Consider the following 72,089-nt stretch of genomic DNA (forward strand, 5'->3'; position numbering starts at 1 on the left):
GATCATGTCTATTTTATTCACTATTGAATATCCAGTGCTGATTTTACTAAGTTATCCATTGCTAAGTGATCCCATTAAATCATCTTTGCTGTAACACCAGAGATACTGAGTCTATGCTGTAGTTAACTTTCTTTGTATAAAATATATTGTTTTGGTCATGCTTTTCATAATTAATGTTAAAGCAAACCATGTAAAATTTTTGACTGATACAGAGATTTAACATTGTTTTCACAAAATATAGGGTATCACCACAAAAATGTATACACACTTTAAATATAATGATAAAAGCAGTGTTTATTAAAATACATTTCATTTTTGGGGGGATACCATGTAGTTACCTTTAAAAATAACATCAAAATTATTCTTCTAATTAATAATTACAGGAAATATTATGCTATATTGTATGTTAAAATAATTTTTTTAACAACAAAGATGTTTGAAAATTTTAGTGAATTAAATGACATAGGCATGTAATGACTAAAAATGTTATTTTCTAATTTAGCATAGCATTTTGCTCTTAAATATATGAGGTTTATAATATATAGAATTGTGCATTCCACATAATATATACATATAGTTAATAGTAAAAACCTGTTTATTTTATAAATAAATGATTTCTATAGAAACACAAAAATTAATTTTGTTTATTCCTATTTATAGTAATTTTCTAAAATACAGTTCAGATAATATAAAGTTAATTAAAATATATGTATGTTGTGCATATTGTATCTACACACATTGTTGGTGCAGTATCAGTCATTAAGCTATTATGACCTCATAAGCAGCTGACATTTAGTTTTTCACTTTTTATCACCTCACTGTTAGATCCTGAACTCTGTAGCATGTTAGTTTTAATGAAAAAGAAATGTAATATAATAAAATATGGGAACCTACTATTTGCCTTAGAAACTATAAATATTAATCCAAGAATATAAAGTTAGGCTCCTCATAAAGATTGTGGTAATAATGAAAGATTGGGTGTTATAAAAAGGTTACAAGGAAGGTGCTCTCAGATCAATGAATAGGGCAGTGCTGGGCATTCCCTAAGTCTTTGGGGGCACCATTCGCTTTCTCACTTTCATCATGTCACTCTCACTGTTTTTTTCTAACTCTCACTGTTTTTTTCTGTTCTCGTTTCTACCATCTCACTCCATCATCTTACCACTGTCCATCACCTCTTGGTCTTGCTCTGACAGAATTCAGTCTCCATAGTGTGAACAGATGTAGGCCATAAGCTCCAGGAGGTTGGAGACTGTGTCTGGTTGCTAATTATCCACTCGAATCTGGTGCTCAGTTCATCACTGATGCATAATAGGCACCAACATTTGCTCAATAGCAAAAAAGAATTTTGAGTCTGGGGTGGCTCCAACATAAAGACTGTCTAGAAATTTTAGGCCCAGTCCGAATAGTGTTTATGACATTAAATAATGCTAATTTGGTTGTTGCTTTTGTTATTACCATTGCTAGCAATTTTCCTATTAGATTTAAATTGATTCCTTGAAACAGAGGTTATATTGTGTTCGGCTTTCTTTTTATTCCTTTAGGCAAACCAATCTGCCTTTTTGGCTGCCTTTCTATGACAGTGTGAGTGGATAAGAACTTGAGACCATGAATGGTGTTACAAGTTAGAGAAGGCTTCCAGACACTAGTGTCAAAATTGATAGTCATGCAAACTGAATTTTCAGTGTCACTGAACATCTGATGACCATATTGACATCCTAGGCAAGAATTAGAAATGATTTTTTTGCTTATGGCAAAAAGAATTCACTTTCTTAAACAGGTTACTATTCCTGAGAAAAGTACCATACATTTAGAGCTGGAAATAACCATAACAACAGCAACAATAATAATAAAGCCAGAACTTGACTCATCACATCTCTAAATTTATACAAAAAAACTTGATTTAAGCAGAATATGCTCCTTTTCTTGGCTCTAACAAAGGATCTGTGCTTATATCAGCACCATGGGGAAATGGAGTGAGAACAGAATCAGAAGGAAAAATTCATTTGGCAGGTTACTTTTTATTTCCAGTTTCCTTAGGACTCACAGAGTAGTTCTAGTAATATTACTGGCTAGTGATTAAGCAAGCTGAATTTTGGATTGTTTTCTAGTTCCTTTCCCCATTCTAGTCGGGGGAAATTTTTGGGCCCCGTGCTCTTTATTCTCACAGTGGAAACAATAATAATAATAACACAACTGAGCTATAATAATAATACCTATATTGTAGAGTTGTTGTGAGAAAGTAGTATATGTAAAATCTCCCCACCAATGCCCTTAACATATTTAACATTCAGTACTTAGAATATAGCATTTTTTAAAAAATGTATTTTTATTGATTTCAGAGAGGAAGGGAGAGGGTGAGAAAAAGAGAAATATTAATGATCAAAGAGAACCATAGATCGGCTGCCTCCTACATGCCCCACACTGGGGACTGAGCCCACAACCCGGGCATGTACCCTGACTGGAATCAAACTGTGACCACCTGGTTTGTAGATTGACACTCAACCACCGAGTCACACTGGCAGGGCAAAATAAGTATTTTTTAGTCTTAGCTAAATATCACTATCACTATTATTATTATTATCCTAAATATTTTCCACTGGCATTTCTATATCTTTAATTCCTTTTTCTTTTTTTTTAAGGAAGGGGGAAAGACAGAGAGAGAGCAACATCGATGTGGGAAAGACTCATCAATTGAACGTGCACCGACCTGGACCAGGAAGACCTGGGCCGGGGATCGAGCCTACAACCAAGGTATGTGCCCTTGATTGGAATTGAACTGGTGACCCTACAGTCCAGGGGCCAATGCTCTGTCCATTGAGCCAGACTGACTAGGGCTCTTTAGTTGCTTTCTAAAAAATGAAACTAGCCCCTTAAAATAAAATCATCCTCTTGGTATTCATTTAAAAATTTAGTATTCTTATGTGGCTCATTATATGACTTGTTTATTTATGTTGAGAGATCAACTTAGGCTAAATTAGATGTATTTGATTTCATATTCATGAATGAAAGTGATTTAAGTTTCTAAGCATTCACAGCAACCAGAAAAGGCTCCTGAACAATTAGCCTAGATTCATATAATTTGCAGGCTTTGGCTTTTTCTAATGTTGATCTTGTTGCTGAATCCACAAAAATGTCCTTATTTTTCCATTTCTTTTCATTGTCTTTTGCTCTCAAGTGGAGACGTATTCAAATCTAAGCACTTAATGTTGTGATAATACCTTTCAAGTATCAAAAAGAAAGAAAATTAACAAGGACTCCAGTTTTGCCTCTGTATTCTTATTTAACAAGCCATTGAGGCAGACACGACCTCATTTTAAGGAGGAGGTACCTGGGGGGCTAAGGTAACACAAATAGTACATGGTATAGTTGGGTTGAAATAGAGGTCATCTGAGTCCAGGGTAGTGCTCCTTTCTTCAAGTCACAGCACACAATTCCTAGGTATGGACAAAGCTTTATCCAAGAGAACTCCAGAGAACTTTCCTTTGTTTAGAAATAAATTTAAAAAGCTTAATTCCTTGGCTATTTTGTACACCGAAATAAACTTTAACTATCTTAAATGAATTTGCATCTTGGCAAGTAATTGATAATATATGTATTTGTATGTGAGTTAGGGAGAAAAACATTGTTACCAACACATGTTAATGATAAAAACTTGGATCACAGCCCTTGACAGGCCTGAATCTGCAACCCTGTGGTCTGCACATGGCCTTGAACATGTTTTGGCCTGGTGTTTTTCCCTCCGGTAAAGGCAGTCTGACCTACACATGTAAGTTAAGTGGAAGGTCAAGTAATTCTTTTCAGAGTTTGATTCATGTGGACAATCAACATAAAAAATCTTAGCACCTCAAACTATTTTTTTCCTCAATTATATCTTAATTGAGTAAATATTTTCTTAGCCCTCAGTGTAATTTTGATTCCTGCAACCAAGGTTTAAAGAGGATAGAGGGAAAGGGATTCTAAGGGAATTTTCAGAACAAAAATTGTGTGGCCCATGCAACCCAGCCATGGAGGTCTTTATCCTGAGATGACAAGAGTCAAGGAACACAGTCACTGGCCTCAGGGCCATATCATCCTGTTCTCTGGGTCAGAGCCCCACTCTTGATCACTGAACCAACTAAGGATCTCTCTCCCCACAAAGTCCCATGTACACAGCCAACTTCTTAATCTTTCAGGCCTTGATTGGAGTGGCTCAATCTAGACATAGCAATGTCTTTAGGGCTGTTCATCTTCTGAAGTGGTTGCTGTAGTCTTCACTCAAAATGCATTCTACTCTTTCCCAAGTGTACATGGGCCTTGACGGACCTCCCCCATTGGTCAGTGTCCTTGCTGCTACTTCCTTGGGGCCTATATTTCCTGCTGTTTCCTCTAGCTCCACGAATATAGCTCTTTCTAGGGTGGGGACAGGGTGACATACACATGTGATTGCTTTGAGTAATTTAAGGTTCCTGGTCTTTGATTCTTACCAGAAAATGAAACCTTTGGGTTGGCCTAACCACCAGGTGGTGGAGGAGACAGGCAAAGGAGGAGGGTTAGGTGTCAGAAGTGGAAGAAGGCAGTAGTAGCTAGTAGCTTCAAACCTCTTCCTTTTAGCCTTAAGCCTATGGTCTCTTTTTTGCCCATGTACCTCTAAAACAACACTTTAAAAACTACTCATTACACATTTTTAAATAGACATTTGTAACTTTACAAAAACCTTTTAAAATAGTTAGAAAATATGTCATTACCAGTGTACTATAAATATTGACATTAAGAAATAAAATTTTCCATCACTCTTTTAAATGTGTTCAAAGCAATACAAAAACATAAGTAGTTTGATAACCATTATCTTTTAAAATACATAGGCATATATGTTTGTATATGTATATATTATATATGTATATATAAGACCTAATGTAATAGTTGAAAATTTTATACTGTTCTTTTTTCTCCTTGAACTTGTGCTTTCATTCCACTTTCTGCAACAAATTTTATCCTAATGTAATATACTTGTATGCTTGAAAGGTTTTTATTAATCACATCATACTTCTCTGTAACAAAAATGATTTACAAATTAAAATTTTTTTTCATATAACCAAAGGCTTTAAGTATTAAACTCCTTTCCTGCCTCGAGTTAGCATTATAAATATTAACATACAATTGATCAAAACAATATAAACATATTACACATTTTCATATATAATTATTTAAAGTAAAATGTCAAATTCTATGGATGGATGGGAGGGTTGATTACAATGCCTTGATTAAGGTGATAGTAAAGTTGCTCTTGACTGCTGTTGAAGATTTATCAGTATATCATAGGAAGCAATAAGCCATAAGAGGGCTGTGATTTTTTTTTCTGTTGCGAGGCAAACTGGTGAGTATGAAAGGGAAGGGGGAAAAGAGAACTTGAACTTCAGTGGCTACACAGGCAAATTATGTTTTAGACAGAATAAGTACAGAAGTTGAGAATCTGGAAATTATTTCTTTAAGATTTCCACCTTTTCGAAATAGTGTCTCCTATTGAAGAGTTCTGCTGTCCGTTGTAGTTTTTTTTGTTAGTTTTGCATCATCTTTCTCTATGTTGCAAGCAAAGAAGCACCACTTGAGTGTTCTTATATCCCCCATCACAGATATAAGCAATATTCTTCTGCCTACAAAATGCTAAAAACACTCTGTCTTCCCCCAGACATACATGCCCCAGAGTCCATTAATTCTTGTCTTTTCTCCCAATGGCCTTCGCCATGTAAGCTCTGATTGTGCTTTCATTAAGATTATAAATAGGAACATTTCAGCAGTATATATGACATTCTGAAGATCATATAAAGTTAAGTAGATGTAACCTGGTCCTCAAAAATATTCCAATGTAGCAAAATTAGATAAATGCACAAATCACTAGGCAGAAAGTAGAAGCAAAGGTGTTGTAGATGGAGGAAAAAACATGGAAATGACTCAGTATCAAAGCACAAGTGTAATCAAAGAATAGACAGGTGTTCCATTTGCCTGGTGCACAGGGAAAATTTAAGAACAGAATTTCCCAAAGGGTGTCTGCAGAACACATTTTTTAAAAAATAAATCTTTATTGTTCAGATTATTACAATTGTTCCTCTTTTTTCCTCCCATAACTTCCCTCCATCCGGTTCCCCCCCCCTCTGCCCTTACACCCCCCACACTGTCCTCATCCATAGGTGTACGATTTTTGTCCAGTCTCTTCCCGCACCCCCCACACCCCTTTCCCACTGAGTATTGTCAGTCCACTCCCTTTCTATGCCCCTGATTCTATTATATTCACCAGTTTATTCTGTTCATCATATTTTTTATTCACTAGATTTCTAGATTCACTTGTTGATAGATGTGTATTTGTTGTTCATAATTTTTATCTTTACCTTTTTTTTTTCTTCTTCCTCTTCTTAAAGGATACTTTTCAGCATTTCATATAATACTGGTTTGGTGGTGATGAACTCCTTTAGCGTTTTCTTATCTGTGAAGCTCTTTATCTGACCTTCAATTCTGAATGATAACTTTGCTGGGTAGATTAATCTTGGTTCTAGGTTCTTGCTATTCATCACTTTGAATATTTCTTGCCACTCCTGTCTGGCATGCATAGTTTCTGTTGAGAAATCAGCTGACAGTTGTATGGGTGCTCCCTTGTAGGTAACTAACTGTTTTTCTCTTGCTGCTTTTAAGATTCTCTCCTTGTCATTTGCTCTTGGCATTTTAATTACGATGTGTCTTGGTGTGGTCCTCTTTGGATTCCTTTTGTTTAGGGTTCTCTGTGCTTCCTGGACTTGTAAGTCTATTTCTTTCACCAGGTGGGGAAGTTTTCTGTCATTATTTCTTCAAATAGGTTTTCAGTATCTTGCTCTCTCTCTTCTTCTGACACCCCCATAATTCGGATGTTGGTACTCTTGAAGTTGTCCCAGAGGCTCCCTACACTATCTTCATATTTTTGGATTCTTTTTTTCTTTTTGCTTTTCTGGTTGGGTGTTTTTTGCTTCTTTGTATTTCAAATCTTTGACTTGATTCTTGCGATCCTCTAGTCTGCTGTTGGATCTCTGTATATTATTTTTTATTTCAGTCAGTGTATGCTTAATTTCTAGTTGGTCCTTTTTCATATCCTCGAGGGTCTCACTAAATTTATCGGCCTTTTTTAGAAAATTCTTGAAAAACCTTATAACCGTGGTTTTGAACTCTATATCCAGTCATTTGCTTTCCTCCATTTCTTTCATTTGTGACCTATTTCTTTGTCTCCGCATTTTGGCTGCTTCCCTGAGTTGATAGAGTGGCTTTGTGTGCTAGGTGTCCTATAGGGCCCAGTGGCTCAGCCTCTCCAATTATCTGAGGTGGACACTCTTGGTGCACCCCTTTGTGGGCTGTGTGCACAGTCTTGTTGTAGTTAAGCCTTGACTGTTGTTGGTATCACTGGGGGGAATTGACCTCTAGGCCAATTGGCTGTGCGGATCAGCTGTGTCTACGATGGGAGAACTTCTGTGCTGGAGACACCCTTATGAGACAAGACTTGTTTCAGAGTGGCTTTGGTGCTCACTGAGTCTGTCCCCTGAGTGTGTCCCTTATGAATCTGAGGAGTTGTAATCTGGATGGTCCCACTCTTATCCCTGGGTACACTGGCTCTTGGATCTCCAAGGAGGTGCTAATTTAGCCTCTGCCTGAGGCCACCCAGCAAGAGCTATGGAGAGATCTGCAGATTCCTCTTCTTTGTTTGAGTTTTGGAGGTGCCCAGATGAGGCCCAGCTGTGAAGCAATGCAAGCTGCTGCAGGGCCTTTGGCCTTCTTTTGGATGTTCTGGGTCTCACTGACTCAGCTGCAGTTTGTTAGGTAAGTTTAAAATTCAGAGGACCAGGCCATTCATATGCAAAAACCTCTGCGCTCAGCTTGGTTGGGGCGGAGTCTCATGGCGGAGCAAACAGCTATGGCTTCGTGGGGCAGGATCACAGGGCAGGGCAAACAGTGATGGTTTCCCGTCAGCCCTGCCCTAAGAGGCCCCTGGTTCTCAGTGTCCCACAGCAATCGCTGCAAGCACCTCTGAGAGAAAGCCGCCCTCGAGTTTTGCCTGCTGCCAGACAGTCCAGTTTCACCCCGTATGAGTCTGGGTCCCCAGAGTCTCTCCCAGAACTGGAGTGCAGAGCAGTCAGGAGCTTTTGTCTCCCTCCTGATTGAGAAAGCCTGCCGCGTACTCAGTTGCCAGCCCTCTCCGCGCGTGGGCCTCCGTACCTCTGCCTTCCACAGCTCCTGTAAGTCTCAGTGTGCTTTTCTCTTTCCTTCTAGTTGTAGAATTTCCACTCAGCCAGCCTTCCTGTGGTTCTGGATGATATCCGTTTTGTCTTTTAGTTGTAGTTTTGAAATTGTTGTGCGAGGCAGCAGTTTAGGTGTTTACCTATGCCGCCATCTTGGTTTCCTCTCTCTGAAGAACACATGTTAATAAGTATTTTTGAAGAGAGAGAGGGAGAGAGACTGTTAGTTTTCACTAAGTGTGTTAGTTTTGAAGTCAGGTAAGAAAGAAAATGGTAATAAAGAAAAGAAACAAGTTTATTTACTATAGAATTTATTAATTTCTTTCTGTGTTTATTATATTATGGAATGCCAGGAGAGGTAGCATGCAATTCTTCCCAAGTCATGTTCTTTTTTTGAAGTATATCTAACCAGTGTTGGAGGAACAGACTTTGGAAAGAACTGCTTTAGGAAATAGTAAGAGATAAGGAAAGAAAGACATTCTGGGTCAAAATTGCAAAGCTATAATATCTGGAATGTATTTAGTAGGCAGTAAAAGCATTTGATGGTTTTGGCAAGATTGTTCATGAGAATAACTGGGCTGTAAGACAAATGACTTTGTGACCCATGTCTGGTCTGGACTGGCAGGGGAAACGGAGGAAAAGACTGAGGCAGGAAGTCTTAGTAACTAAACAAGAGGAAATATAAACCTATACTTGAGTAGTTTAAGTGCAATTGAAGTGGGAACAGAAAGGAATATATATATATATATATATATATATATATATATATACACACACACACACATATATATATACAAACACACATATATATACTCTATACGTGTGTGTGTGTGTGTGTGTGTGTGTGTGTGTGTTAGTGCACAAGTTTTAACTTTTAGTTAACTTGATATTGAGGCTGTTTTTTCCAATTTACTTTTGTGACATTAAATAAGAAAATTTACCTTTACTTTTGAGTTTATATGTTTAGTCAAATAATACAGAACTTCTCATCTAAAAGATATAAAACATCCATATGAAAAAAGAAATATCTGTTTAATTTCTTTGATATTTCCAACATTGATATTTTTCCATAGAGGAGACCAAACATCTCTGGGTATTTATCCAAAATTTATAATTTTATGCAGATATGGTATGTGGGATAGTGCCATAGTTTTAATATTGAAAAATAATTATTTTAAATTATAGTACATTATAAAATATTCACATGCATAATATGGGAATATCATTTTAAGAATACAGTTTTATATACTAAAACTAGAGGCCTGGTGCACAAAATCGTGCATGGGAGGGGGGTATTCCTCAGCCTGGCCTGCACCCTCTTCATTCAGGGACCCCTTGGGGGATGTCCGACATCCCTCTCGCAATCACTTGTTTACTCTAGTTGCCTTGGCATGTCCATGTCTTTAGTTTGGATAAGATATATTCCCTTCTTGTTAGAGAATTTATACTCCAGTATTTTAGGAAGACATTTTTCAACACATTGTGTAATGGTTTAGTACAAATTATGGCTTTATATATTAATGTAAGTCAGGATGATGAATCTAATTTCACCTATCAAATAAAAAAGGCAATCCTTAATTCTCATTATAAAGGATCAGCAAGAGAAACAGTAGCTATTTTCAGATTAAAAAATAAAACACTTAAGCAAGTTTAGCAACTTTATGGAACATAAAGTAATTTGATAGCTCATGAATGATCTGATCAATCTTGTTATGCTTATTAAGATATTTTGATAGAAAACAGACTAGACTACCTATTAGTTATTAAATCAAAACAAGGACTCCCGACAATGAACATTATTTTTTCTGTGATGAACTGATATTGGGTAAGAAATGGTACAATGCTTAAATTATCTCAAAATGAAATTCAGATCAATAACAATCATAACAATAGTAAACAATGATAGCCCTCTTTTATTCGTATTTATGATGTGACAGTACCTTCATATAAAATAGCTTAATTCTTAGCTATTTTTGCTTATAGGAATTGTTATCTCATTTAGATGTGGTAAAATAGGCTCAAACAAGTTAAGTGACTTGCCAAAAGTCCTACTGTAGGTTGTCTTTCTAATATTTTGTGCTGCTTTCTACAAAGGACAAGTTACCAATGGTCTGGATCTTAGAGAAAGTGTAAGCTGATGTAAGGTTAATGGATCATACTTTATTTCAGTTTAAATGTTTCATAGGAGATCATGAAAAATTTCCTTACCTGACACTGTGTCCTTGTGTTTCTCAGAATTTTGTGTTTCATAAAAGTTTAATTGATTGAAATGTGTATGGACTCAGTGGAAATATGCATTTCTTAGACTATAAAAGGGGAATGATCTTGATTTGGCTGATTCATACACAATTTTAAATGTTTTAATCTATCTATCTATATCTATCAATCAATCATCTATCTACCTACCTATCATTTATCTGTTTACCTACCATGTATCTATCTATGCAAAAATAATTCTAGCTTTAGACTTCAAGGCTCATTCTAAAGCACAATTTAGTAAATTCTGAGCTGGGTCAAAACATTTTGGTGCAAAGGAGCCCAATTTAAGGTAAGAAAAAGCTTTAATTGTGCTTAGAACAGCATGTAGGCAGTTACTGGCTGACTGACAAGAATGATATTTCTGAAGATTCTTCTTAAAACTGAAATGTGTAAAGTTTGGACATATGCCACAGATCTGAACATGGGTAATATACATTCACTGACTCAATTTCTTTAGATTAATTATAACCTGCTCTAGGGGGAAAAAAGGTAAAGATCTTTGCTTCATTAGCCTTTTACCTAGAGTTATGGCAAGTAGTATCTTGTTATGGGGAGTAGTTCCCCCCGCAAATGGTATGTTTTTTGAAAGGGTTGTGTTTAAATTCTAGCTATAATTAGCACATAAGAACCCCAGGAAGACGGGGCATACACAAAAGTCAATGAGGGAGCACATAGACTGAGAAGTGTGGCTATTTCTTTGGGCACTAGGTCCTTTTGAGAAATTTGGCTCGGTGGTTAGGTATCTGAACATTGTTGACTTAACATATGCTTTTCCTCATGAAGCTTTCCCTACAGAAACCTGGGACTCTTATTTGCCTGAGTTCTCCTGCCAAATGGTTGGATAGGGCTCTCATACACAGCTTCCTCTATTTCAATATTCTGTGGGAGGTTCTTAGAGTCACCACAGAGGTCATTTAAGAGGACTTGAATATTACCTGGAAATAAAGCAAGTACTCTGTTCATTTATCTGTCGTAGGAGTTTGGGAAATTGGACCCAGGAGTACTTGTCTTTGCTCAGGGAAGAAATTTATCAAGTAGAAGAGGAGGTTGCTTAGGAGAGGGGTGAGTACCACCAAGTTTTCAGCATTGTTAGGCACTTCTTATATTGAATTTCCCTAATATATGTAAGGTAATATTTTTATCTACATTAATATCTATAGCTCTGACTTTTGCCTTGAACTATGTATCTATTTACTAGTATCCATCTGCTTAATGAGGGTATCTACTTGGATATGTCACAGGCACCCTGTACTAGGGATACCCAAAACTGACACCCCCACCCCAGCCCCCTCATGCGTAATATAGTCTATCTCTGAGTCATGCCAAATATAACTTAAATATTTCTCAAATCTCTTGACTTCTCTTATTTGTATTGCCACCAGTATACTACAAATGGCCATTATTCTCAGCTGGAAAGCTCAATGGTTTTCTAGCTGGTTTCACTGTACTTCTACCCACTCTAATCCCTTTAAATTCATTATCACCACTGTAGCTGCAGTGATCTTCTCAAAAAATGTCAAATCTCTCAAGAAATTTTATTCCTTAAATTACTCTAGTGGTTCCTCCTTGTCCTTAGGATAGAAACTAAAATACTTAACAGATGTGCTATGGCTTTTGCCTACTTCACCAGCCCCCTCTCCTACCACTCCCTCCTCTATGCACTCCTGTCCTCTGGCTGTCTTCCAGTTTGTCAAAGAAGCAGAAGTTTTTCCGGTCCCCCCACCCCCATTCTTAGTTAATTACTCCTTTTCTTTCAAACTCACCTTGGGTATCACTTCCTCCAGGAACTTTCCCTGACTCTCTAGGTTAGACAGGCCAAGACTCCCATAAATGCTTTTCATTCAGAGTTGCCATAATGACAATTAAACTTATATTTGTGAAATTAGCTGTCTAATATTTGTTTCCCTAGCAACAAAGTAAGCCCCGGGAGAGGAGCAGCAGATGTTTTACACAGTACTTTGCCCAAGAAGTTGCTAGGTGAATATTTGTTGAATGAATGATAAGATATTTTCCAGATGAAGAAATTTAAGCTCAGATGGCTGAGTGAGTGAGGATGTGAGGTCAGGTCAAATTCACCCTAATATCTATGCTCTTTCTATTCAAAATTTATAATTTGCAATTATATTCTATTCAATGCTATTTGCAAAATGAATTTTTAATAGTGTAAATTTCATATCAGTATTTTGAGACAAAAATATCAGACAGATATCACCCTATAATTTTTTCATATTGTAAATAGTTTTCCACACTATTAAGTCATTTTGGTTGGTATTTTATGTGTGACTTTAGTTTGTTCATTTCTAAGGTAATAGAGTTGTCCTTTTGTCACTAGCATTCCTATTATTATTATTTTTAAAGAAGTTTGTCAAATAAGTAATACATGGCAAAAATAAAATTAAGCTAATTATTAATTAAGATGTTTACAGGGGCTACTCAGAGAGTATCAATGGTGAGGCAGCTTCATAGGGAATTTGGTGACGAGAAGTGGCATAGTCTATTGTTTCCATATTTCATAAGTAAATGGCTGACTATTTTTGGTTTTCTAATGGTACATACTTCATAATGGGTAAAGCGAGTTAATTTTTTTAAATGCCTGCTGATTGTCCTCAGGAAAAAAATCATAAGATCTTGGGTATTTTTGGAATCCTGTCCTAGATTTTTATTTGGAAGCTTATTGTATTTTGAACATGCAAATCCTGTTAAATATTATTAAATTGTATACATAAATTACTTAAGCAATTGGAATGTTAAGTTTTACAATGGATCACTGACTGTAAACTGCAGAATTCTACCTTGGGCTAAGTTCAAAGGTAACTACTTGGTATTTTGAAGTCTTATTAGTAAAAATTCCTTTACTAGGTACCAGCTAATCTGGAAAAGTAATCTCTGCAAAGTCTTTCTTAGAAAAGCAAAAAGTATGGAAATTATTTTGTGAAAATAATATTCTGGAATTAATTTTTTTTAGATAATGAGTGTGTAGAATTTGTTAACAACAATTACTTAACTTTAAGAGCCTACTTAGTTATCATAGTTGGTGCTTTGGCTTTTTTAAAAGTCAATGTAGAGGATTAAAAAAAATTAATTTCTATGACTCAACTGTAAACATTAAAATAAAAGAAAGAAAATTAAAGAGGTAGGAAGTGTTACCTATAAGTTGATATTTTTCTTTTAATTGAGCCTGATTAGAACTGTTAATTGGTCTATTTGTGGGGACATGGGGGGGGGGGGAATTGGGAGGAAGGGGCCAAGACCATGAACAGTTTAAGACTTAACTATTTTTGCCGTAATGATCCTGTTCCCTATGACTTCCTGCAGCCCAAAGTTCTATATATTGGCCATCTACATAAAAAATTCTTAACAATGTTGCCACCAGGGTTGTTTAGTGGCAGCTGACTAACTCCCCTCTTTGTTTGTAAAAGTATGTGGCTTTTCCTCCAAAGAGTAGAAAGGGGAATTCACTATTTTGTAATTTTATAGAAGCAATAAAACAAAAAAAAATTAAAGATATTGTTCTTAACTTGCTTTTCTAAATTGCTAGGATCAGAAAAGACTTGTAATTTTTTTTGGTTCTCTTTGGAGACATTTCCACAGTGTTTAAATTCCCTAAAATATTAAAATATAAATTTTGGATCTGAAAAATGTAATACTCAAAGATTTTTGTGATTAGATAGTTGAGACTTATCCAAATATATTTACATGTGTTAGTGTAAGTCAAAGTCAAGATTGGAGTGATGATAGTAGGTGTAGGTAACATGGGAACTAGAACTGACTAGAACTGATAGCCAGAGCACATTCTGAAGTCCTTGTGTAAGAGACAGTGGGGTCAGCCACTTAGGAAAATGTCAAGGATTTCGAAACACATGGTTAAAATTCATAGCAAATATTAGGCCAGAAGCCACAATATGGATAAAAAGTAGATCCTGGAAGAGTTCTTTCTAAAAAAAAAATATTTAACCACTCACATAATTTAAAATCTGTGATGGTTCTCTAGGATCCAAAGTCAAAATTTAAATTTTTTAAAAATATTAAAAGCTTCTTAAAATTTAATCTTGATCTATTTTGCTGGCCTCACCTCTGCCATCCTATCCCAACCTTCTCTCAATTCCCATGTCCAACTTTGCCCATGCAATTTCCAGCCACACTAAAGCACTTGGTAAGTTTTTAGTTCTCATGTGAACACCTATGCCCCCATTCTTTGCGTTATACCTAGACAATTCTCCATCCTTGCCCTATGTGAGTAAGCCTTGAAGATCTATTTAAAATATAGCATGATCCTAAACTTTCCTGAGTCATCTGGGCCAAGTTGGTCAGTTAGCCCCTGGTGTTTTATATTTGTTCACACTTCTACAGTGTCACTCTCCACAATGTTTCTTTACTATTCATTTACAATTCTGCTTCCTCTAATACTCTAAGAGTGCTTAATATGTGAATCTAGAAGATAGTAACATATCTGGGCTTATGATCTGAAAATTAGGACATAGAAGACCCAAATCACAGGAAAAGGCAAGCTTAGCTAATGGGCATTGTCTGAATTTAAAGTTTCTGATAGGAAATTTCAGAGCTAAGGATTTATTTTCAATTCCAGTTAGAGACCGATTCTAGTTCTCGGTCTTCCTAAGGTTTGCAGGTATCAGCAGACACGAGGCTTCCCCAGACCCGAGGATGTGCAGCTGGACTCTAAAGGCTCACCCTGACCATCTTTCTGATATGACCACTCATAACAGCACAGATCCCCAACCCCCAAGCCCAAGAAGAATCACATCAACATTTTAAATAATAAAATCTGGAGTGATGATAGATTTACCACTAAGCTTAGACACCATAAGCTTATTTATATGAAGCTTCATGATAGTTAAATAAAGCTCTACTTCCTTTCCAGATTTCTTCTTTATCAGATATAAGACTAAATAAAAGGGATGAATAGTTACCTATTTTAGAATCTGTTTTCTAGTTCTTTGAAGGAGGATGGTAAAAGGACATTTTTTCATGAACTTATTGTCATTGGAGCCTCTAATGAAAGGCAAGATACCAGGTATAATAGAATTGGGAGTGTCTCCTTTCTGTAATGGTTGTAACCTTTTTCAATCTCTATTCTTTGTCAGGGGTAATAGGAGAGTTTGGTTATGCCTACAAAAATGGGAAGGGGCATTTGTGTCCTCTGCCTGGATCCCTCTTAGCAGTAGAATACAATCCTCTGGGTCAATGGGCTCCAAAATGTTAATATTAGGCAACCCCACTAGCAAAAAATTGTGCATGGCTCCTGCTAGTCATTTATTTACAGAAAAATTATATGGATGTTCTGCCTTTATGCATATACAGCATACATAAGAGTAGAAAGTAAAAAGATGATAAAAGTGGACTAAACATTTTAGAAATTACTTTGTTTTCTTTAACAGAACAGTGGAACAGCATGGTATAAGTCCATCACTCAAATAGTCTCATAACTTGGATGGGTTTAGGCTAATGTTTTGATAGATGGACTTGTCGTTGTTTTGGTCTTATAACATGACTGATGGAGAGCTTGCACTGGGAAGCTGGCCCAGCTATTACCATTTACTTGAGATTGGAGTATCCCTAATCTGAGGTTGATTGTAGGAATCTTGTAAATACATATGTCTGTTTTGTGCTGGTTGATTGCTTTATGGTAGGCAATCAATAAATTACTGTAATGGGGCATGTGTAAATTTCAGTGTCAGGAAAATAGTGCTGCTCCCCCCTCCACATGGTGGAGCATCTATGTTTGCCTTGAGATACCTCACTCACTATAGGGCAGCACCTTTCCTTTTGATATATGAACTTCAGAAGATACTAATGTCAATCAGTATACATATGTCTAGTGAACTTCATTGTTTTCATAAACATAAACATACATTAAAATACTAATATTGGCTTTCTTGCACCCCAATGAAGTAACATTCTTGGATACATCCTGAGGAATGTATTCCTAAATTTGGGGCTACAACTCTATTATAGTGAATCAGACAAATTGGAACTATGCTCCTCAATATAAGTATGGCAATGCTTGAAATTCTAGAAAAAAACAACAACCACAACAATGTGTTTGTTCCAAAAGAAGGTATAGGGATAAGGTGTAGTTGTTTTTTTTAAGTGTATGTCTCTCAACAAAATGTATAAATTTATATTTACATTTATGGGTTTGGGATTCCATTTTGGAAAAGATACATCATTGCCTTTCTTAAGTGTAGTTCCCTTAAAGTACTCAGTTTGATCATTACTGCTACAACCAGCAGAAAAGTGTGGCTTCTGCTGTGTTCCCAATAAGTGAGACAAGGATGAAAATTTGGGGAGTACTGTAGTTTTAAAAATATGTTCTTAAAACTATAGGTGACTTGGTTGTTATAGACCTATGATTCAAAAATAATACTTATAAAGGTTTTCCAGAAAGTAAATGACTGTCACTTGCTTTGTGAGAGCCGATACTGTTACGCTCCAGTGTTATGCAAGTCCAGTCCATAGTAGGCAACCTATAAAATTTGGTTGAATAAAAGGAGTATGTTGTATTAATGAAAATAATTTTGTTTAGTTAAATTTGAAACTCCTTGACAGAGTGATATTATTAATTTTAAGTTAGGAAATGTTGGTAAATTATGAGAAATCCTTTTAAAATAATTGTGAAAATGAAGGCTAAGAGACATAATTTTTTTAAAAAACTATGAAGCAGTAATATAATTAATAAAACACAAAGAAATGAAAACCAAAGCCACATTTTGTGTAACAGATACTATATAAGATTAATGCATCTTTTTAAAAAGGCTGTACAAGTAGAAAACACATGTACTTTATTTTATGTACTAGAAGTGTTCCTGGGATTTTTCAGGTAAATCAAACGGTTACTTGAATTGGTTTATTTCCAAAGCATCACCATCTTATCTAATAAAACAGTAATATGCAAATTGACCGCACCTCCGCTACACCCATAAGCCACGCCCACCAGCCACGCCCACCAGTCAATCAGAAACAAATATACGTTAAACCAGCAAAGATGGCGGGGGGAGAGGGGAGCACCCATGCCAGTGAGATCCAAGCCATGATGGTGGACTGGGGCAGGCAGTTAGCGCTGGCAGCCGGCTGACCAGGTCTGCCATCACCGATCGCGGACCGGGGCAGGCGGCGTGGGTTGAAGCCCGCAGCTGGCTGCCCAGGTCTGCCGTGACCGATCGCGGACCGGGGAAGGCGGCGTGGGTTGAAGCCCGCAGCCGGCTGCCCAGGTCTGCCGTGACCGATCGCGGACCGGGGAAGGCGGCGTGGGTTGAAGCCCGCAGCCGGCTGCCCAGGTCTGCCGTGACCGATCGCGGACCGGGGAAGGCGGCGTGGGTTGAAGCCCGCAGCCGGCTGCCCAGGTCCGCCGTGACCGATCGCGGACCGGGGCAGGCGGCGTGGGTTGAAGCCCGCAGCCGGCTGCCCAGGTCCGCCGTGACCGATCGCGGACCGGGGCAGGCGGCGTGGGTTGAAGCCCGCAGCCGGCTGCCCAGGTCCGCCGTGACCGATCGCGGACCGGGGCAGGCGGCGTGGGTTGAAGCCCGCAGCCGGCTGCCCAGGTCCGCCGTGACCGATCGCGGACCGGGGCAGGCGGCGTGGGTTGAAGCCCGCAGCCGGCTGCCCAGGTCCGCCGTGACCGATCGCGGACCGGGGCAGGCGGCGTGGGTTGAAGCCCGCAGCCGGCTGCCCAGGTCCGCCGTGACCGATCGCGGACCGGGGCAGGCGGCGTGGGTTGAAGCCCGCAGCCGGCTGCCCAGGTCCGCCGTGACCGATCGCGGACCGGGGCAGGCGGCGTGGGTTGAAGCCCGCAGCCGGCTGCCCAGGTCCGCCGTGACCGATCGCGGACCGGGGCAGGCGGCGTGGGTTGAAGCCCGCAGCCGGCTGCCCAGGTCCGCCATGACCGATCGCAGACCGGGGCAGCCGCCTGCACAGGTCCGCCATCACCGATAGCAGACCGGAGAAGGTGGCGTGGGTTGAAGCCCGCAGCCGGCTGCCCAGGTCCGCCATGACCAATCGCAGACCGGGGCAGCCGCCTGCACAGGTCCGCCATGACCAATCGCAGACCGAGGCAGGCTGCGTGGGTTGAAGCCCGCAGCCGGCTGCCCAGGTCCGCCATGACCGATCGCAGACCGGGGCAGGCGGCGTGGGTTGAAGCCCGCAGCCGGCTGCCCAGGTCCGCCATGACCGATCGCAGACCGGGGCAGGCGGCGTGGGTTGAAGCCCGCAGCCGCCTGCCCAGGTCCGCCATGACCGATCGCAGACCGGGGCAGGCGGCGTGGGTTGAAGCCCGCAACCGGCTGCCCCGGTCCGCCATCACCGATCGAGGACCCGGGCAGGCGGCGTGGGTTGAAGCCCGCAGCCGCCTGCCCAGGTCCGCCATGACCGATCGCAGACCGGGGCAGGCGGCGTGGGTTGAAGCCCGCAGCCGGCTGCCCCGGTCCGCCATCACCAATCACGGACCAGGGCAGGCAGCGTGGGTTAATGCCTGCAGCAGGCTGCCCAGGTCCCCGATCACGGATCCAGGTGGCGTGGGTTAGCACCCACAGCCATCTGACCAGGTCCCCGATAGGGACTTGGAGTCTAGCATAACGAAAAGAATGTTCAGCAAAAGCAGGAGACAAGGTTTCATAAGTTCTCCCCCAGGTCACCACTGTTCTCTTATACATTTTAATTATCCCAGACTTTGCATGATGGGATTTGAATTATGCCTGATAGAGATTACATGGCATGAATTGTAGGCTCATTCTTTCTTTTTGTGGTTGCCTGACTGAGAAAGGCCTTGGAATGAGAGAAGGCACTTTTATTCTCCTTTTTCATTCTTTAGAGGCTGAGGAATTACAGTTATATGAAGAACTTAGTGAGAGAATGAAAGTCTCATGCTGTATTTTTCTGTAAGTTTTATCATGTGGACTATCAAAAACTTGGTGGGATCCTTTTCAAGAGGTGTTACAAAAATTATGTTGGAATTAACATTCAAGAGTAAAAGGAGAGAAGTGAGTGGTGGGTAAAGGAAAGAACTTTGTCCTAGAAACCAAATAGAAGCCACATAAACCTTCAGATTCTTACTCATTGTGCTTTGGAGATATTAAAGGATAATTTTTTAAAAAGTTAAAATCATGACTTATAATCTGTATAGATAAAAGGCTAAGTGACCGACATTTGTCCATCCGTCTGACCAACTGGTACATATGACGCACTGGAAATATAAAAATAAACTTTGACTCGCACAGGTGCCATACATATAAAGCTCTCACTGGCGCTAATTTGAATGTTGCATTTGGTGGGAAAGTTCTTTTCAGAGGGGATTTTTGTGTTGCCATGCTATACGATTGGCCATAGTACAAATAAGTTTTAAAGTACTGTAGTGTTTGGGGATGTTTCAGACAGTTGTCTCTTAAAACAAATATGAGATCAGAGGATTCTGCTTATAGTGAATGGTTAGTAAAACTTGGAGATGGCAAACTTGATAGCAATTTTCATTTAGGAATGGATATTATTGAAATTCCCCATGAAATGATTTTTAATGGATCTATTATTTAAGCCATCTTTGGAAATAGTATATCTATAGATAATATTAAAAATATATCTAAACATGCAATTCTTTGTTCAAAAAATGAGCACGTTCAAAAATTAAATGAAGAAATTTTGGATATACTTGATGGAGATTTTCACGCCTATTTGAGTGGTGATTCCATTGACTCAACAGATGATGCTGAAAAGGAAAATTTTCCTATTGAATTTCTTAATAGTATTACTCCTTCTGGAATGCCGTGTCATAAATTAAAATTGAAAGTGGGTGCAATCATCATGCTATTGAGAAATCTTAACAGTAAATGGGGTCTATGTAATGGTACCAGATTTATTATCAAAAGATTGCAACCTAACATTATCAAAGCTGAAATATTAACAGGATCTGCAGAGGGAGAGATTGTTCTGATTCCAAGAATTGATTTGTCCCCATCTGACACTGGCCACCCATTTAAATTAATTCGAAGATATTTTCCTGTTATGCCAGCATTTGTGATGACTATTAATAAATCACAAGGACAAACTCTAGACAGAGTAGGGATATTCCTACCTGAACCCATTTTTGGACATGGTCAGTTATATGTTGCTTTCTCTCTCGCTTTTTTTTAAAGCATTTTTAAAAAAATATTTTATTGATTTTTTTAACAGAGAAGAAGGGAGAGGGATAGATAGTTAGGAACATCGATGAGAGAGAAATATCGATCAGCTGCCTCCTGCACACCTCCTACGGGGGATGTGCCCGCAACCAAGGTACATGCCCTTGACCAAAATCGAATCTGGAATCTTTCAGTCCACAGGGCGATGCTCTATCCACTGAGCCAAACCAGTTACGGCTGTTGCTTTCTCTTGAGTTCAAAGAGCATGTTACGTTAAAGTTAAAGCTGTAAATACTTTATCTCAAGGGAAATTAGTCAAGCACTCTGAAAGTGTTTTTACTCTTAATGTGGTATACAGGAAGATATTAGAATAAGTTTAATCACTTTATCAATCATTATTTGCATCACTGTTGTTTTTATATTACGAGTTTGTTATTGTTATATCAGTTTGTTATTGTTTACTTATTAATAAATTTATGTATTATTTTCATATACATTGTACTCATTTCCTTTTATCTCTCACACTTTTATTATAGAGAAAGGGCAAATAGCAATATTAAAATATTTCATCTAATTAATTCCCTTTCAATGTGCACGAATTTCGTGCACCGGGCTACTAGTATTTTATAAACTTTAAAAATTAGAGTTGCTCTCGCTGAAGTTGAATGTGAAGTGTGTTTGTGGGATGAGATGAATGGGGTGGTGGTGGGAGTGGGGGTGGGAATGAAAAGGGGAGCTAGTGGCTGTGGTTTTAGTTTCTTTGTCCTTGAGCCACCAGCAAGGACACTCCATAGTTTCTCAGAACATTGAGATGATAAAGTGTATAGTACTCGTAGGAAAATTAAAAAACACAGAAACCTTTCAGCCTTGGCCTGTATGGCTCAGTTGGTTGAAGCCTCGTCCTGTGCACCAAAAGGTCATGAGTTTGATTCCCAGTCAGAGCACATATCTAGGTTGTGGGTTTGACCCCCTGTTGAGCATATGGGAGGCAATCAATTGATGTTTCTCTCTCTCTCTCTCTCTCTCTCTCTCTCTCTCTCTCTCTCTCTCCTTTCATCAATGAATATATCCCCGGAGGACAATTAAAAAATAAAAAATTAACTTTCATTCATTCATCAAGAACTCATACAGCTATTAATCACACATTCATTTGGCCAGCATTTATTGTATGTCTCACTACATTAGACCCGGGGAATCAGAGTGGTTACGTAGAACCTCCCAACCTAGAAGGACCTACAATGTTGTGGGTGATTGCTGCAATGTGGGATCAATAACAGAACCTTGTTTGTTTTGTGTTGTTAGTGAATTGGGTCCCTTTATAATCAAACATCAACAATATTTTAGAAGCTGACTAAAAGAGAAAATGTCTTTTAAAAGTCAACTACAATCCCAAGGTAAACTATGGACTTTGGGTGATTATGATGTCCTTGGTAAAAATGGTACCATCCGGCCAGCTGGTGTGGCTCCGTTGTGTGAGCATTGTACCTTGCACAGAAAGTTCACTGGTTCTATTCCTAGTCAGGGCAAATACCTAAGTATGGGCTCTATCTGGGGTTGGGGTGTCTGTGGGAGGTGGTTGATAGATGTTTCTCTCTCGTATCTATGTTTCTCTCTCCCCCTCTCCCTTCCTCTGTCTCTAAAAAAATCAATAAAATAATATTTTTGAAAAACCAAATAAAAAAACAAAACATTGATACATATGAAAAAAAAATTGTACCATCCTGGTGAGGATTAATAACGGAGGAGATTCTGCTTGTGTGTGGAAGGAGGTATATGGAAATGTTGTTTGTTACCTTTCTTTCAATTTTGTTATAACCTAAAACTGCTCTAAAAAATTAGGGCTTTTTAAAAAGTCAATTACAAGTGATTTATTCATAGGGAAGAGTAAGCAAACATCTGTTTAGTTGTTTTGTAATTTTATTCCATAGACAGCAGATATTTAATGCATTGGTGTCTGTAGTGATGTCTTCTTCCCAGTGTCCTTCAAACTGAGCCTCAATGTATTTATTCCAATTTCTCATTAAAATATATTACATGTAGGAGAAATGCAGATCAGACCAGGATGGTTTGAGGGTTTACTGTGTTCTTGCCTTCTAAATCTTTACTAACATTATTGTGTATTAGGAAGTTCTGCTTGGTGTGAGATTTCTATATTTTAGCCAGTTTCTTAAATTTTTCAGTTCTCATAAAATATAGTTTAAGTCTCTATGCATTATGTATGATTCTTTATGACATGTAATTCTCCCTTTTCACCCTAGAGTATAACTATAAATAGCCATAACATTTAGCCTTGGCTATTGAACAAGCATGAGGAAAATTTAGATCCAAATGGGAGTCATTTCTTCACATTTCATGATTCAGTGTGCAATCTATGTTTTAAAATGGCTCTTTTATTATTATGAATACTCTCTTTTCTGCCTAATTGTGACATCCTCAAGAACAATTACTGCCAAATGAGTTCATGGTACTTTAGAGTAAGTAACTCCTATAGTTTGAAATGAATGAAACAATGATATTGTAGATGAGATATATAAAAAGAAAATTTCTTTGAAGTTCAGTTCAGCCACTATTGATGGTGGTCATGTGTGGCTTATTATGAATTTATGAGTAAAGCTGATCAATAAAAAATCAGTCACAGTTTAAAATTTAGAAAAATAGGCACCGGTTATATTTTTGTTCTAAAGATATTGTTAAAACAGAATTTAAAATTTTGGGGGGAACCCTTAAATATTATGCAAATACAAGAGCTCTTTCTATGCTTATATTTTGCCATTGCTTTGAGATATTTAAAAAGTGCATTGGAAACATTGACATATGAAATCTTTGACTTTTGCACTGGTGAAATGATTAAAATACAAACAGTGTTATTATGAGGATTAAATGAAAAAAACATATGAAAGTGTTCTGACTTCAGTAATTGTTAGTTGAATGAATGATTGCATGATTTTAAAAAAGGTAAACTTTTAACTAGACTGTATGAGATTAATTAATAGTGGGAGATCAAGGAAGGGTCAAAACCAGTGATAATTGCAATAACAGGCAACACTTGGCTCCCACACTTCATTAAACTTATATTTTTATGGGGATTTCTTCATTTACACTGGAATGAACAAGTCAGTATGCATGACTTATTCTGCAATGAACTTTGATGAATTTTTCTAAGTACATTAAAAATGAGTTGCATCCTTCTCTTAATCCGAGAAACCCCCTATACCTACAGTGATAAACCCTCTGGTGCGCATGTAAGAAGGCAGGATAATGGGCATGAAGGACAATCATCTATGTGTATATATAAAATATATATTTTTGCTTGTCAGTAATAACTCTGAACTGCCTACAGCATTCATCGTGCCTCTTAAAAGTCAGGTATTGTATTGAATTCAAAAATTCTCTTATGCTGAGCAGGGAAAGGAAAAAAAAATCAAACACTTTCTGAATTGGGCCCAAATATCCAAGGTTAATTTTCTGAGAAAGCTGCAGTGGCTAGATAAGGCCATCCCCTGCAAATTAGTTTTGCCTGCCTGGATTACAGCTAAATTTATGCAGCTTGCCTTATCCTTTCCGAAGCGCCTCTGAAGTGTCGTAATTAACTGGCACACATAAAGTGAGCACATTTTCTGCTTGGTGGCGGCCATTCCTCATTTCATCTCAGTTCTAACCCAAATGGAAAGGTAGTTTCTTATTTTCACTGTTAAAAACACACATGAATGCACTTGTGTGTGTGAACACGAATACACACACACACATGCACAGACACACCCTCCAATACTTTACCAGGAGTCTGAAAACAGCCATGAAACTGCTTCAGAACAGGGTTTGGAACTTTAAAGGGGAAAAGAATACTGCTGAGAGAGCAGAGAGAAATTTTTGCATAGAATTGAAATAAAGAGAAAAGGCAACCTTTACGAAGTAGCTAGACTGGATTTTTTTTTAAACTAGAAAAATTGGGTTTTAACACATTTGAAAAATTTTATTGATTTATCTAAATGGACACTCAAAAATCACCAAGATGTGCTGAAAACAAGTATGATCAATATCCCGTTAATTGGTATTTTCTATTGTCATCTCTTTATATAGCTTACATATTCCCCATGCCCAGCCTCAAATTTTTGAGGTCATATTTCCATTAAAACGTAAGCAAAAAAAAAAAAAAAAAGTTCAAAGAAAATTCTCATCAGTTCAGACACCTTTCTCAGAGACATGGCTCTGTCTTTTCATTCATTTAAGTATTACTTTGGGTGAACAGCTTCTTTTATTCCGAACACAAGGCTGAAACAGTCAATATTTATTGAATGTCAATAGAAGCCTTTGTCAGAACTGTTCCTGGCATCATATTTAACTTTGGCCAGCTGCTGGAAAATACACTAGATATTCCAGTGCTCATTGCTTAACATACTTCATTAAGGTGTGTGTGAAATCAATCAATCAATCAATCTTTGGATTTGTAGCCCGCAGAAGCTGATCAAGAGTCCCACAATGTCCAGGCTCATGAAGTCCCAAGCTAAACATGATTCCAAATCAGTCATAGTTCTCAAAGAACCAGGGGAGATTTTTTTGTCTTCCACCTCATACTCCACTCCTAGAATTATTTTGAGGATTAAATGAATTAACACATACGAAGTGTTTAGAACTGTGCCTGGCACATAGCAAGTGTTCAGTAAATGTGAGCTGTTATTGTTCTGTTCTCAGTAGGATGCTGTTCCAATGTCAGATTCTGGCTGAGCACTTTCTTAATCATTCACATAGCCGTTGCTTTTTTTCTCAAAAGAGTTCTTATTTTCAGGTAAGCCATATCAGGATTTCATTTTCCCCTCTTCCTTCAATTTCTTCCTGCTCTGAAAAAAGCAGGGAAAATCACTTCCTGCTCTTTCTAGTGACTTTGTCGTTCCAATCTTTCTGCCTCTTCCTGCTACAAATCAAGGGCACCATTTTTTCACCATCTTTTCCAGGTGTCCCTGTGGGGTACTTTAGGACTTTTCCTTTATTCACCATCATTTTCCCCTTAGATTCCATTTTATAGAAATGCCTAATTGTCTCTCTCAGGTAACTACTTATGAGAAACAGAAAACCCCCAATTCTTGTATGTATGGGATGAGCTTAGTGGTGTCTCAAGAAGGATGTTATTTGATTGCAGAAGTCATCTAATATAGTTTAGAAAATATTTTCCTTTCTTGATGATTTATTTCCCCTGGCAAAATTGTTGTGCTGAGATTTTCTTTACATGAAATAGAATATTTACTTTTTCAACTCAGTTGTACACTTGGAAGACAATCAGCGATTTGCAAATCATCATTTGGGTCTACAGATCAACAGTCTATTCCACTTAACTTCAAAATACTTCCCAGTCAATGGTAACTAGAGCCTTGAGACTTTCCCAGGAAAGGGGCCTACATCCATGTCCTTTTTAGGGTGTGTGGATTAAAAGTTTTATCTTTTGGTGACTTATTAGAACTGAGGGAGAGAATCAGACAAAATGTTTCCCAACAGAAAATTTTAGAATTATTTAAGACATTTGAGTTTTGGTGTTGGTTCTAGTCTAAGCCATTTGCTAAGTGATTGGAAAGCATATATAATAGAATTATCTCTAAATCTGAGGCTAATAGGCTGCTCACTTTGAGGGCACCAAGAATGCCAGCCCAGGAGACAGGCTTGCAGTTACTTGGATTAGACCTTTCTATTGAAGTAAGAGTGCTTGAATGCACATTAGAGGTAGAATCAAGAAGCAGTAATGGTCCTGAGCATAAGATACTATTCAATTTTTATTGACCTGATTAAAGCAGATATTCCCAGAGAAACCTAGGGTGTGGGTTAATTTTAAGTAGGAGTCCAGAACCCTTATTTCAACCCATGACCCTAGGAAAACTTGGCAAGATGCAGTATTCAAGAGGCAGGAATGGCAGTGGGTTGAAGTCAGTAACCCAGAGATACCACAGGAACTAAGTTATGGGTGAGAATGGGTTCTGGTACAGTCAGGACCTGAGGCTAAAAGCCCTACAGAGAACAGTGGGTAAAGCTGTGATTATGATTGAGCAGGCCTTTTGGAGTCCAAGTGTGGGCTCCTCTCTACTGCAGGTGTGCAGGCTCCGGCCATCATAGCGAAGCGGCCCGGCCTCTGTGGGTCGGGGTAGAGCAGAGCTTCACTGCCACATCATGAAGCAGCAAGAAACAGTGATGATAATTTCCTCTCTTTGTTCCTTTGGAAGGGGGTTGACTTCTTTAGTTTTAAGTATAAAACTTTACTTAAGTGGTTGTTCAATTTATTCAATTGATAATACGGGGGTTGGCCCAAGTAGGCTTACAGTTGTAATGCATATAAATAAAACAATAATTAATAAATAATAATACAAAATAAACTCTGTATTTCACATACTCACAACTGTAAACCTACTCCCCCTGTGTAACTTACATTTATGTTTTAAAGAGATGTGTGTTTTTTTAATCATAAAAATCACACAGGTTCATTGTTTAAAATTTCAGAAAGAAAGAACTTAAAAAAAAATCTCTGATTCAACATTGTAAAAATGTATTTGATAAACTTTGCTGTACTTACTCTTACCACTTCAAATATTTAATGTGTGCTTGAGCATGTAAGCTATTTTATGGCTGGAATAGCTACTTGGGCCTATCAAAGACTATTCTATAACCCAGGTGTAACTCTGTTGCACAGAGAGCCACAACAGATCTAATTTTATACATTCTCATCTCAAATAAGATCAAAAGATAATGAAAGGAGACTTTTAAATGCAACAACTATGCCTAGACAGACAGTCCTAACGTTACTGAGTATATCAGCATAGTGCATTGGTCGGCAAACCGCGGCTCGCGAGCCACATGCGGCTTGGCCCCTTGAGTGTGGCTCGGCATTAGAACCACTTCTTCAAAATAGACTCGCCCAGGCCGAAAACTGACTCCTGCACATGGGCCACGAAGTTTCAATTGCACTGTACGTGCGCGCCCGCACGTGGTATTTTGTGGAAGAGCCACACTCAAGGGGCCAAAGAGCCGCATGTGGCTCGCGGGCCGCATTTTGTCGACCACTGGCATAGTGGAATGACCACCCAGGTTGATCTACAGCAAGATTTCAGCATAATAACCCAAATTAGTGACACAATAACCCAGATAACCAACAAATACTTATGGAATATGTAATATCCTACCCATGCAAGGGAGGATAGATCTTCATTGTCGCCTCCTAAAATTTTATTAACTCCGGAAGGTAAAATGAGCAGAGGAATAATGAGTCCAAAGAAAACCCAGTGGTGTATCTAGAGCACTATATGACCCCTTGAGTTGAGTCAGGCTTTGAACTGAGCAGAGAAAGAACATATTTCAATGAAATAGCTCTCATTTCACTTTAAAAGTGTCTCTATAATATTTGCTTCAAAGAAATGTTATTACTTTTTTATATTTGAAATTACAGATCAAACTAATTTCTTAGAATGATAACTGCAATCTTTCATGTAAGGTAAATTCTGAGCCTCAATTTCAATATAAAAATACACTTTAAAGTCAGTTTTCTGTTTACATTTCTTGTTTTAAAAAATGTTTGGGCATTTTTGGATGAACTTGAGTATTGGTGACAGATTTTCTTAGTGACAGATTTATTGTCTGTGACACAAATAAAGATCTCTCTCTGAACTGAAATTTCAGTGGAAATTCCCCAAAGAGGACAGAGTCTGTGCAGACTAGGAACACATTTAAAATCTAAAAAAGTTTTAGGTGGTTTATCTAAAGTGTGTTAATTTAATAAAACTGGGGCTGACTGAAACCAGAGAACAAAGACCTCTATTCTAAAAACCTGAAGAGAAAGTCAGTTATTTATAGAAACAGCACAGGGTTAATTGGCTTTTAACAACAACAACAACACCACCACCTGTGGAAAAAGGTTGAGAATTAACTTTTGTGTTCTCTAGAATTAGTTACAACTGACCTCAGAAAAGAGGCTTAGGATAAAGAATAACGCTTTTAAAGAAAAGCTTTCTAAAGACGTACTCATTCTTTTCTTTCATTTATTTACATATTTTAAAAGAAAAAGTGTATGAAGGTGTACAAGAGGATTTGATATACCATACATAGTGACGACAGTTCATTCTTAATTTGTTCTTTACAGAATACCACGTTTGTAACTCCCCTTCTCCTGTCCCTCTTCCTTCTGGCTGGAGATGTGGGTCAGGCGATGTTCAGGTCTTTTACATTGGCATGAACATTTATTCTTTCTCTGTAATAAGAAAGAAAATGAAAAACAATAATTTCCACCTTTCCCTTAGATACAGGAATAACTTCTCTTTCTCCCAAAGGTAATCACAGGGCAAAACAGAATGAGCCAGAGGTCTCTAAAGTAGCAAGTGTTGCTCAATGTGGAACTACTTGCTGCTCCAAGAAATGTCCCCTGGCGACAGTTCCTGGTAGGTCACCCTCAGCCGCTCTCCCCAGTACCAGCTCCCATATTTGTTTCTTCACTGGGGACCCTGAGCAGTGGCTCTCATGGCGACTCAGCTTCTGGTGGGTGCTATCAGTGGGCAGGAGCGGATTTGAGCAGCAGCTTTGATCTAGGCTTCCTGGTCTTTCATCTGTGGGACAATTTAGGATAATTAGAGTGATTCCTCTTGCATTTATCTTTGTATTCCTCTGGTACCCACTGGCTAAGACCACATACCTTCCATCTGTGTGCTACGTCAGGCTTTGAAAACATAGCTGTTCCAAAGGGGGCAAAGTGAAGATTCTAGGGCAAAACTGGTGTTTGTGCCAGTTTCCCCAAATTGGTATCTGCCTTGCAACTTCATCACATACCTCTCTCTTCCCTGTCCTTGCACACACACACACACACACACACACACACACACACACACACACACGTCTTGTTCTAATTCCCGGTACCCTGACTTATTCCTTGTACTCAAGTGTCTGTGTTGGTCCCCACCCAGTCAAATGTTCTGGTCCTTCCTTGCAGGGCGAAGCATCCTCAGAACACAGGGAGAGCAGCTAAGTGTGTCTGGGTGCAGGCCTTACCTTTAGGCCTTAGGCACTGGTTCTGAGCAGTTATTTCTAAAGGCGGCACATCACATGAGTCTTACCAAGACTTCTACTACAGTTTTTCCTAAACTGTTTTCAGGATCCCTAATTCTAGTATAACCCACCAGGTTTCCTTTATGTTAGTTTGACCATCAGGCTTCCAGTGTGTTTTTCCCCGAAAAAGCGAGCCTGTTATCCCAAAGGCAAATCCTAGTCTCCACATTTCCCATATAGAAAGTTCATCTATAATTTTAACCATCTTCCCAAGATTCTGCACATGTATGAAATTATTGAATAATGCCCATTAAATTGATTTTTGCATCCTGCATCCTATATCATGTTAACATCTATCCTATATAATGCAAGGGTAGTATGAAAATTGTCTCCTCGACCGGGAGTTCGCCGGCGGAGGGGGGGGCGGGAGGAAGGGAGACCTGACTGGTGGTGACAGGGGTGGCAGCAGGAGACCAGAGGAAGGGAGGGAATACCCAGCTAGCAGCCAGCAGCCAGCAGCTGCTAGGGACCATACTAGTGCATGAATTTTGTGCACTGGGCCTCTAGTAAAATAATAAAAGCATAATATGCTAATTAGACCGGATGTCCTTCCAGACAATGCTGGGGCTTCGAGGAAAGCCCAGGTCCTGGGTGCCTGCCAGTGGCAGGAGTGAAGCCCTTAATTATGGGGGAAATAAGGGTTACAGAGTCTAAAATCTTACTATACATGGATTTGGAAAAATTCTTCCATTTTTTTCTTTATATATCTTTCTTTGGAGAGTTCTGGGTCAAAATGCAAATTAAATTCCCTGAGAAATTTCCCCAAGGTAAATATGCAAATGTGCTCTAATTATGGTCGTGTATTACATATGAATATGCCCTTCCTGGTAACAGAATTGGTTGCTATTAGATATTTCCATGTGTTAAATATTTATCATCCCTTTGATAAGTTAAACATGCTACAAGGGATTATTGACCCTTTCTTAAACAATTTTTTTTTCTAACCTTCACATTGTGAAGTCTGCATAATCTGATCACTGTAACTATATTTGGTTGAAAATAAGTTTTGGTTATGTGCTAGGTATTAGTGTTGAAAGCATTCACTAAGGCCATGTTAGAACTGTTTTCAAAAGATTATACATGTAGGAATTTGAAAAGTTAATAATACAGGGTGGGGAAAAACTAGGTTTATTGTTGGGCATACGTGAAACAGTTTATTCTTGTATTATTATTTATTAATTATTGCATTATTGTCCATATGAATAAATGTCAGCCTACTTTTGTCTCACCCTGTAATCAGGACAGTAGAGCTGCAACATTGAGGATGATGGTTTTATACAGGGTGGTTACTTTGGGAGTATTTTGTGAGAATCAAGCAAAGCACAAATCCATGCCAGAAATACTATGCTAGTGAAAGTTACGAAAATATGTAAACATGTCAGTAGTCAGTGGGAAGGGTATGGGTTTTTGAATAGGGAGGCATTTGAGTTCCAACACTTATTTCTTTTTTTTTTAATTTATTGATCTATCACATTCTATTTTAAAAATAGATTTACTGATGTATAATTTATATACCATAACATTCATTTGTTTTAAGTATGTACCTCATTGACTTTTTAGCAAGTATCAAGAATTGTGTAACTAATGCCATAATCAAATTTTAGAAAAGTTTTATCACCTCTAAAAGATTAACATATTTCTTATACTTCACAATTTCTGTGACTTGGGGAAATTCACTTGCCTTACTGATTTCTTGCCTTTCTATTTTATTAAATGGGACTGTTACTGGGTTGCTAGTGGGAGTGGAATTCTTGCGATATCCTGAGAAAAAGAATTTTCTGAGGCTTGCACAGGAAACAAGCATATTTTGTTTTGTTTTTCTGTTGAATTAAATCCCTGAGTTTCCAAGGTCCTCTCTCCCTCAGTCCCACCATAAAAGATGTGTAGTTGTGGCTTTAATAGGGCTAGAATTAGAGTCAGTGTCCAGAGTTTTCGTTTCATGTTGGGGAAGTCTAATTCAGCATCAGGCCAGCTTAGCTTGTGTCCCCCACTGTAGTCCATCAGTCCATTGCATGTGGGGTCTGCAGGGCCACAAGGCTATGGAGGAAACATGGGTGAATGCAAGGAAGCAGGAATGAGATAGCCCCATGAGCCAAGAGCTAAGAGAGCAAATTCCTTTGTTTAGGAGATTATGTATTCCCAAATTTTTGTGGACTTGCATTGCTCACCTCCCCCCATTCTGGCCAATCTATGGTTCCCCAGCCTATATTGACAGGCAAGTACATTCCTTATGTCACTCCAACTTCACTGTGCATGCGTCTATCTCCCCTTTGGTTTGGCTTCTTCCCCCAGTGATCTGCAGGGAATGGCCAGTGGTTCCCTGGGGAGTGAGAAATTACAGCTTCCTGGTGAAGCTGCCCAGATGACCATGTTTGTGATGTCTGGCTTCCCCTTTGTTACTTTTCTATTATTAATAACTAGCTAATTACTACAGTATCAGGACCAATAATAATATTTATGTCACAAGTTATGATGAGGTAAATATATCTGAAAGTGCTTTATAAACTATAAAGCATCCTATACATAACTAGTTTTATTTATTCAAGCATTCAATTTTATTATTTGCAAAGCAGTGCTCTAGGCAGGGTGGGGACTATAATACAGTATTAAGCACAAGCGACAAACATCTCTGACATAAAAGAGGTTGCGTTTTAGTTCAAAGCTACCATTTTAAGGTTAACTTTTTACCCTGTGTTAGAATCCATTGGATTTTACTTCATAGCTTGTTTTCATCCAAGCCTGAGGAAAGGTTGAAAAGGTTGAAGATATTTGTATTTATTTAGTCAAATTTTGTATCATAAAAAGCTTCCACAATGTTTACTTTTAAGATTATATTGCACTTGTAGGTAAGGGGGACAAGGACTGGATTTGGGGTATTTATAAATTAAGATGGTGAAACCATTGTAGAACTTTTAAGTAGAACTTTTCTTTGCTTCTTAATATAAATTGTATACTTAAGAAATGACTGCTTTAAAAAATGTTGTCTCAACAAATAGACTTTGTGTCAGTCCAGGTCCCTCAAATTCTTCAAGATTTGACTAAAAATGTGTCTCTTTCAAGAGATCACCTTTGATTTAACTGATGGGACAGTGTGGTAGATTGTATCCAAAATGCATGCATAAATACTTCTTGTCCCTCATACTCTCAGGAGGTAGAGTGTATTTCCATCATCTTGAAGTCAGGGAGGCCTGTGTCATTCCCGTGAGGAATAGAATGTGGTAGCAGTGAAACGTGGTTTCCACCAAAATTGCCAGTTGTGGCATAACTATTACCTAAGTACTTAAGCACCATTATACCCTCGGGAGATTGAGAATTCAGTGTAAAACAAATAGAAGAAAATCAAACCATGGTATTACATAATTGATGTTATATTGTAATTTTGAGAGATAGCATATAAGTCAAGCTTTATTCCCATTTAAAATATAAAATTATCAATTTGATCTGATTGATCTCTGTTGAAATCTAACTAGGTTTATATACAATGCTGAAACATTTTTGAGCATTTCTGATTCATCATACTGATAAGTTTATTAAAAATAAAAGTTATTGTTGAAGTCAAAAAATTTATATTTGGTAAAATAATATTATACTTTAAAATTTGAATACATGTAATTTACAGATTAAAGTCTTTAAAGTTGCTTAACTAAGTTTATAAATGGTACCAAACATTAATCAAAGGGCCTTTAAATCCCATCATTAAAACTTCCTAGATTATTAATAGAATTTTAATAGATCTGTAAGCTGAAAGCTGAAAGAGAACCACTTTTTTAAAATATGCAACTTCAGTAAAATGAATTTTAACTTTTAAAAATCTCACCACAAAAATTGCCCTCAAGTTCACCAAGAAATTCATATTTAACAGCCAGGTCTTATTTACATTTTTATTCCTAAGCCAATTGCTGGCAAGGGTAATATGTCCACAATGATTAATTCAGACCTATCCTTTCACCATAAGGACCTGAGGAGGTTTCTCTCCTAATCTCCTGGTATCCTAGCTCATGTTAACAAAATCAGACTATTAATCATAAACAGAACTTCATGCCATATATGCTAAAAGATAAAGATCTCACTTAGCCAAGTGATTCTAAATGTTTATTTCCTGGAATGAATACTGCTATCTCTGTAGATCCTAAATAATTTACTATTTTGGACACATGTAACTCCTTGATAATTCCTGGGTACTTTAGTAAAAAATACTATGACTTCCAAATATAACTTTGTATCCTTTGTATCCTTCAAAAATGGCTATTTTAAATTTTGCTTATTATATCTTAAAGATTTCCTTTCCCCAGTTAACTATGCATCTGAGGTTTCATCTTCCTTGAATGTCACAAGGATCATCATTCTCTGCTGATCACAAGGAATTATGGGAAGGGGTCTTGGAAATAAGCCAGTATAAAAGACAGCCTATAATTGTGATGGCTTAAGGAACTGGGATGTAGGGGTTCTCAGTCCTTGACTAGGGAACGCATTCACCTTCCTTTCTGCAATGCATTGCTTATAAATTGAAGTCTTGTTTCTAAATTCTGAATCTGTAATCTTTTGCAACAAGATTGAACAAATTCAGAGTTCTGCTGGAAGGGAAGAAAGAACAGTGTCAGGGGAAGATAGTGGTTGGTTAAGCTGCCACAGTATTTGCCCCAGTCTTTCAAACAGATAAGCATTAATCCTTTGACATTGTTTATTTGGCTACAAGTATGTAAGTTTTTATGATATCCTTTGATCAATATTAATGGGAAAGGCAATTAAATTCCTATTTCTGAAAAAAGGCAGTAAATGATGTTTTATAATAAATACACTTTAAAAATAAAGTCATTCAGATATTTAATTATTCCTAGTGGGGCAACTAGACCAGACAATCCATTTTATGAAAAAGAGATACTCAAGCATTTTTTGGTAGAATTGCTTGGATATGATCAATGGGAAATACATTGAAGAGAAACACAGAATGATAAAGCTTCACGGGCTAATTAATGATGTAATGTAGACTAAAATAATTTATACCTTTTGTAATATCCAACCATCAACCTAATAATTTTTTTCAGTGCCTACATATACAAAGCATAAAAATCATAGTTAAAATTTTATTATCTAGGTGGGACTAGAATCTATGAATTTAAAAGGATAATTTATAATATGAAGAATTAATGTCACATTAGCTGTGTAGGCACATAGTGTACAGGAATTCTGGGAAAGGGAAACACAGTTGAAGTGATAAAGGAGGGCTTGCCATCTGAACCTCTCCTCGAAGTTCTTGATTACGTGATAACTGACTGCTAGACATGACATCAGTTGGTTAACCATTGGATCAAAAATTCTGTATAACAGACAACCTAGGGCTGAGTAACTTAAAACAGTCAACATTTATTATCATTCATGCTTATAGTGCTTGGTATCTAACAGGGAGTATTTTTATTTTTTTTAATGAATAAGTAAAGGATGAATGAAGATGGTGTTGGATTTGAATGGATTTTGAAGGATGCTGGGGTTGGAAGTTAAGAGTCGACTGTGTGAACATATGTATAGATTTAGAGGAATGCAAAACATATGGGATGTAGTGAATGGACTAATTTCTCTAGAATATAGGACTGATACAGAAAAATAGGGAGGGGTAAGTGAAAATCAGATTGAGGTAAGGTTAAATTGCTTGGATTCTGTCCTGCAGGCAATGGGGAAACAACAGAAAGACTGAGGTTGAGAGTTCCTGTACAGTTGTGTGGTAGAAAAGTTATTCCAACAGTAGTGTGAGATAGACCAGGACAACAAAAATAGAATCTGAATTAAAATGGTAGCTATGAAATAAAAAAAGCACATCCAAGTGAAATGTGATGGAAAATTGAATCTCAAAGTTCTATCAGGGTTTCAGTAGGAGTGAAAGATATATGAAGCTTTGACCCGGGATGGAAAGGAGAAGGGTGTTAGTACAGGGAAACAGGAGGGTCATTTATGTGAGCCTATCACAGCTTCGTATTTAAATACTTGAGGTTTGAGGATAGTAGTTGTGGTAGGCGGCTTTCAGATGGCACCTAGTAATTCCCACCTCCTGCAATTCACACCCATGAATAATCTCCCTTGAGTATGGGCTGAGTTTAGTGAATTCTTCCTAATGAATTGAATAAGCAGAAGTGGTAGGGTGGGACTTCTGAAATTAGGTTAAAACAACAGTAACATTTTTTTTTTTTTACTCAAAACACAGAAGCCCAAATATTAGCAAACTAACATGCGTGCAAATATTAGCTCCATAACAAACTGACATTATTCATGTAATTTAGGTTGCTAGCTCTATTAAAGCATATTAGTGATATGAAATGTTAAAAACTGTAAGGATTATAGATTTATTAAAATCCCAAAGGAGTATTGTTCACCAAGTACATTAAGAGATGAGTAATGTACATTTTGTGAAACTAGATCATCTTAGACCATGAGTGAGGGATTCGTTATATTGTGGGACATTTCCAATTTTCTTCTCACTGATCATAAATGGTACTCTGTCAAACCTAAAAAAAATCTCTCTAATTGGTCTCTGATAGGAATTGAACCCCATGAGAGCCCAATGGGAATTTATGAACTTGATTCAGAGCTAACTATCCTACAGCGCCAGAGACAATGACTCTGTGGTAGCAGTATAAGCAATACCTTTTGAATATCAATTTATTAATAATCACAATTTTTCTAATACTGCATAAGGCAGGAGTGGGCAAGAATAGGTTAATAGTAATAATAAATAGTATAATAAATAATAAATAAAAATAAAACAAGAATGAACTCTACTTCTCATACTCATAACTATAAACCTACTTTTGCCCACCCCTAGACTTTAGACTCTTCCTTGGGGTCTATAAAACCACAGGGTCATTCTAAGGCTTAAATCCAGGAATTCAGTTATTTTCACCTATATCTTCCATATAGTTTATGGAAACACCGTGCTTTTGATTGATGTGTTTCCTTCTCTCAGATGTCTATGAACTCTGTGCAAGACTTAATTAACATTAAACTGAAAGGATCACACTTTTCATTTCATGCTGATCTGCTCAAAGAACAAACACCATTGGATGCTTTTGTGCTTTTTTGATTGTTTAGTAATCTACAGGCATCTTATAAAACAGTTTAATCTGTTAAAGTTTTATACTGAGACATTAATAAAATATAAACTTAAATCAAACAAAGCAAGCTAAAGGAAAACTTGGTTGGCCATTTTAAGTATGAAAGGGAAACTGACCTCATGTAGAAATTATAATATCTAATACAAGCAAAAGCTGATAATCAATCTCTGAAATACTTAAAGTTGTACCTCTCAGATTATGGCTGGTTGTGCAATACATAATTATGGTTGAGAATATTCTGTTAGTTTCATGATGAAGCAGTTTAGGATTTTTGGCATGAGAAACTCATGAGGAGAATATATTCAAACTCTCATCTGCCAATTGGCTAAATATGTTGAAACTGTCCAATCATCCCAAATTTTAGTTTTAATGCTATTTCTTTTAAAAACTGGGAAAGGTTTTAATATTTTGTTAGTCAAGTAAATCAATACCTTGTTTGTTCTTGTCAACCTTTTTTGTGGGAAAAAGAAACACCCAAATCAACACTGCTTTAAGTGGTAGATACATGTTATGATTCTCAACCTATTTATTTTCTGATTCTATAGCTTCTGAAACAATGATTAGGTCAGACAGTTTTCTTTCTCATGTGAATCAAAATCCTCTCTACACACTGGTGAAACAGATGGTTCATAACCAAGTCTTGAAATAAATAGGTGAAGAATATAAAAAGTTGTCCTCTTGTTACCTATTTAGAGTTATTTGAAGATAAGTGGTCATAAGGCAGTCCTTCAAAGCGAGTCTTTAAATGGATAAGTATTCTAAGTGTTGAAGTTTAAAAGAGGAAATGATGGATCTTGTTAGAAAGTGGATAGTCAGTGTCACTACCCATATGTAGTCTTTGTGGAAAATAGAAAAAGGCACCCCCTCCCCTTTTTACCAGATTAGCTCCGTGGGCTTATAGCTTGAAAAGTAGATGTTGCCTTTGTATAAATTTTTTTAAATGGTGTTTTTTTTCCTTTGGGCAGATGCAATCCCTTGCTCAATACATAGCTTGGCAAGCAGATTGTAAGATAAATTATAGTCTTGCTACCTTCTTGGCCAAGGGCCCTGGCAGGTAAATACTCTATGCAGCCATTGATGGAGGTCCTGTGGATGGTAGAGGAGAGTTCCCATGGTAGATTTATTAGGAAGATATTTTTCAAAAGTTAATGTCATACATTCAGTCTTCAGCACTATAACAATTAAGGTTCTTTGGTTGCAAGTAACAGAAATGGACTTTGCCTGATGTAGGCAATCTTTATTAGAATAATTTAAGGTAGTTCAAAGTATTAAAGAAAAATCTGAATAATCAGATTTTGAAAAAATATGAGTCAGGGCATTTCATAGATCAAGGTAGCAGGAACTAACTGGTTCTCTTATGACCTAGAACAGTGATTCCTAGTTCTGGCTGAACTTTGCAGTAACATGGGCAATTTTTAAAACTTCAGATGCTCAGGCCAATTAAATTAGAGTCTCTTGGGTGGACACAGCCATCAATAATTTTTAAAGCTTTCCAGGGGAAACATGCTTCATGATTTTGTCTTTGGGATGATGAAAGCCAACTGACTTCAGTCTTTATGTGGTTGTAGTTAAGATTTAATTTCTCAGTTTGTGAGGGAAAAGAATCTGAAGAATCTGATTGTCCAAGTTTTGGTTTTGTACTCACCAACCCTTAGACAGGAAAGGGAGAGATATCCTGACCAGCAGTAGAGACCACCCTGCATATAAAAGTGCAAGAATGGGTCCCCTTAGTAAAAATCTGAAGGGATGGAGGCTGAGTACATAAAAGTAACTAAAATATACTACAACTGCCTTTGCAATTAAGTAATATATCGAACAAGAAAAATAATTGGAAAATTCTTTCACTTACAATAGTTTTATATTTTTCCTATCTCTTTTCAGTGATTATGATCAGAATATAGTTGTCCCTTTATTTAGGATGGTTACTATTGTTATAGCAAACAGTAACATTTTTTTTAGAAATAATACACTAATGGGGGTATAAGCCCCTGAATCTTAATGTCACCCTATCCTCTCTTTTATGAAAGCTTCCCTAGGATCCTAGGAATAATTTCTGTGCTGTCCAACAGAGACAATACAAGAACAGGCATTGTGACAACTCAGGTTTTATTTGAAAAGGAAAGCATCATAGAGAATTTATATATTATTTTATGTCTATGTTATAGTATTTTCCCAAAATCCTTTCCAATTTTATCCCTCTACCATAGAAATCTATAAAATATAATAGCAAAAAAATCACTGAAGGAGAGACAGAAAAGTGGGGGGGCTTTTGAGGCTTCTCTGTAGGGTTCCATTTGAAGTCTTTCTCTTCTTGATTTGTACAAGTTCCACAGCATTTGGAGATTTTAAGGTGGGTGCCCAACAGGACTCTTTAACCCTTTCTCTGCTCTCTTCTAGTTTATACCAGTTGTATATGAAAAAACAAACTCTGCATAGCATTTAGGGGAATGGAGGTCACTAATTTATTATATCCCCAAGCACAAAATGATCTGCAAATTCAAAATCCCTTCATCTAAAAGTGAATGATTCTGCTTTTGGAAAATAGGCAGGATATGAGGGATTCTCCAACATAAAGGCTTTTTAAACTAGAGGACAAAAGAAGCACAGAAAGCACTAGGTCTCAGAGAACATGTTACTCATCACTTAGGGTTCTGGCAAGGAGAACAGAGAAAGAGCCCTGGGTAATTTTAAGAATCCCTTATGCCTCAAGCCGGCTTTCTAGAACAGTTCATCCTAATTTTGTGTGAATGTTAGACCTCTCCAATGGTGAGCACTTGCTTTAAATGTTACCAGTCACCTAGTTCGGAAGCACTAGCCTTTTCAACAATCTTGTAAGCGGTAACAATCTTTAGGGCAGGGTAACGACACAATTGAAGTGACAGATTCACCTTTTCAGGCTTATGAAAAGTTTTATATGTCTGGGTTTTATTTACTCTTTGAAGAACAACGGAAAAATGTGATGTTACTGTGTATAACCTTATGTAACATGATATATAGATTACCAATTTATGGATAAAATAAAGTAAAATCTCTCTCAACCTTATACTTAAAAAAATAAAAATTGGTGGGGAAAATTATCTTCAGATGAAATGTGGCCAAAAATTAAGGAAAAGAGGTGTAACATCAGGCCATAGACTTTGAAATTCCTGAACTGCTTGAACTTATTCTCTTTTATAATGAACACATATTGATTTTATTAGAAGCAAATACAGCCATGATTTTTGGAAAAAATGATGTGGTTAGCAAACATACTGGCAGACCTAATTTATGTGAAACTGTGATCTTGGCTCCTTGGTCCTGACCCTGTTTTTCCAGGGGATTATTTTAAAATACATACTGTGGAAATTACTGGAACATAAAACATGAGTTTCTTTTTTTTTAAAAAAATTGAGAATTAATTTAGATATAACAAAGTCAACAAATCTTATATGTATAGTTTTATTAATATTTATATATGTATTCATCCCCAAACATGTCTTATTGCATAAAATAATCTGCACAAATGTCCATTCTTCCTGTGGAGGAATGGTAGAACTGTCCTGGTGAGATCTCTATGGGGCCAATACTTTGTATCTGAAAATAAATAATATTGTTTCCCTCTTTGCAGGCTAGGTGCCCATATATAGTGGGCTATGGAATTAGAGAGCACCCTTCGTTATATGACGTGTGTGCGTGTGTGTGTGTGTGTGTGTGTGTTACACGGTTACTAGTATGCATATATGATTGTAACTTCTTAATTAGAGAAGCAGAAATACTAGGAGATGTATAACATACATACTAAGGGATTTGTGTTTGTTATAGGGTTTTGACCCTATCCAATTTTTAGAGCTGGTTAAGCAATTACTTTAAGGTTCTTGCCTTCCTATTTCAGCCTGGAGCTTGACGTTCACAAGGCAGGAGTTGTGAGGGAAGATGGGTATAAAGTGATAGAGATTAAGAGTGAGCTAAAACCGCCAAAACCGGTTTGGCTCAGTGGATAGAGCGTCGGCCTGTGGACTCAAGGGTCCCAGGTTCGATTCCGGTCAAGGGCATGTACCTTGGTTGCGGGCACATCCCCAGTAGGGGATGTGCAAGAGGCAGCTGATTGATGTTTCTCTCTCATTGATGTTTCTAACTCTCTATCTCTCTCTCTTCCTCTCTGTAAAAAATCAATAAAAAAAATATATATAAGAGTGAGCTAAAACCTGCAAGTATGGGCTGGATTCCGTGAGGGCGGACTGAAACATCTGTTAGGTGTTGTCTCTAACTTTGGTAGTATGGAGGTTCTGCAGAAGCTGGGGCTCTTGGTCAAGGAGCAAAGCACACACACCTGACCCCGAAGTTAGGGAAGCTAAGGGATTACCTAGGGGAGGTGGAGCACTTGCAGGCTTATCTACAACCTCATACCAATAAGCTGAGTCTCCCCAGCCAATAATGAGGATGAGCTACAGAATGGCTGCTCTTCACTTGGGCCATCCAAATCTCCCACAAGAATCTCTGTGGCACCCTAAGGGGAAACACACAGGACAGGGATTTCTTGGTAATGTAGTTCAGTTTAGCCAGCTTGATACAATACCTAGCTATTACATGAATTGAATTGCTGTTTATGACAGGCTGGTAAATTTCACTTAACTAATTTTTATTAATCACATACCTAAGTCATTAAGTTCATCCAGTGATCCTGCCTTCTGTTTTTGAAATATATGATGTACCTGAACCTTATTTTCTTTTTTTTAAATATATTTTACTGATTTTTTACAGAGAAGAAGGGAGAGGGATGGAGAGTTAGAAACATCGATGAGAGAGAAACATCGATCAGCTGCCTCCTGCACACTCCCTACTTGGTATGTGCCCACAACCAAGGTACATGCCCTTGACCAGAATCAAACCTGGGACCCTTGAGTCCGCAGGCCGACGCTCTATCCACTGAGCCAAACCAGTTAGGGCTGAACCTTATTTTCATTGCATAATTATTTGAGTTGCTGGATTTTGAGCTGCCCTGGAAAATGTCTGTATTATGTAGAAAATTACCATCTGAATGAGGTCATGATTGTGCTGCTTTCCTACATCAGTTAACATTGTGTGCACACAATGTAGACCCCATGCTTAACTTTTAATATCTGAAAGGTGAAAAATACTAATACATAATCTTTGAAGTATGTGGAAATTATGACTAGGAAATATCATTGAAAAATAAAAGGGAAAGAATGATGGATGAGAGTTCTTTTTTTCATTTCTTTCTCCTTGATAACATTAGGTTTGAATAAAAAGAAGACACAGGTAGTCCTTTCATTTCATTTGCTCATGTTTCTTTTTACTTAAAATAATATTTAAAAGTCACCCTTGAAGATTCAAAATGTCCACTGTCATCAAGAACTCTACATATAAGGTAAAACAATGCTAACATGTATTGTCGTTTCTTTTGAATAATTTTTTTATTATTTATGCATTAGATAACATTACAATATCACTTCATATCTTCTCAGCTGATTTCCCACATCAACCCAGCAGGTTTCTCTATTTACACCAGACTTGTTCCAATTGAACCTCATCTGTTCTGAATAATTTCAACCTTTTCTTATGAAAGGCTTTGGCAAGGCTTGTTTACTTTTCTATATGAGAAAATGACTGTCGATGGCCTGAAAAGTCTAGAAGTGATTGATTTATGAAGTGCCTATTCAAGAGAGCAGGTCTGTGTTTCAATGGTGCAATCAGTTAGCTATCTTAAAACACATTTAAAAAGCAGAGATTAGTATAAAAGGATGACAGTGCATAGTCAATTAAATTTAAGCAAAGGAAACATTCCTGAAATTAGAATCTTACGTGTGTTAAAGAAGAGCAAGTCATCTAAAAATGGATTGTCAGCACTGAATCCACACTCCCTACTTCCTGCTGAGTACTTTGGAAGCCATATTTACCCATTCCAGAAACAAGACTTTTATTTTATTTGCATAATTATTTTAGTCTTATTCCAAAAAAATTTTAAGTGGTCCACAAAAATATAGTTATTATAGAAGGATATAATAAATAATGATGGGAATGAGTAATATAAAAAGGCCATCCTTCTTATTTAATAAAAGGCTAATATGTAAATTGTCCCCTCAAACAGGAGTTCGACCAGGAGTTCAACTGGTAGTTCAACCAGGGCGTGGGGCTGGCCAGCCAACAGCCCTAAGCCCCTCCCCCTTCCCCCCAGCCAGCCCTACCCCCCTATCGATCCCCCCACCCCGATCCATGCACAAATTCATGTACTGGGCTTCTAGTAGTAAAATAATAAAAGGTAGAATGAGATTAGCACATAGAAATGCACATACAGAATTCCATATTATTGTAAAAGCTACTGGAAAAAAACCACTTGATTGTTTATATCCTTAATATATTGGCCTGTAAAGGAAGATAGCCAGTTTACAGTTATGCCCCAGAGATGTGGAACTTACCATGGAATGTTCAATTTATAGATATGTGTCAGAGTAACGTGTGATAACTTCTTTGAGCATCAGGAATTGGTTAGGTTATTATTTCAGGAATAAGTCCACAGGTGGATAGGGCACATGTGGACTTATTTATAGGGTCCTTGTAATTCCCAGGTTGTACGGCTTTCACTCCTTGCTTAGGTACTGCAGGATAGCCATGGAGGTAAGGGGCCGCTGTTCTCAAACCAGTGCTCTATACACAGTGAAGTCTCTGCGAGTTTACAGAGTGACAGACTGACAGAGAATGGAGTGGGAGCATTAAACTAAAGGTGGGATTGTGGTTATACTTTTGCTTAAAATCCTGATTTAGAAATAAGGAGGACACTTCCAAGTGCTATAATATGGGAGTGTGGTAGAAAAAAAAGTCACGAAGTCTATTTGCTGAAGAAAAAATAGACTTTTCATGGATAACTCTGTTTCAGTGACAAGAAAGTGAAGTTCAGGGAAGAGGATGAGAAAACACCATAGCCCACTGGCAGAGTAAGCCATAGGGAAGGGCAGAAACTGCGTTTGGAGAGTATTTACATCTGTTTGTAAATGAGGGGTGAGCTGGAAGGCTTGGACTTCTTGTCATGATATCACTGAAAAAACATGGAAGTAAGGCTTAATTAGACACAATCTTTGATAGTCCTTTTAAAGAAGTTGGGGACATTCTTATTATATTTTTTTTTCTTAGAATAGATCTTTTTGGCAATAAAGGACCGATTCTGAGTAGGGTAGCAGTTCAGTATGGAGAGGACCTATCTTGATAAAGGATGTGTGACTTTGGAGGTCCTATTTGTAGGTGCCAGCAGGCAGTTACATTGCTGCTGTAGAGATTTGGAAAGTCAACACTTTAGGAACTCCCTACCAACTGATTGGACATAGGGGTGGCAATTAGACTTATTTATACTCCCTTGCCTTTCTGACTAGTCAAAAATAAAAGCCTTATTTCATAATTTTATACATGATAAAACTACTATTTTAAAGTTTACATTATCTACTTTCAGAAGCTACTATGTATTTCAAATATGAAGGATCTGTACCACTATTCAGAGCCAGTTTTCTTAACATCAATATTTTTATCCTTTACTGACTTCTGAAGAAGCAAGTTAAAATAGTTTCATCACTCAGTCTTTCTGTCCTAAGGAGAAAGTTTTAATTTTTAATTTAGGAAAAGCTATTTTCTAAATATGACTTTCCCTTGGTAGTAAAGAAGCACAGTGGGGAAGGATGTAACTTAATATTAGTAGATGTTAATTCTCTAAGTAGAGGATTCTAAAAGTTTGTAAGAGCTCATTATTTCATGTGCAATTTCCAGAGACTCTTTGTTTCCCTCATGGAATATTATAGCCTTCTGTTTCAATGCTGATGTAAATAACTCTACAAAAGTGTAGTAGGGAAGAAAGAAGAGATAAAAATCGTAGTCATCAGAAAATCCATCATCTGAAATCACTTACATCACCTATCTCATTGATTACTTTCCCCCACAAAAAATGATCAATAGCAATTTAATAGCTATATAACTTAAGCATTATAGAATCTTTCATAATATATGATGACACTAGGATAGTGTGGTATTAAGGGCATATGCTTTGGACAGGAATGAAGTAGTAGAAGATTAGATATCAGCAGAATATGCCCTTCTTATTCTAGAAATCCATATTAGCATTAATAAAAAGTATTCAGAAAAATATAATTTGTGAGCAAAAATAAGCTGAGTTTTATTTTGGAATAAGACCAGATTATAAAATTTTACCCATCCTCTGACCATGGTACATCAAAGTGGCCACAACGTGAGAGGTCTTAGGTGCTTGTCTATTGCTCCCCAGGAGCCTCGATGTCCACTGATGATGCACAGAGGCTGAGTGCTTCAGGGTTCAGGGCTGTCTTTGAGGAAGTGTGGTTTGATCGTCTTCCATACAGTGAGGAAAGTGTTTCCCAGGTCTGTGTTGCACTATGATGAGGTAATAGTCATTTACTGCCCGGGAAATAACCTCAGGCCGTTATTTTACTTCTCAAATGATGTACCTGGCCTACTACTATTACTCACATTTCATTTGGAACCATAAGTTCAGGTCCATTAATAATAAATCCTTATTAACCTTTTCTAAAGGACACAGGTGAAACTATCATGACAGCTGGATTGATTTCCATATTTGAATATCTTTCCATTGATCAACCTCTTCAGAAAGCCTTTCAAGTAAAGACCAAGTGTTTTGATTCTACTTCTTTTTATTTCAACATTTAATCTCTAACATTCTTTAAGTCCTGTTAGGATCAAGTACATTATTCAACACAGATGTAAAATATTTTTGAAATTTATAAAATCATGGACAGATATTTCTTTTTTTTTCTTTTTAAAAAGTATATATTTTTATTGATTTCAGAGAGAAAGGGAGAGGGAGAGAGAGAGAGAGAAACATCAATGATGAGAGAGAAGCCTTGATCGGCTGCCTCCTGGCCATCCCCCATTGGGGATTGAGCCTGCAACCTGGGCATGTGCCCTTGACTGGAATCGAACCTGGGACCCTTCAGTTTGCAGGCCAACACTCTATCCACTGAGCCAAACCAGCTGGGGCCAGATATTTCTAATAAACAATATCCAAGATGTGCTATAGATAGTTTAACATGTTGAAATTAGTGAAACAGACATTTTCCTTTCAAAATTGTCAAATACATTTTGAGAGGCGATATATATAGAGAGCATCCTTTATTTAATTAGAGTTTATTTCATGCATTGGACACTATCTCTTCTAAAATCTAAGCTAAGATCCAGTCCATATACTTATTCCTTATCTTTTTATTCACTTTGAGGGTGAGCAGCCCAGCCATGATAGGCTGGAGCTAAATCAGTATAAGCATCTACCTTGCCTACACTGTGCTTGTCAGTCTATCTCTGGATAACTAGTTATCTGACCGTGAGTGATTTCTAAGCTTCTTGGAGGAGAGAGTCAACTGTACAGTGAGTAGACTTTGGATGAGCTGAAACATCCTGTTTCAACTGGTGATGTGGCAAATTGTTTTTCTGCTTCAGTTCAGCCAAGATTTTTCTGGACCTGATAATGGGACTGTAAGGATGCCAGATTTTCCATGCCACCCTTATCATATTTTCTCAGGAAAAGTGCACACTGGCACTTCGTTCTTATTAATAGCCTAATTACAGGCCTCCAGCCAGGAGAATCTTAACATCTATTTGTGTGGTGCCTGGTGTGCTTTCATATAGCTCAGACAAGTTAAGAAGGCTAAAATTTGCAAGTTATTTAATAAGAAACAAATTCAACCTATTTTTGCTTCTGAGTCATAGATTGATGAGTAGTAAGGGCCTTTAGAGTAACTCTTTTCTATTATAAAACTTGGACATCATCTACTTATATTTTTAAGAAACAACAACTGGAATAACTTTGGAAGATGACAAAGTAGCACCATAGGAGTTCTATGAAAATAATGGCTCCTACAGACAAGATTCTTAGAATGATGCACCGCTTTAGTAAGAATCATGCAATAGCTTTAGCTCTTTAAGCAAGATCATGATTTTAGATAATTTACATGGCCTCCTAAATATTTCAATGATATATATTTTTTCTCTCTAAAAGTGAAAGACCTGGTTTAATGTTTTGCAGAATTCTAGGCTACAGGGTTCTCAGGGTACAGTACTGTAATAAATTGGACTACATATTAGAGGTGACTCAGCCTGCGGTTCTAGGAACGAGATCAAATTGGATTAGATGAAAGTCTGACTTGCCATAACAAATGCTTGTGGCTGTGCTGTGCTCGAGCAAAGAAATACCTGCCTCTTTATGCTAAAATAGCCCACATGAATTGGTGCTAATCTGATTTGGATGGTTTCATTTTGCCTTGGCTTAGGTTATTTTCAACAATTTAAATCATTTCATAGTTTCAGTATTTTTCAAGATAGTTACTGGTGAATCTGAACGAATTTTTCCATATAGTATAAGAATACAAGACATGCCTCTCATCACTATATAAAAGAACTCTCTAAATTGTATTGTCAAGGTTGATTTACTCATTATTGGGCATTCAGCAAGGGTCAGATTCTGTACTAGGCACTGGGGGTAAAATGAGCAGAAATAAATCAGGTCCCTGTTCTCTAGGACTTACAGCCCCTAAGGGGAGATAGGATTGAAATATTTAACCCATTAAATAAATAATTTGAGTGACCACACATGACACTTTGCCAGGACAATCTGTTTTGGGCATTTTGTCCTCATATAATTATTAACAGGACACACTTGTAGTTTCAATTTTTTTTTTATTTAGACAATAATCATCCTAAGAAATAATTATGTAAGTATTATGGAGGGAAAAAAACATGGCTTATGAGTGAGGTTCAAAGAAAGACCAGAGTAAATCCTAAGAGCTAAGTGGTCTAGAGAGGGTGAAGGAAGCTCACAGGCTTAGTGAGAGCAAGTGCTTGGGCACAGCTGACTTCAACTGGGCACCTCTAATACCAACTGTAGAGAGATGCCAGGGAGCAGAGACACTTTCCCCTCAAAATTTGTGTTAATACAATATCAGTGTGTGGCTTTAGATACATTTTTATACACACTAAGACATCATTTTATTTCTTTGTTAAAAGGAAACATTTAAATAAAAAAGGGATAGACATATAAGCATATAACTACTCCCTCAGCTGCAAATTGAGATAAAAAGTGTGATGCCTTTATTTATTTATTTACATATTTATTTATGTATTATTTTTTAATCTTCACCCAAGGATACGTGAGAGAGAGAGAGAGAGAGAGAGAGAGAGAGAGAGAGAGAGAGAGAGAGAAGAGAAAGAGAGAGAGATCAAGGCAAAATACTGAGCCACACTGGCCAGGGTCAGTGTGATGCCTTTTAGCCACTAAGAGCTTGGGTTTCAAATTCCAAAAACTTTGGTTTTAATCCAATCTACTATTGATCACTTGTTTTGTGATCTTGTGTAAATTGCTCAAATTCTTTAAACTTCACATTCTTCTTTTATGAAGAAAATAATTAATGTATGTAAAATGCCTAGACGAGTGTCTACACAGAGGAAACACTCAGGATGGTAGTTGTCATCCTGCACCCTACTTAGTCACTTTGCATGGCCCCATCCTTATATGGCATTTAAAGAAATAGGACTTGGAAGCTAAAGTATAATTAATAATACTTAAGATTCTTACCTATTCCTGTGAGAATTGTCAAAGGCAGGAATGCATTACTGTCTTAATTTCTCAAGGCTGCCTTAACAAATTAGCTTAAAATAACAGCAATTTATTTTCTCACAGTTCTGGAGGCTAGAGGTCTGGAATCGAGATGTCAGCAGGGTCCCATGTGCTCGGAAGGCTCTAGAAGAGAATCTATTTCTTAACCCTTCTGTGGGTGCAGGTGTTCTGTGGCTCCTGATGGCATCACTCCAGTCTCTGCCTCTATCTTTATGTTGCTTTCTCTTGTCCTTCTAATCTCTCTCTTCCATTTTGTTATAATGACACTTGTGATGGCATTTAAAGCTCAGCCAGGTAATTCAGGATAGTCTCCTTATCTCAAAAGCACTTAATCACAAATCAGGTAACAGTCACAGGTTTCAGGGGTTAGGGCACATTTGTGTCTTTCTGAGGACACCATGCAGCACATTACAATGATCATTTTTTAAAAATATTTTTATTTATTTCAGAGAGGAGGGGAGAGGGAGAGAGAGATAGAAACAGCAATGATGAGAGAGAATCATTGATCAGCTGCCTCCTGCATGCCCCCTACAGGAGATTGAGCCCACAACCCAGGCATGTGCCCTTGACCGGAATCAAACCTGGGACCCTTCAGTCCACAGGCCGATGTTCTATCCAGTGAGCAAAACCGGCTAGGGCAAAGCACATTACAATTATCCCTCCTCCTCATAATGGCCACGCTTTATTTCCTTCCAAGTGATGCCAGTCATTCCTCAAACCTCTCTTCCACTCTCAGATCTAATCTGGAAACTCTTTTAACACAGAAGTTGTGACTCTTTTCTGACTCTACCCAAACTTTTTTCTCTTAAACAGATAAATGAACTGTCTTTTTATTTTTCTTGTTTTATTTTCTCTTCACCCCACACCCAGGTTTTGCCTGACAAAGTAAACCCAAATAGCTTACCCCAAATGTAAGAATCTTTGCCTCTGAGAAGCCTGGCAAGAACTAGGGGCGGGGGGTGGGGTGGGTGCTAGTTTGAGTTGTGATAGCTTAATACATTTGTGCTCTGTAACACAATAACTGACTTTTGGATCCCTGTATACAATCAAATAAATGATTTCTGTTAGAAAGGACTCAGATCCTCCTGATCAAAGGAAGTCTATGAGGATTAATTAGCAGCTTCTCTTCTCCATCTCTGCTTTGAAAAATATAGGAAAGTTAGGCTATTCAGAAAAAAATGCAGTCTGGAAGCAAAGTTGAGGAGGGGAATCCCTTTCTCTCCAGATAAACAGCATGAAAGTGCTAGTAGTAAACCTGAGTGTCACACCACACACTCAAGCAGAAAGTCGGCAGCAGCAGACGGAGGTTTGTTTCCAACAAGGTGGGTAACAGCATCAGGGAAAATGCCAGTTAAGCACAACTAATACTGTGCAAAGCATGGAAATTGAACTAAACTAGAAGAAAGCTGCCTTCCAATAAGGTAGCTTCCCCAGAGAAGAGTGTGGACTTTTTCCATCTGACTTATTTCACTTAGCATGATATTCTCAAGATCCATCCATCTCAAGAACCATATGACTTTATTCATATGTAGTGTATACAACTGAAAGCAACAAATGAACAAACAAAACTCATAGATACAATGTGGTGGTTACCAGAGGGAAAGTGAGGGTGGAAGAAATAGTAAAGGGTTAAAAGGGGTCAAATGTATGGTGATGGAGGAGATTGGTAAACACACAATGCAGTATACAAATGCTGTATTATAGAATTGTACACTTGAAACCTATATAATTTTGTTAATCACATCCCAATACATTAAATTAAAAATTTTTAAAAGAATGTGGAAATCAGATTTTAATGCGAGAAATTCCCAAAGCCTATGTTCTTGCCTCTTCTCAAACATTGCGAAATCATTGAAATAATGGTATAAATTTATATCAGCCAAAATTTTGGCTGAACATTTATTTATTGAGAAAATTCTAAAACAATAAGGTAAAGAAGGAGGAAAATCAAGGAGAGCCAGTCACTGCTGCCTCTGGTCTCATTCTAGGCATGCAGTGAGTGACTTCTCAAGAATGAGTAAGCATAAAATCAAATAAATAAACAGCAATATGAGGTTTATGAAATATTTGTCACAGTTCTAAGATAGAGGTAATGGAGATTCTTAAAAATTAATTATGAAAAACAAGAAAGAAATTTTAGAAAGCATTTGTTTTATATAGCCAGTTGTAGAACAATCATGTAGGCTAAGAGAAGATAGTGAAGGCAATACTAGTTTGGTATCTTTATACTGCAGTAACCTGTGCAATGTATATATTTTAATTTAATTTTTGTATTTAAAATAAAGTCATGCATGATTATTTATTTTAAGAAGTGAAATGGTCTTATGAGTTCTTGTCATGAAATGTAGTTCTTTCTCCATGCCTCGCTCTTTTAAGTGTTTAAGTTGATTTTTTTTTTTTGGTATTTGCATCCACATCTCTAAATAGTATTCCTATGTTGTTATTTCTCCTTTTTCATTTTTTCAGGAATTATTTGTTGACTTTTTATGGATAAGATGTAGATTTAGCTCTCTTTTCCGATTATTCCATTGTCCCTATAACAAGCATGCCTAATTCTCCTCCTGCCATGCTCCCATTTTGTCATAGTATAATTTTGGTTAGATCTGTTGATTTATATTAATGGTGATTTTATTTAAAACCTATAATTACAATGATTATAATTTTCTATTTTAATTACTAAAAAGATACATTAAAACAAATAATTAACATCTAAAATGTTCAATTACAATAAAATCAAGAAGTAATTTAAAATAAAATAAAGCTACCTTTCTTCTATAGCATAGGTGCAGATGAATGGTTATAACTATACTAGAGGCCCAGTGCATGAAATTCGTGCATGGTGGGGAGGGGGGCGGTGTCCCTCAGCCCAGTCTGCACCATCTACAATCTGGGACCCCTCGAGGGATGTCAGACTGCCACCAGGATCAGGCCTAAATGGGCAGTCGGACATCCCTCTCACAATCCAGGACTGCTGGCTCCCAACCGCTTGCCTGCCTGCCTGCCTGCCTGCCTGATTGCCCCTAACTGCTTCTGCCTGCCAGTCTGATCAAACCTAATAACTCCCCTGCCAGCCTGATCGACGCCTAATTCTCCCCTGCTGGCCTGATTGCCCCCAACTGCCCTCCCCTGCAGGCCTGGTCACCCCTAACTGCCCTCCCTTGCCAGCCTGGTTGCCCCTAACTGCCCTTCCCTGCAGGCCTGGTCCCCCTCAACTTCCCTCCCCTGCAGGCCTGGTCCCTCCCTACTGCCCTCCCCTGCAGGCCTGGTCCCTCCCAACTGACCTCCCCTGCAGGCCTGGTCCCCCCAACTGCCCTCCCTTGCAGGCCTGGTCCCTCCCAACTGCCCTCCCATGCTGGCCATCTTGTGGTGGCCATCTTGTGTCCACATGGGGGTGGCCATCTTTGACCACATGGGGGCAGCCATCTTGTGTGTTGGAGTGATGGTCAATTTGCATATTACCCTTTTATTGGATAGGATTCTCTACATTGGTAATTAGGGAAATATAGATTCAAATAAGTTCTTTAAAAATGGAAAGTCATAACTGTTGTACTTCAAATATATGCAATTTTTAAAGAGCTAAAGAAAAAAAATAAATGTATTCCATTTTTTAAAATGGAAAAAATAAAGAAAATATTAAACATAAAAAAAAAGGAAAAGAACAAGATGACAGTATAATGCCAAACTTAACACCTTTGGTAATAAATGCAAATGGCCTGAAACACTGTACTAAAAGATTAAGAAATTTTCAAACTTGATCAGTTAGACAAAACCCACAACCAGTGTTTACAATGTTTTGACCATACCTAAAACAAAAGACATTGACTGTTTAAAAGATAAAGAACATGATTTATTAAGTAAATAAAAAAAAGAGGTTTATACCATTAGTATCAGGCAAATTAAAAACATCACCACAAAACAAACCAAAGAAAAGCAGAAGGAGAAAAATGATAAAGATAAAATCAGAAATTAACAAATAAGAAAATAGGAACAAAAATAATAGAGGTGTTCAATCTGATAGTTCTTTGAAAGAAAAAAAAATCCCTACTCTTACTTCAAAAACAAAACAAAAACAAAACACTGAACTGATTAAACAAACATAAAATCTGTTAGGAATAGTACAAACGGATTACAAATAAGCAATAATATACTCTAGAACCGTGGTCAGCAAATTGCGGCTTGCGAGCCACATGCGGCTCTTTGGCCCCTTGATTGTGGCTGTTCCACAAAATACCAGGGCCTGGATGAGTCTATTTTGAAGAAGTAGCGTTAGAAGAAGTTTAAGTTTAAAAAATTTGTCTCTCAAAAGAAATTTCAGTCGTTGTACTGTTGATATTTGGCTCTGTTGACTAATGAGTTTGCCAACCACTGCTCTAGAACATGTAAAATTGTTCATTAAGTGCTACAAAATGACAGTCACAACAATAAAAACAATGGCTGTAAAACAATTACCATATACTAACAATGACTGGCCAGAAAAAATGGAGATTCACTCAAATAGCAAATAGGAAATTAGCTATCTAAGACTTACTAAGAAATATCGTTTGGACAAATTTAACCTTTTGCACTCGGATGTCAAGTGTGATTCGACATGGTTAGCATTAGAATAAAGGAATCGAGAAAAAAGCAAGCGAGTGCAAAGGGTTAAAGAAAATCAAAATACTCAAGTATGTAAAATAAGACTTTTACTAAATTCAAAAACATATAGAAGATCCCATATTTGTATCAAAACAATCCATCTATAATAATAAAAGTGTAATATGCTAATTAGACCAAATGTCCTTATGGTCGAAGCCAGGGCTGCGAGGAAAGCCCAGGTCCTGTGTGCCTGCCAGCGGCCAGAGGGTCCTGGGTTCCAGAGGGAATCTGGTGCTGGCAGCTGGGGGAAGGAAGGCCTATTCTTGCATGATTTCGTGCATCGGGCCTCTAGTTTAAAATAAGGAGCAAGAATTCATAGGTATTTCCATTTTTTCTGCCTTTTCCCCCCAAACTTTCTAAAATAATTATTTTTTATTTTCTCTAAATATAGATATCATAAATGTGAAATGAAAATCACCATTAGATATTTTGATTTAGCATGTGAGTTTAGGTGTTTACTGCCTTGGTGTTTCAGTTAAAGATAGAAAAGCATTTATATATTAATTAGAGGCCTGGTGCACAAAATTTGTGCAGGGGGAGAGGGGAGGGATGGTCCCTCAGCCTGGCCTGCACCCTCTCACAATCCGGGACTCCTCAGGAGATGTGTGACTGCTAGTTTAGGCTGGATCCAGCAGGGATTCCTGTGGAATTGGGCCTAAACCATCAGTTGGACATCCCTCTCGCAATCTGGGGATGCTGGCTCCTAACCACTGGCCTGCCTGATTGCCCCTAACCACTTGCCAGCCTGCCTGATTGCCCCTTACAGCCTCTGCCTCAGCCCCAGTTACCATGGCTTTATCTGGAAAGATGTTTGGAATGACGTCCGGAAGGTCGTTCGGCTGTACAGTCTAATTAGCATATTACACTTTTATTATTACAATTTTTTTTTCTTGAAAGAAAATGGAAAACTGTAGAGAGTGATGTTTCATTTTCCTGATACATTGTGTCTGATAATTTTGTGCATACACCACTTTTTATGGGCATCCTTGGTTTCATTTTTTATGACCATTTGAAGGAAATTAATTTCAAAGGACTATGTAGCTTAAACCAATTAATATGAATGAAACACCTGGCAGAAAATAATCTGAGCATTACCGTGACATTGAGGTGATTTGGTAGCTTCCCTTTTCACTATCTTTCTATCGTAATTAAAATTAAATTTTTATGTAATTAAAAGATCCTGGCTTTGACCATCGTTCTAATAACTTGTGGAGGTAAAAACAGCAACTTGAGTTAGTATGGAATTTGCATTTGCCATTCAGAACAGATTATCTTGTGGACCTCCTTTTCTTGTCAGGGACAGGAAATAGATTTTTGATGCTATCTAATATTGATTGAACTGTCACAGACTGATGGGACAAGATTTGAAGGGTATTGTTTTAAACAAAGCTGAAGTGCTTTATTTTTGTTTAACATGGTCTAATCATATGAGGATGAGAAAATAAAAACAATGATAAAATAAGGGGTTTTACTGACTTCCTTAAAGACAACTTTTGCCTATGAAAATTATTTGATGTTACTTGGAAGGGTTTTGGGAAGGTGTGCTAGAGGAGTGATAACATAGAAGATTGGGAGACTTGTTTTTCCCTCCCCTGACTCAATTTGCATTTAATCTGTGCAGTCTGTGGAACATGATGGCTTTATGCTAGCTCTTATCTCCTTATTGATATTTTACTTATAATGAACCTAACAAAACTTTTAACCCAAGAAAAATAGAACATGGGAAAATAGCAGTTATTCAGCCTTAGGGAAACAAATTCTTTAAATTATTTAGATATAAAAATACTTATTTTAACATTGAAAGGAGGAGAAAAACTAATACAAAGAAATCTAATTGAAGTAATATTTCTAGATAACTTCCTACACAGATAGAAGAATAAATAAGCTCTGGAATTCAATTGTTTCTTGGCTTAGTGTTTAATGGAGTTCTACAATCTCTTTCCTTAAATAAGTGACCTGATTAGATTTCAGATATAATTAAGTGGTAGTTCTGAGGGCACTTCACAAATACAATTTTACTATAAGAAATGTTCATTGAAAATAGCACTCCACTTTATTACTAAATGAAACCATTTTAGTGTCTACAATTATTCTTTTTCACATTCCTTAAGAACCAGGAGCTGAGGATCTGTTATTTTTTTCCCATACAATATTTTTTTCATTCAAGAAAAAAAAATACTATTTCAAAATTAATTTTTAGTAGAAAAATAACCAAGTTAATCCTAATAGAAGCCTATAATTTATATATTTTTATTATTTTTTCTTTACTGATTAAGATATTACATATGTATCCTTAATATTTTTAAATGAATATGAAAATCTTGAGTACTAATATTTTTTCTAAAATGTTATTTGGCTAATAACTTTTACTTGGATCCAAACCGAAGGGCAGTAAAAATACAAATACCAAGTTTGGTGGAACATAGCATTATGACAAATACAGTGTTTCATACTAAATTAAGAAGCTTGTGGTGGAGAAATGTAACCGGAACTGGTGTGGTGCACACAGGATTCATAATTGACCTACTGTAAAATCTAGCCATTTTAGTGTACATTTCTGAGATTTTGGAGAGACCCACAGTCATATAACCACCAATAATTTTTAATTCTCAACTTTATAGCTTAAAATGAATAATATTTTTGAACAACCCTCTTTCCTTCATATAAAATTAAAAAATGCCTAATGAATAAAACAGAAAACCTTAAAGGAAAATAAGAAAAATAACTCAATATCTATACCTTTGAGACACCATTGTAAATAATTTGCTTTTGTACTTCCAATTTTTTCTATATTTATTTTATAGTTTACCAAGTGGTACTTTTTCTGTGTGTTTCTCTTTTCATAAAATATAATTACTTCCCTTGAATATTATTTAAGTGAATTAAATATTACTTAATATTTCCATAAATATTGCTCTTTAAATTTTTAAAAAATTGCCGCATAACACTTCTCAATATGCCTGGCATGTAGTTTAGCCTTTTTCTTATTATTGAGGTTTGGCATTATTTCCAATTTATTCCTATCAAAATCTATACTGGATGCACATATATGTTGTCTATTTTCTTAGAATATCCTTAAAGAAGTAGAATTGCTTGGCTAAAATGTATGCACATATTTAAGCATTTTAGATTTCTCTCTTGAAAATGGGCTGTAATTTAAAAAATATATATTTATTATAATTCTGAAAGAAGACAATGAGTAGGGGCTTGGATAGAGAGAAAAACCAGTTTCCATAAGTAGAAAGGAAAATATTACGGATAAAATAATTTTTTAATTTTCTGTCTCAGTCTAACCTCAGAAAGAAAAAATAAATGGTGCTAACACTATAGTGAAAAATCACTGAAAGACGTTATAATTCTTGTTCCCTGCCTCTCAACATTTGGTGATCTCTGGAGAGAGATTTTTGGTCATCACAACTGGGAGGGGATTTATTTCCTAATATCTTGATGATAAGGCAGATGAGATGAATGAACACTTCACCAAGATTAGAAATAGAGACCAATTTACTTCTTACACTGATGACATGAATGAATTAGAATTGGCCAAGAGAAGCAAATATCCTCTTTGTCTAATTATTACAGGAATGAACAATTCAGTATCAAGACCTAAGTATTCAAATTGTCCAGAGTGGGCATTCTTCAAAATTCAAATAGACAATATTAAATATTTCTATTACCAGTTTGGATCAATTTGTTTAACTGCCTTGGGATAGATTTTGCAGAAGGCAGGTTGAAAAGCAGTGCTGCTAAAAGTATTCAAGAAAATGTGGAACGTTATTCTGTATTCAAGGAGACAGCTTTTTATACTTGGTTCTAAACTTTTACATGAAAAATAATTGTTGCCATGCTCTCCAGTGTTAAAATGGAACCTCAGTCAAGATCAAGTTCAGGAATTTTTATTCAAACAGAATATTATGCCTCTCTAGTATTAATGATTCTATTAACGTAGCGAGAATGATTCTGTATTTTCACATGTGTCAGAATTACTAACCAGAGCTTAGTATATTATTAATGTACTAGTGGCCCAGTGCACGAAATTTATGCATGGGGGGGGGGGGGGGGAGGGTGTCCCTCAGACCGGCCTTCACCCTCTCCAATCTGGGACCCCTCAGCAGGGATCTGGCCTAAACCAGCAGTTGGACATCCCCCTCACAATCCAGGACCGCTGGCTTCTAACTTGGAGCACCAGCGGGTCTTTCTTTATTTTTCTTTAATTTTTTAGGGCAAAAATCTATGATTTTTAATTAAAACTGAAAAACTGTCAGGGACAGGAATGACAGAAGACTCATCCTGAGGTGGATGGGATCCTGGGGGTGGGGACTGGGGAACATTGTTGACACAGTTGTCAGAATTCAAATGAGGTCTGTGGATAGAACCTTAATACCATTTGAATGGAGATTTCCTCATGTGGTTGGGTGGAGAATTGTTATGTAGGAGTGTCTGCCTTTGGGAAATACACAGGGGAGTATCTGGGCATCCTGTCATGTGTAGAGCATGCTCTCAAACAGCTCAGAAAAAGACTGGGGGAAATGGGCATATATGTGTATAAATGCACACACTCACAGTCTAACCTTGCTATTTTCGACTCCACCTTTGTGCACCTGCCTACTTGCTAAGATCCGTAACTCCAGAATCAAGGCTTGCAGAGCTTCTTCGGCCACTGGGCCACAGCCAGGGTGCAGGAACCCTGCAGACAGACCCGCGGGCACGGTCCCAGCTGAGGTCCAACAGGTGCCACTGTTTTCTTGTTTCCACTCCAGTATGTGAACTGGGGTCTGTTTCACAGTGGGTCCCATTGGGGCTTTGGCATTTCTGTGCTTCCTGGTGGCGTCTGGCTGTGTGGGGTGGCCAAGCTGGCGCTCCAGTGGCTGCTGGTTCCCTGAACCCAAGAAGACTGTGCGGTAAAATACGGAGAAAAGATCGCATTGTAAACAAGTCCAGGCTGCCTCGCTTCAACCTTAAGGAATCAACAGCACCCATCACATATGGTGTCCTTTCAACGGAAACACAGAGAGCGCTGCCCCAAGCACACATGGTGCCGGCTCACTGGGGCCCACAGACCAGCAGCGATGGCCCCTTGTGGGTGATGTCGTGAAGTCATGACACCGAGGTGATGCCGGGGTTGAGTCTGGCTGCCAAGGCCATGTCTTGGCCCACGTCTGGGCCTATGCCCCACAGTGAAGCCTGCAGTCGGGCACCAACAGGCAGCTCGGGGACCTGACATAGCCATGTCGGTACCGCCGCAGTTTTTTTATGCACCTTTAAACCATCCGCGTTCTTCCGGAAAAGAAGGGCTGTATCTCCCACTCAGGATGGCCATGCTCCCCTGGCGGTGCCTGAGGCCCTGGGGCCTACCTGGCACCCCAGCCTCGCTGACCCTGCAGGCCGCTGCCCTAACAGCTCTGTACCTCTGCAGCCCTCCGTGCAGCCCAACGGCGCCATCCAGCACGGTCCATCCAGTGCGGTCCGTTCATCTGCACGGCCCCCAAGGCCGCCCAGCCACACGCACTCGGGCCACTCCTGTCCGGACTCCGCTTTCCTGCACCTGGCGGTGGGCCCAGTGCACCTGCACAGAGCTCCCACCTGGACTGGTCGTCCATCTGGTCATGACGGCTCTAGTCTATTATTAGTATAGATTAATTTTTCGGGTGATATAAGTAGTTCTCTTTAAATAAAGAAATTAATTTATTTAACTAATAAATCAAGTTCTCTGCCCTTATGACTGCTAAAGAAATTAAATAATATTTGCTAAATTTTACTGAAAGAACACTAGAACAACTATCTTATGAAACAGATAATACTTCTCTTTCATACTATATCTTTAAATTTTATTCTTTGTTTCAAATAAAAGTCAAAGTTCAATAGTAATACAGAATCCTATCTAATAATAGAATAATATGCAAATTAGGCATCACTCCGCGACAAAATGGCGGCCCCATACCCACAAGATGGCGGCGCCCAGTCCCCTCAGCCCCGCTGCTGGAGTGTCTGGCCTGTCCCATCAGCAAACAGAGCACTGAGAGCAGGGCATGGCAGCTTCCTTAGTGCTGTGGCAGCGGGAAGCCGCCAGGCCCTGCGCACATGGAGCCGGCGGAGGAGCAGGGCCTGGGGTCTTCCCGATGGTCGCCATGGCGATAGGGAGGATGCCAGGCCCTGCGCACACGGAGCCGGTGGAGGAGCAGGGCCTGGGGTCTTCCCGATGGTCGCCATGGCGATAGGGAGGACGCCAGGCCCTGTGCACACGGAGCCGGTGGAGGAGCAGGGCCTGGGGTCTTCCTGTTGGTCGCTGTGGCGATCGGGAGGACGCCAGGCCCTGTGCACACGAGCCGGTGGGCCATCGGGAAGACTCCAGTGCCAGCAGAGCAGGGCATGGAGGCTTCCTGATCTCAGCAGCCGGGAAGCCGCCAGGCCCTGCATGCCGGGCATGGCGGCTTCCTTAGTGGGGCAGTGGCAGGGAAGTCCCCAGACATGGCAGACAGAGCCCAGACAGCAGGGCTTGGGGGCTTCCTTAGTGGGCAGTGGCGGTGGGAACACCCCCAGGCCCCGCAGACAGAGCCTGGACAACAGGGCATGGGGGCTTCCTTAGTGTGTCCGTGTCTGGGAAGCCCCTAGGCCCAGCAGACAGAGCACACTGCAGGGCATTGGGGCTTCCTTTATATGGCACATGGCGGCAGCAGGCAGAGAGCGACAGCAGGGCATGGGGGCTTCATCTCTATGGCTGCAGGGAAACCTCCAGGCCCCGCAGAGAGCAGAGAACCATGGGGAGTGGGCCTAAGCCATCAGTAGGATATCCTCTGAGAGCTCCTGGATTGTAGAGGGTGCAGATTGGGCTGAGGGACCCCCGTGCACGAATTTCGTGCACTGGGCCTCTAGTTATTAAATAATGCAGACCCTATATAAACAATGCAGTCCCTACAGAAAGGGCATATTTATATCCATACTAGAGGCCCAGTGCACAGGTTTGTGCACTGGTAGGGTCCCTTGACCTGGCCTGAAGGGATTGGGCTAAAACTGGCCTGGTGCATGGATTTTTGCACTTTTGGGGTCCCTCGGCCTGGTCTGTGAGGATTGGGTCAAAACTAGCTCTCTGACATCCCCCAAGGGGTCCCAGATTGTGAGAAGGTGCAGGTCAGGCTGAGGGACCCCACCGGTGCATGATCAGGGCCGGCGAGGGACCGCAGGAGGGCTCCAGGGCATGTCCAGCCCGTCTTGCCCAGTCCTGATTGGCCGGATCCCAGCAGCAAGCTAACCTACCAGTCGTAGCGTCTGCCCCCTGATCAGTGCATATCATAGTGACTGGTCAAACGGTCAAACAATCAGACACTTAGTATATTAGGCTTTTATTATATAGAATAATTATAGCATTTATATTAAACTGAATGCATGTTGCAAGAGCAGTGAATATATTTTCTCTTTTATTCAGTTATTCAGGGACTATTTAATCTCTAAAAAGATCCCCCTCTTTTATTTCAAAAACACTTCAAAGTAATAAATAAAATTTTCTCTCTATTTCTCACACATTCCTGAAAAAAATAATATGTAGGGTAGTGTAATATAGAAACTCACAACCTACATTTAATTGAATTGCATTCTTCCCATGTAGAGTGACTTTGCTAAAAAAGTAAACACAATACCAATATTATGAGCCAGAAAATGCTAAAGTTTTCTTTGTATAAAGATCATGGTTGTTGGCCTGTTTAGCAGCCCCCAATTGTTGACAGTAATTTAATACTGGAAATGTTTGTATAGGTTAGCATTTGATCCACATTGACTTTGAGAGTTCAGTCCATTGCAATATATAAAAGAGGCAATCCATTTTACCCTTGTCCACATGGAGAAGGTTTAGTTAAAAGGCACAATTGGCATCTCTACTGTTTTTGCTTCATTCTGCCTGTGCAGACTTGCTTCTAGGGCTTAGATTCTGTGGGGAAAAACCCTGAGGTCAAGCAATTTTTTTTTTGGTGGCAATTACAGCAATTATGTAGAAAGCCACCTTTAAAAGGGTGACTGACAGTGTAGAACTGTGCACAATAAAGCTTTGCTAATGTTTACAGGCAATCAAAATGATCTTAGATTAAACACTGATAGTTTGGAAGCAATAAAAAATTGAGAAAGCAGATGAGAGTAAGTGTTTTTAGGTGTTTCAAAAGAATGCTAAGTAATTTCTCACAAAAGGTAATTTGTGAGAATAGAGATATATAGTAGCTTCTTCAATGTGATCCAGTAACAGCACTAAAAATTTTCAGTGTTAGAGTGTGGAGGACATAAGAAGACACAATATAAGATAACTTTTCAGAGCATAGCTTTTTACTTTTTCTTATTTTTTAATGGTGAGGAAAAGAGCAGTCATCTTCCAGCAAAGCTGACCTAAAGTAAATTCAAATTCTTCGTATGCTCTGTTTTAGTGCAGGCAGCAGGGCTCATTAGAGCAAGGTGGATGAAAAGTTAAAGGATCAGAAGTTTGATTCCAGACCCTGTAACTAAGTTGCTATGTAATCTTGGGGGTTGGGAATAACATCCTGGAAGCCAGACTGCCTTCTCTAAGTGGCTTTGAGAGAGAGCACAATTCCTGTCACCTATGAAGATGACCGGTTAAAAAGATTTCAGTTTTTGGAAATGTTATGATGAAGATATATAAAATAAGTACACTATAATTTGAAAGCTTTGCAGTAGTGTGCAATTTCCACAAAGATCTGAACATCTGCTACAAAGTACATAAGTTTGGGACAAGGCTGCAAATAAAGAATGATAGAATAGCTATTTCTTATACTGTTTAAAAGTTCAGGTTTGAAATGTTGTTATGAGCTTTAATCTTGGCACTGCTTTTAATAATATAGCATAATCTCTAGCCTCACATCAGGGTAACAACTGTGGCAGTTCCTGGTCTCAGAGAGGTGATGTAAGTCTTAATGATGGTTTGTAAAACCATCTAGGAGCCATGAGTGAGAAGAGTTATGAAAAGGGGAGGGGATGTTGTTATTATAAGAAGTGACTGCATATTGACTTGCATTACACTAATATGACAACAATATGTATTATTCCATTATTAATAATAGGTATAACAGAGCTACTAACCAACATGATTAACACATTTAAAAATATCATGTTTCCCAACCAGTGTGGTTCAGTGGTTGACCATTGACCCAGGAACCAAGAAGTCACTGGTTCGATTCTTGGTCAGGTCACGTGCCCACGTTGTGGGCTTGATCCCCAGTGGGGCATGCAAGAGGCAGCCTATCGATGATGTTTCTCTCTCATTGATGTTTCTATCTCTCTATTCCTCTCCTTTCCTCTCTCTCTAAAGTCAATAAAAATGTATTTTAAAAAATTTCATGTTAACAAATTCACAGATAATAAGATTTCCCATGGACTGTGTGTATGTGCAAAGGAAGCAAGATATTACATGATTGTTATCTACTGTAATGTTCTCCTGAATGAATACACTATAATCTGTAATCATTAATGGAGCAAAAGAATCAAAATAATTCCTATTTGAAAATTGGTGTCAAGCATACTTCCAGGTAGACACAATTGGTTTGTCAGTGCAAACAAAATTTAGAATGCTTCTGTGGCAATACTAGTGTATTGTTTTGGCTGTAAGACTGATGTATGTATAGATAGTAATACTATCCTATATAATAAAAGGCTAATATGCAAATTGACCGAATGGCAGAAGGACTGGTTGCTATGACATGCACTGACCACCAGGGGACAGACACTCAATGCAGAAGCTTCCCCCTGATGGTCAGAGTGCTCCCACAGGGGGAGCGCCACTCAACCAGAAACCCTGAGCCAGGTTCAGGGCTGGTGAGCGCAGCATGGGTGGCGGGAGCCTCTCCCTCCTCCACTGCAGGCAGATGGGTGGTAAGGAGCAAGGGGTCTCAGATTGCGAGAGCCCTGGACTGCCAGAGGGATGTCTGACTGCCACTTAGGCCCGATCCCCGCGGGGAGCTGGCCTAAGCCTTCAGTCAGACATCCCCCGAGGGCTCCTGGACTGCCAGAGGGGCAGGCTGGGCTGAGACCCCCAACCCCAGTGCACAAATGTCATGCACCAGGCCTCTAGTACTATAGTAATAGCAATACTGTCTCTGGTTGCCACCCAAAGGATCAAAATTGATCTTGAAACTTGGGTAGCTAAAATGCGACTAGTCATGGCACCACAACAACCAATTTGACATCTCAAACCTGTTTTTGTCTACTATAAAGTATTTTTTGTAGTTTAGGGATTTTTTTAAAGCTCAAATTCAACAGTATGTGTATATTGTTAGTTATAACACAAAAATAAACTATTAATTATATTTAAAAGGAAGGACTCTCAGAATTTCCAAATATATCCAGAATCTGAACATTTATCACCAGGTCTACTGTCGTCATTCTGGCAAACATCACCATAGTCCTTCCTAGATTCCTGGAGACTCCTAAGTGGTTTCTCTAAAATTTTTTAATCCTTCCCCCCCTCCCCCCACTTCCCCTTGAATTCCTATTAATTGAAATGAATATGCTTTATATTTTAGGAGATAATTTTGAATTTATATTTTAGACTTTCCATTGAAATGTCTTATTTTAAGGAGTCACAATTTGGGGGGGAGTTATACGTTCTTTAAGCTGGAAAATCAAATGAGAGTCATACTTCTGTTAACACAGACATTACAGAGTAAGGGAATAGAGGAAGGGCAAAAGGGGTAAAAACCACTACCTCTCCTGCTAACTTTTTAACAAACAAGAGTGTAATGTTTTACGTAGACCATCACTTACATGTAAGGAAGCACAAATGCACTTTTTATTGTAAGATGCGAGATCACTCTGCTTTGAGAAATAAAACCAGAATAGGATGCTTTTATTTTGGGGAATGGAGAGACATATCCTCTCGGTCACTGTAAGTATTGCAGCTCAGTTAGTGATACTACACAGTATTTATGAAAAATATTTATAATGTTGTAAGGATGGGATGAATGAAGTCTCAGCTCAGGTATCTCCAAAAGCCAGAGTTGTCTGTTCTCTGCACTTCTGTTAAGTTTTGACTGTTTTCTGGATCCATGTCCTGTTTGTGAGCCTCTAGTGGTGTAAGCTTTTTTACAGCGTTGAGGTTCTTTATAGCCAATTCCTGGGATTCTCATGTTCCACTAGAGCTCTGTGTAAACTGGACAACTTTCACTTCCAGAGTGTTTGATTTGCAATGCTGAGCAAGCAGGCAGGCTGCTGTCCACACACCCCCAGTAAGTGTGTGCAACTGTCCCAGTTCCTCCCCCACAGCCTCCAGCCACTAGTCATCAGATTCACTTCGCTTATGAAGGCTTGTGTTGTCTTATTGGTCCCAGTGTCCTCCCTTCATTACCTTCTTCATGGACCTTAAGTCTGTGGCTTCCTTCACCCTGCTTCATCACTCAGTATTTTTCTATCAAAAATATGCTATGCATTTAAATGAGTTAAAAATAACTTTACCATTATTTTAATGGTATCTTGGGAAAGAGGAATTATTAAATCTGCTCATAACCATTGTGACTGGGTACTTCTCAATGTATTACTTTCTTGTGGCAGAAATAATCACTTGGCTTCCTCTTGTTTGTTGAAGATCAAAATCCTATTGTGGGAAAGTGACAAAAAGGAAGAGGGCACATGACTGTCAGTTATTGAGTATTGCTGTATTCCATGCACTCTGTTGGATACAAGGAGTAGGGAATATATGACTAGAATTAGAGTTATATTAATTTTCCACATCACTTTACTAAAGCTTTGAGGGATTATTTACTTGGTAATTTTACATACTAACAGGCTATGCCAAGATTCACACCTTAGCTTAAATACTTACTGTTCTTTCCACTACTCAGTGCTGTCTCCACATCATATAGTATCTATGAGTGTAGAAAGTGGATTTTTATTGGTTTGGTTTATTGTGCATGTCATTGTAAAACACTTCTTTTAAGACATTAGTTTAGAGATTTCTACAGCAAACTGATGTACATTTTAGAAATCAGTTATCATAAAACATCACCAAAAAACCCAAAGCAGAGACAGTTTTAATATTAAACATCATATGAGTTTATTTGTTAGAGAGCTTTGCAATAATATGAGCAGGCTATTTTTCTCTTAATTACTATGTTAACATTGCTCTTTTCCAATTTCCAGATGAAATTGAGTCAGCACCCTGTGCCTCATGTATACCTAACTCTCTTCATAAATTAAAGAAATTTCTTTGCTAGTTGTCTTTTTGAACAGTTTTAAGGAATTCTAGGCCATAACTGTATTTTCTTTACCTCAACTCCTCTATCTTACTCCATGAAAATACATGTTATTTCATGAGAAATAGCCTCATTTTTTATTAAAGTGCTACAATATCGACAGAAAGATCAAAAGTGAAATGTATGATGCAGCACACACCCTGACCCCTGTGTCTTTCCTCCATTCAAATTCTCTGTACTTTGTAGAGTATATAGTCATGAAATTATTGAAATTTGAGACCCCAGTCTCAGCATGACCTTAATCTATGCTATGATCTTTTTTAAATAAAAAAGTCATTAAATTAATCTTAGAAAACAAAAATATTATTTTTATATTAAAACAAATGTTATATCTTGGAATAATTTAAAATTATTTTATATTAATTTGCTCAATAGTTTTAAACAATGAAGTTATTTAGTATATATTCATAGACCTTTACCTTGTTTTCTAGTATTACTTAACTATATTTAATACAGTTAATGATAGTAATAGATAGAGTTTCTTTAAAGCTCTTGGCATTTTCTCTAATATTTAGTTCTTTGTCATCAATGTAAATAATGAGACACTTGAAAAGCTGATTAAGTTATAAGTTCTCCTAAAAGCAATAAAAATCAGAGCAATTATTACTCTATTTAATCATCCTCTTTGCTTCTCCTCCCTATGTCAATGCTACATCTGAAATTCACTGTATAATTAGTATTAAATATTTTACACAGGAATTCTTACAAGAGGGCTGAGTGTATTTCACTAGTTAGGCTAATCCTATCTAATAAAAGAGTACTATGCAACTTGACCATCACTCCAAGACACAAGATGGTTGCCCCCATGTGGATACAAGATGGCCGCCACAAGATGGCCTGCAGGGGAGGGCAGTTGTGGGCAGTTAGGGGTGACTAGGCCGGCAGAGGAGGGCAGTTGGGGGAGATCAGGCTGGCAAGGGAGTGAAGTTGGGGGGGACCCAGGCATGTAGGGGAGGGCAGTTGTGGGCGATCAGGCAAGCAGGGAGGGAAGTTAGGGGTAACTGGGCTGGCAGAGGAGGGCAGTTGGGGAAGACCAGGTCAGCAGGGGAAGGCAGTTGGGGGGCACCAGGACTGCAGGGGAGGGCAGTTAGGGGCGACCAGACTGGCAAGGGAGGGCAGTTAGGTGTGACCAGGCCAGCAGGGGAGGGCAGTTGGGGGGGAGCTGGCCTGCAGGGGAGTGCAGGTAGGGGCGACCAGGCTGGCAAGGGAGGGAAGTTAGGGGTGACCAGGCCAGCAGGGAAGGGTAGTTAGGGGTGACCAGGCCTGCAGGGGAGGGCAGTTAGGAGCAAACAGGCTGGCAGGGGAGCAGTTAGGCATTGATCAGGCTGGCAGGGGTGTGGTTAGGGGGTGATCAGGCTGGCAGGCAGAAGCGGTTAGGGGCAATCAGGCAGGCAGGTAGGTGAGCGGTTGGGAGCCAGCAGTCCTGGATTGTGAGAGGGATGTCCGTCTCAATGTAAATAATGAGACACTTGAAAAGCTGATTAAGTTGTAAGTTCTCCTAAAAGCAATAAAAATCAGTGCAATTATTACTCTATTTAATCATCCTCTTTGCTTCTCCTCCCTATGTCAATGCTACATCTGAAATTCACTGTATAATTAGTATTAAATATTTATTTTATTCTACTGGGATCGGGCCTAAACAGGCAGTCGGGCATCCCTCAAGGGGTCCCAGATTGGAGAGGGTACAGGCTGGGCTGAGGGACACCAGGCCTCTAGTATACAATAAAATATGAAGTGCTATTAGCTATCATTTTGAGTATTGTGGTTTCATTTTGAGTATTAGCTATCATTTTGAGCACTTAATTTATTTTAAATTTCTACAAACATTTTAGTGGGGAAAGATGTTAGGAAATCAGTTGAGCCTCCACTCTATATAACTATTCACTTTTTAGTATCCCTGCTAGTTGGCATCTAGGTCTTTTCTTGACTGTTTATGGTATTCACTGTCTCCACCTTGAGATGGTCCTATTCGTTATGGGGCAACTCCAAAGGTTAGGAAAGTAATTAGTTAACTATGCTTCTCTATCATTTCTACCTGTAACCTTTCCTGCTATACCATGAAGCCACCCCAACTGTTTAGCACATTTTATTGTACATGATAATTATTCGTGATATTATAACTGAGGGAAGATAAATACTTGTGTGGTTATTTGAAAGAAAATGAAAAGAACATATTAAGGTTTTGGAAGAGAAGCGGAGGTAGGGGCTGTGAAGTGGCAGAGAAGAAAGAATATTTGCTTACGAGTTAGATTAAATATACATTCGGTGGATTTATTCTGTTCTATTTAGGCTAACGAGAATGGAGGAGAGGATGCACCTGAGATAACATATGGTAATGAAGAAAATGGAAACACAGAGCATGAGATTGGGAATGTTAATTATAGGAATGGTCATCAGACCAGAGTTTGCCACCAGTTCATGAACTCCCTTCCAAGGGAACAGAACCAGATGAAGGGGAAGAAATGAGACAGATGGGTTATCTGGTAGCTCAGGATATTTCTTCTGAGTTCTTTATTTCTGGGGTCATTTCTTGTAGTATTTCATATTGAATTAGCAAACTTTAAATTATAAATGATTAGAAGAATGTTTGTTTACTAAACCAGCAATAGCACCGTAATTATGAGATTTTGTCCCTTTACATGTTTCTGAGGGAATCAATAAATATTTCTTTGACCAGATAACATATTTTATTTAGTGTCTTTGGTTTGGATACAGTTTCTTAAGAAGGTATTAAAATGCCTTACTGGTGATTGTCTTTCGGTGATAGAAACTGCTAGATGTTTATATAACATTATCCCCTTTCTACTTTACTAATAAAATCGGCCTGGGTGAAAGAATACATTTTTCAAACTTCCCTGGAATTATGGGTGGTAAGTGAGTTGTGAGTGCAAGATGTGGTGTTGGTGTTTCTAAAAGAGTTTTCTTAGAGTATGTGGACTCATCTGAATGGGGAGCCAATGTCCCCTCCCTACCTCTTCCTTATTCCTGTCTCAAACTAGATGGTTAACACTTAAGCATCTATATTGGACCATGAGGCAATATCAGTGGAAGCCAGTTCTAATGATTAAGGTATATAAAGACAGACTCAGCTTTGATCCCAAATGCCTGTGGTATTGCTATATCAGTTCGGAGTTTTTCCTAGTGTATGGAAAAATAAATATCTATCTTGCTTGTTAAACCATTGTTATTTGGGGTCAGAATGTTATGTTTTAGGCAGACAAAGCCTATTTACCTGATGAACTCCCAAACTGAAATAACTGATAAGAGGAAATCGTTTATAGGAGCTAAGACATTGCTTGTGTCCCTAAATATAAACTTATAGGATTTTCTGGCTTCCAATACCAGGCATTATACATTATCTAGAGATATTTGACATTGCTGAGTCTATGGAAAGATGTTTAGCATCATGTATAAGCGCACTAACTTGAGAGGCTAGAAACCTTAGTTGAATTCCAACTTTGTCATTTTTTTTTTTTTGATAACTCTAGGAAAGTTGCATAACATCTTTAAACCTTGTTTTCTTCATCTATGAATTGGGCAAAATAATTATTTCTATGTTGTACGTTTATTGTGAAAATTAGAGGAGTTAATGTATATAAAGAACTTATTGCTGTGCCCAGCACTCATTAGAAGTTAGATGTTGTTACTGCCAGAGTTTTGTTAGCTGTTAAGGATAGATTATTTATTTTCTTTCCTGATTTTATTTAATTGTTCTACATCTTGCTTCTTAACATTATTATTTCCAGTGTGCATGGTGTTCAGCTTTTCTCCTGTCCTAAGCTACTTCCTTTAATAGTGATTGATTCATAGGGAATGATAAGAGGAAGGCAACCAGCCCTAACTGGTTTGGCTCAGTGGACAGAGCGTCGGCCTGCGGACTCAAGGGTCCCAGGTTCGATTCCGGTCAAGGGCATGTACCTTGGTTGTGGGCACATCCCCAGTAGGGGGTGTGCAGGAGGCAGCTGATCGATGTTTCTCTCTCATCGATGTTTCTAACTCTCTATCCCTCTCCCTTCCTCTCTGTAAAAAATCAATAAAATATATTAAAAAAAAAAAAAAGAGGAAGGCAACCAATAAAGTTATTTAATAGTTTTAGGACTTTTTTTCTATACTCAAGAGAGGAAAATTTAGGGGAGTGAAACTTTAACCATTACAGGCTTGTATTTTCCTTGATTGTTAGGAATTAATTAGAAATTATAAAATTCAAGAAATGAAATACATATATTTACTTTGCAAACATAAAATCCCATAGCATTGCAAATTATAAAACTTGATGAAGCTGAGATTTTCTCAGCACATCTTTTTCATGTATTCTCCTTAAAGCCAGATTCAAAGTTCCACAGAGGTCAGTTCCCATTTCGTTGTTTAATGACCTAGGTTAGATCATTTCCTGAGATACCAGTACCCCCCAATTTGGATTTCATTATTGAAGTTCCTGCCCCTTTCTCTGGTCTATTCTGACCAATGGGTGGGGCTCTTATACTTTTGCATGAAAATTTGGAGAGTAAAAGCCACGTCTATAATTCCAGTTTCCTCTTATTATACTGCATTACTGAGAGAAGTTTAATACAGACATAAAGTCATAGGATATCCTAAATGAACTGGACTCAATGCTTCTGAGCTGGGGTTAGCACTTTTTAAAAAGTTCTGGCTTTAAATCAGAATATAGGTTGAAAGCAAAGAACCTGATCTCCCATAGGATTGAAGGTAACGTAACGTTAGTGGTTCAAACACTCTCTATCTGTCACCTACTGAGCTATTATACAATATACCAGGGAAGGTTTATTTTATGATTGGCTGGAAAATGTCCAATTACTTAGTTATTAGTGCAATAATATCTGAAAAGATTTAGTTAAATATTTGGTTATTGATAAGTTATTTGGATTTATTTGAGAGATGCAGTCTCATTAAAATATTCCTTATAAAACCTATTTCTTATAAATGACAACCACTGTTTTCTCTCCATGAGTCTCTCAAATTCAGAGGTTGTGAAATGAAGATTCTTTCAACCTTGTTAGTTGTATAACAGAAAAGTTTTGATAGTTGTTTGATCAAAGCAACACTTTGAAGCACATTCAGAAGTTAGATCTAGGTATGTGATAAACAAATCTCTTTCTAACATCAGCAGGGACTTCCTCTTCCTTCTGAAGTTGCTAGGATACTATCTTAAAGAAATAACTCATTTGATTAACTGCAAATAGAAATTGCTTTTTTGAAACAAGTTCATACATTTATAATAGATTAGGTCAGGCATAAATCTATACTAGCTAAATGTTAAGCATATGATCTGATGACTCTCTTGAATATTGGAAGAAAAACCATTATTTTTCTTTATAACATGCATGACACTGAATGACTTTTAGCCATGTTTTACCATAAAAATGAAAATATTGGTAAAGGGATATTTTCTCCTGCTTCATCCCGGATTTTAGACCACATTGTGAGGATTAAATGAAACACCATATGCAAAAACACTTTTATATAATGAATATACAAACACAATAATTTTTAAATGTGATATCATTCTTGGCAAGTGAAAACCTTATCCACTAGCTATGCCTGTTAACTCTTGCTTATGCCTGTTTAATATCCTTTGATTCCATATTTTATTCAATAATAAAAAACACCTGTAATATCATGGCAGTGGCCATTAGCATTTAATATTATAAGTAAAGTCATGTTTTAGTCAGGGCAACATCTTACAAAGTTTTTCTGTAGGACAGATGGTAACCTTGGTCTTCATATGAACATTGCAAAGCAACTCCACTATATAATGACTGTGCTTTGCTATTTTTATATCTTGTGAAATTTAAATACCACATGTGGACATACAGGGTGAAAGCCAAAAAGGTTGCTTAAAACAGCATCCATGGTAGAACCGTTTATCCAAATAAATCAAAACCTACCGATATACTTGTTAGCTGTTCCTTTATGTGAAACAAGAATTTCTCATGCCCTTAATTATGTTGATTTTTTCAAAAAGTATCATTAGTTTGGTATATTCTTACAGCAAAGTGATTTATTCTATGCATATAGTGTTTCCTGCAGGTTTGGTACTACCGTAGTCCGTTCAGGCCGCTATAACAAAATACCTCACACTGCATGGCTGATAAACAGCAGAGACATATTTCTCACAGTTCTGCAGTCTGGGAGTCTGAGATCAGAGTGCCAGCTTGGTCAGGCGAGGGCCTTTCTCCTGGTTCATAGCCAGAGCCTTCTTGCTGTGTCCTCATGTGGTGGGTGAGGCGAGGGACTTCTGTGGGGTCTCTTTTATAATAACACTAGCGTTCCCATTGCAGGAAAAATCCTGCAATAGGGTTTCCTGCTGCACTCTCCCCAGCCCCGCCTGCTCTCCTCCCTTGTCCCCTGCCCCGCCTTCTCCGATAGCCCCCCTGCTTTTCTCCCTTCTACACCAGCCTGCCCGCTCTTCTTCCTTCTCCCCCAGCCCCGCCTGCTTTTCCCTTCTCCCCCGGCCCCGCCTCCGCTCCTCCCTTCTCCTCCCCCCGGCTTGCTTGCTTCTCCACAGCTTTGCTCCCTTCTGCAGCTCTTGGCTTCTTTCTATGCTGTCTTGATATGCAAATTAGCCGCCATCTTTGTTGGGGTAATTTGCATACTCGTCCTGATTGGTTGGTGGGCGTGGCTTGGCTAGTGGGCGTGGCTTGGGTGTAGCGAAGGTGCGGTCAGTTTGCATATTTGTCTATTATTAGGTAGGACTAGTAGCAGTCATGAAGGCTCCACCCTCAGAGGCCTCACCTTTGAACTGAGTTTCATGGATCAAGCACCTCTCAAAG

The sequence above is a fragment of the Eptesicus fuscus genome, chromosome 14, assembly GCF_027574615.1.
Source record: "Eptesicus fuscus isolate TK198812 chromosome 14, DD_ASM_mEF_20220401, whole genome shotgun sequence".
Classification (NCBI taxonomy): Eukaryota; Metazoa; Chordata; class Mammalia; order Chiroptera; family Vespertilionidae; genus Eptesicus; species Eptesicus fuscus.